Source organism: Quercus lobata, chromosome 9 (assembly GCF_001633185.2).
Source record: "Quercus lobata isolate SW786 chromosome 9, ValleyOak3.0 Primary Assembly, whole genome shotgun sequence".
Taxonomy (NCBI): Eukaryota; Viridiplantae; Streptophyta; class Magnoliopsida; order Fagales; family Fagaceae; genus Quercus; species Quercus lobata.
Window position 1 is genome coordinate 52,149,354 of NC_044912.1, and position 70,646 is coordinate 52,219,999.

The 70,646-nt window shown below is 36.0% G+C and overlaps 5 protein-coding genes and 1 long non-coding RNA gene across 12 annotated transcripts; 3 read left to right on the top strand and 3 right to left on the bottom strand.

The window, feature by feature from the left end:
* Nucleotides 1-633: 633 nt before the first annotated feature.
* LOC115959586 (UBX domain-containing protein 1-like) lies at nucleotides 634-7,329 on the bottom strand. 6 transcript variants are annotated; one of them, XM_031078028.1, is made up of 11 exons: nucleotides 7,048-7,329; nucleotides 6,850-6,954; nucleotides 6,709-6,785; nucleotides 5,648-5,727; nucleotides 5,418-5,478; nucleotides 3,693-3,760; nucleotides 3,480-3,561; nucleotides 2,722-2,802; nucleotides 2,515-2,592; nucleotides 1,658-1,777; nucleotides 634-943 (listed from the first exon to the last, which is right to left on the bottom strand). In XM_031078028.1, exons 2-11 carry the CDS (start codon nucleotides 6,941-6,943, stop codon nucleotides 761-763), a joined length of 924 nt encoding a protein of 307 aa, XP_030933888.1. In that variant the 5' UTR covers nucleotides 6,944-6,954; nucleotides 7,048-7,329; the 3' UTR covers nucleotides 634-760. The 6 variants fall into 6 exon arrangements, with proteins under 6 accessions (XP_030933888.1, XP_030933887.1, XP_030933891.1 ...); XM_031078027.1 differs by having other exon boundaries at nucleotides 2,515-2,598; XM_031078031.1 differs by lacking the exon at nucleotides 6,850-6,954 and having other exon boundaries at nucleotides 2,515-2,598.
* A 13,060-nt stretch (nucleotides 7,330-20,389) lies between these two features.
* On the top strand, nucleotides 20,390-33,889 carry LOC115959587 (xyloglucan endotransglucosylase/hydrolase protein 2-like). Its single transcript, XM_031078033.1, has 4 exons — nucleotides 20,390-20,663; nucleotides 32,015-32,115; nucleotides 32,483-32,676; nucleotides 33,271-33,889. Exons 1-4 carry the CDS (start codon nucleotides 20,474-20,476, stop codon nucleotides 33,653-33,655), a joined length of 870 nt encoding a protein of 289 aa, XP_030933893.1. The 5' UTR covers nucleotides 20,390-20,473; the 3' UTR covers nucleotides 33,656-33,889.
* On the bottom strand, nucleotides 28,118-31,360 carry LOC115959585. Of its 2 annotated transcripts, XM_031078026.1 has the most exons (5): nucleotides 30,759-31,360; nucleotides 30,525-30,625; nucleotides 29,355-29,534; nucleotides 28,878-29,278; nucleotides 28,118-28,797 (listed from the first exon to the last, which is right to left on the bottom strand). In XM_031078026.1, exons 1-5 carry the CDS (start codon nucleotides 30,770-30,772, stop codon nucleotides 28,261-28,263), a joined length of 1,233 nt encoding a protein of 410 aa, XP_030933886.1. In that variant the 5' UTR covers nucleotides 30,773-31,360; the 3' UTR covers nucleotides 28,118-28,260. The 2 variants fall into 2 exon arrangements, with proteins under 2 accessions (XP_030933886.1, XP_030933885.1); XM_031078025.1 differs by lacking the exon at nucleotides 30,759-31,360 and having other exon boundaries at nucleotides 29,614-30,752.
* A 3,889-nt stretch (nucleotides 33,890-37,778) lies between the features above and the next one.
* On the top strand, nucleotides 37,779-43,407 carry LOC115959584 (GPI transamidase component PIG-T-like). The gene is made up of 5 exons (XM_031078024.1): nucleotides 37,779-38,129; nucleotides 39,014-40,273; nucleotides 42,279-42,428; nucleotides 42,524-42,704; nucleotides 43,163-43,407. Exons 1-5 carry the CDS (start codon nucleotides 37,887-37,889, stop codon nucleotides 43,342-43,344), a joined length of 2,016 nt encoding a protein of 671 aa, XP_030933884.1. The 5' UTR covers nucleotides 37,779-37,886; the 3' UTR covers nucleotides 43,345-43,407.
* A 1,259-nt stretch (nucleotides 43,408-44,666) lies between these two features.
* On the bottom strand, nucleotides 44,667-47,225 carry LOC115959588. Its single transcript, XM_031078034.1, has 4 exons — nucleotides 46,739-47,225; nucleotides 45,865-45,999; nucleotides 45,385-45,480; nucleotides 44,667-44,935 (listed from the first exon to the last, which is right to left on the bottom strand). Exons 1-4 carry the CDS (start codon nucleotides 47,214-47,216, stop codon nucleotides 44,799-44,801), a joined length of 846 nt encoding a protein of 281 aa, XP_030933894.1. The 5' UTR covers nucleotides 47,217-47,225; the 3' UTR covers nucleotides 44,667-44,798.
* Nucleotides 47,226-58,929: 11,704 nt separating this feature from the next.
* LOC115959590 lies at nucleotides 58,930-63,545 on the top strand. Its single transcript, XR_004084931.1, has 3 exons — nucleotides 58,930-59,175; nucleotides 61,088-61,511; nucleotides 62,996-63,545. It is a non-coding gene; the product is annotated as an uncharacterized LOC115959590 (long non-coding RNA).
* Nucleotides 63,546-70,646: the final 7,101 nt, after the last annotated feature.

The following is a 70,646-nucleotide window of genomic DNA, read 5'->3' on the forward strand; positions in this document are numbered from 1 at the left end:
CTATTTTAACATAACATCCCATTTTTTCTGTTTTACTTCACCACTTTTCACAACACTCACATTAACTATTTCATTAAAATATTTTAAAAAAATCAAATTATTTCTCTCTTCACATCCGTTATCCATTCTCTTTATTCATTCTCTTGAAACAAAAAGAAAGAATAAAAAATAAAAATACACAACAAAAATGTTTGTGTATATTTGCACAAGTATTATGTCCAATAGTAGACACATGACATTATCCAGATTGGTTCAATGCAACTCTGACCTAATCCTTACCTTTTATGCAAAGAGTGGTTTGCTAATGCATAAGAGTGGTTTGCTGATGACAAACTAACGCATAAAAAAATGATTTTTTGCCGTTAGCTACATTAGCACAAAGGCATACAGTCCTAGTGAAAATGTCTAAGATATAAAATTGCATTGGCCAATTAAATTTGGGGAGAGAGAGAGAGAGGTGGAACAGAAAGCCTTTGCCATTAAATTTGCAGAGTCAAGGAAAAATCTGCAGAAAATTTTAAAGTAGAAATTTGGAAGAATATTCCTTGGAGATCAAAGATGCATACCATGAATAATTTTCATTCATTCTCAAGCTCTTTCTTTTGTATGCACTACAATTTTCTTAAGCCCATGGCCATGGTGAGGAACCAAACACCAGACAAATACACGGCATTCCCAATTGGGTAATTTTTTACCATTCTCTTTGTGGCCAAGTTTTAGACCCAAGTCATTTGACCTAAAATCATAGTACAATCCTCTCTTACACACTTAGAAGCCCAAAGAAGGGGTTGGTCATTGCAGACTTCAATTCAGACCCAGCTGTGTTTAGAATTTCCATGTCGACCTTATCATCAGGAAGATACAAGAACTCGTCTCCTTCTGTTCTCTCAAACCCACAGAGCTCAAGAAATTCCATACCTCCTCTCAAGTTCCCAACTCTATCCTGTTAAGTGTTAAATAGCTAAAGAATAAATAAATGACTAGAGTAGAAATCTTACAATAGAAGTACACCTAAACCAAGAAAAACAAATAAAAATATTATATGCCAAATTTTAGCGATGTTTATGAAACCCTTCTCTTTTTTCTTTGGGTATATCGTGTTTATACAGAGGAACATGCTGGTCTACAAATGTAACAGGAAATAGTGACAAACCATAAAAGCAGTAGATATTAAGACCGTTCAATTTAAGGCTACAAAGAGGATAACACTCGTCAAATCTATGCATTACTTGACAGTAGAGATCAAAAGAAAACTAAATATGGTGATCCAACAATCAGGATGGAGAGCTCTTGACTCTCATCATGACTAATGAGGCTACATATTTCATACAAATGAGCCTGGCGAATTAATGTATTATTTTTTACTAGTTAAAAATCATGAAAGTGAACCCAATAATAATCCAAAACCGAACCAAAAGTAACCTAATTTCCGTGGAAAATAACTTGGCATTACCAGTGTCTTGTGGCAATAACCTATCCCAAAAGTTTCCATCAAAAGGACAATCTAGACTTTGGTGGAGATAACAAATGGTCTCTACTTGATTCAATCAGTTCAGATTACTCATATAGTTGGTATGGAGGGTTAAACAACATGATCAAACCTCAGCAACACCCCCCCCCCCCCCAAACAACCACATCAATCAAAGAAATTGTTTACCTGAAATAATGGGTTAGTAAGTCGAATCTTCCTAAATTTTTCCTCATCAGGATTTTTTGCGATATTTCCAACATAGATCAGAAGAGTTTCAAAGGCCCTCCTAACTCTGGCACCATCATTCTAGACGAATAAATAGAAAAAGGCAGGGGGAATCAGGCTGCTGACAGAGTAACATGTAAAATATAGAAGTTAATGAAATAGCATGTGACAATCTTAACTAACAAAAATGGACTACATTTGGGACTGGTGAAACCCAAAGTTCACAAGTCAAAGAAATGCAAAAAATATCTATGGCAGGCACCCTAAAAATATCCTATGCATATGATTTATACTATAACAGGTGCATGTATCTTCACCTTAGTTTAATTAAAAGGCTTTCAAGAATTCAAGCATGCGCTTTCTTTCTTTAAGTATTTGTATGTAAAGCAAGGAGCTTTTTAGTACAAGGTCGTGGAGAGCTATCTATCTTGTAAATAATAAGATGTAGTACCTCCCATTTATCTGAAAACTCAAATGCAAAGGAAATTCATTGTTGTGACAATTTATTTGTGAAGATCTTTAGCCCAATGGATTTCCAAAAAAAAAAAAAAAAACCACCCTCTATTCAAATGTTTCACATATAAGAAGTCCACTATACCAGAATTTTTATTTAGGAAAACTTCAACACTATGCTTTGCTTTTGAAACATATGACGAGGAAATTGAAGCACACTCTAACCACAGAATGAAGTTGCTAAAAATAGTTTAGGAAACCACTTATAATGTGATGGTTCTACAATAATGTCATAAAACACATAAACCAATCTATTTTTGAAATGTCTCCGAACTCTTGTGCTTGTTACACTATGAGCAATTTACCTGGTGATTGCGCTTAAGAGACCTTAAACATTCTCTCATCTGCTCTGCATTTGTTACAGACTTCAGAGGCAATGATGTCTGCAACTAATAATAAAAAGAACAACATCAAAATAACTCTGCCCTCTAGTTCAAGTAAAGAAATTTATATTATGCAATGGCACAGAAGAGTGCTAAGTTCTATAAACATCACTTTCAAAATAACTGTACCGTTTTTTCCTGCAACAAATGAGTGGAAGGTTTTACAGATGGACTTTCTGGTGGCAATCCAAGTCTTGACCTCCTTTCTACCTATGAAGACATGCATAGTTTTTTGAGTCATGGAAAATTCTTGAGAAATGTATTAAACCTCAAATCAGGAATAATGAACTAAAAAATATAAATTATCACTTGATAAAATTTAAAATAAAATAAAAACCCATTAGTCTCTCTTCTATTCTTGGTTGTTGCTTACTTCAAGTTCTTTGAGAATATTTTTTGAAAACTTTTTTCCTGTATTAGCACAACTTCCACAAAATACATATTTCTCTCTAGTTTTATTGACCATAAAATACTGTAAAGATAAAAAATTCTCCTTCCATAGAAATGGGCAGGCCCTAGGGAAAAGGTGTATTAAGGACAATGATAGCGAAATCTATAATATAAAGTTTTCATTTGGGAATTGTGTATTTTCGGTAACTTATTTGCACAGTGTTTATCGAAAGATATAGTTTTTGGTAACATTTATTTTTTTATAATTTTTTTATTTTTATTTTTTATGTTAAATGCGTTACAAAGAGCTAAAAGTTAGATTATTTGGAAAAAAACAAAAAAAAACAAAAAACAAAAACAAAAACAAAAAGACAAAAAGCTAAAAGCTAAAATGTTTTCAATGATTCCCAAACACACACATAATCTACTAGAAAAAAATTATAATCTATTAATAATTGTTCTAAGCACAATGAAATGTGGAAAAATTTTTCTAGTACCTTATCATGTTCTAGTTTCTTAAGTATTTTCTCCCTTGCCCTTTTTTCTTCCTTCTCTTCTTTTTTTTTCAAGGCTAAATAACTGAAAAAACAAAGTGAATATATTAATATTTAAGATAGAAGGAAATAAAATCTAATGTATTTAAAGACAATAAGGGATAAATAGACATAAAATTGCCAAATAGAAAAAACAATTACTAAGTTAAGACAGACCGTTGTTTTTCATTGCTTTCTAGAATTCGCTTTGCCTCAGTGAGGTCCTTACTAGCTCGAATCCTCTCCTGGAACAATAGCACAACAAAAGTCTTTATAAATAAATGCCAAGTACATGAAACGAGCTCTTAACAGAATCCCAAAGTACAAACAGAAGAGTTTGATTTGACAAAAACCAACAATGAAGCATCAATAATATGTTCTAAAATATAAAAAAGCTATGGCAAGTTCACTGTTGAATAATGTCTTTCAGAGGTAAAAAGAATTTAGGAATCATGATATAAGATCTTTAAGAAATTCAACTATATTAGGCTTCTTGATATGTTCTTGAAATATTCTTGAATGGGTTTGGATATTTAAGAACTTAAGGTTAGATAATAAAAAAGGATTGAATCTTGATGAATCCTGAAAAGAATTTGATGTTTGATTGATGGTAAAACAATGAATTGAATGATAAACCTAGGCAAGGTTTTAAGAAACCTACTATAATTATTTTCCCAAAAAAAAAAGTTACAATAATTTTATTAAAACTCACATCTCTCAATGAATTTATAGTATAAAGGCCTATAAATACTAAGTTTTTGTAAATAAAAAGAAAAAGAATACTAAACCAAGTTCGTATATGAACCATAATCATATCTCCATCATTGAATTCGGAAAATAATCTTCTAATATTAGTTTGAGCCTTGTATTTCTCATTCCTAAGTGCAACAATTCTTCTTAAGTTATCATGAATTTTCTCTGTGTGACTAGCAAATGTTTCAAGTTCGACAATTAATCTTGTAGTTGGAATAAAAAGAAAAGGAGTTCAAAACATAATATACGACTCATGGGCCTTTGGTATAGCCAAATCCCAAGAATCTAGAAATTATCAAATTACCCAAACTTTAATAAAGATTAATTAAAACTAAACAAGAAACAACATTACTTAGATAAACAATAAAATAAGACTCTTCAATTTAGGCTAGCTAAGCAAGATCCCAAGAGTCCAAAACACTCCATATTTTATGGCTTGAACATTAAAACCAACTTTTTGCCTCTTATAATTCTTCAAAAGGAGCTGCCATTCACATTCCATTCATTAAATCATCTCAACCATGATATTGAATTTATCATTATAATCATGGTAATTTTCTAGTATAGAAGAGTCTACTTAGGAGAAAACTGCAAGGATATATGTAGAAAAACTTGCATTAATCATTATTTGTACAATAAGTTGCATATTATTCCTAATGTCATATTTTATGAACCAATAGACAATATATGCAAGCTTTTAAAAAAGGAAAACGTCATACTCAATGCATAAAGTTCCCACTATTGTGGGATCTAGGAGAGGTGATTGATTGGCAACCTTACCCCCATTTTTCTGGAGAGGCTAATTCCTAGACTCAAACCTGCAACCTACTTTTGGTGGAAGGCACTTGCTATCACACCAAGGCAAGCTTTAAAGAGATTAATTATATATCAATTGATACTAATAAATTGCCAGCTTCACTTTAAAATTTCTCATACTATACACATTTTCTACTTGTGTTTTAAAGCACTATTTTAACTATCTACCCCCATCCCTCCCCAAATCTCTCTTTGTCTTCCATTAGAGAAAAAGCAGTAAAAAAGTTAAAAGGGTAATCAAAATTCTTAACAAGATTTAGAAAAGGCAAGGTAAATCCGTAAAGGAGCTATCAAATAAGGAAAGAGTAAACCATAGAAATAACTGCATAATACCTTCTCCCTTTGCCTTTCCAGTTTCTTTTCTTCTTCTTCTTTCTTCTTATGTGATTTATTCCTGAAACTCAACAACATAAGTAGTCATGGAAAGGAACCAGTTAGCCAGAAATAGTAAGATCAATCTGAAATTTTTTTCAAATATTCAACCAGATTAAAGAATTATATATAAAAGGTCAAAAGAGGAGAAAGAATCTGAGGGGGAGTTCTAGAAAAACAGAAAAGGAAACCTTAGTTCCTGTGCCTTTATTTTCATTTGTTCTGTGATATCGAAAGGTTGAGGTGAGTCAAGATCAATATCCACTGCTACCTGGGAGAAGTTAAACAGTCAAGCAAACTAATCTAGTGACAGTATGTGCAACACCAAAGATTTTATAAGTTCATGTAAAAAATGTATCAACATATTCACCAAAGACAATTTTTTTCTCTCCACCTCCTTTCAATGAAACGGAGTTTACAAGAAGCAAAGATAAAGTCAAATTCCAAATCTCAAAAGCTACCCACAAAAACAAACTGATAAAAACAAGATCATATTAGAAAAGATACTTAGCTAAACAACAATTGACTGTTCCGTATAAACTTCAGCTCTTACTACCCAATCAAAACCGTCCGCTAAACAAGCATGTATATGAGAAAGAATTTCAATTGTATGAACACCCTCTATCTTATAATAAGCAGACACCTGGTAGATATACCCAAAATAAAAAAGCTGAAGATTACTGGCCAATATATGTTCTATTTAAAATGTTTCTCTTTATTTCAATATCAAACCAAGAGTATTACAGTTTTGAGTCCCCAAGCAATCTTTTAAAATTGACGGATAAGATCAAAATTAGCAATTGGGATCAGGATTTTTTTTTTTTAACAATTATTTGTGAGTTCTATTCAAAATGAAATAGCCGACTATGCCATACAATAACCTTATCTCTATTTTTCTCACTTCTTTTCTTTTATTTTAAAGGAATTCTTCTTTTTGTTGGGCATCTTGCCCCTTTGAATATTAGACTTATTAACCCAGGAAGGAAAAAAAAAAAAGGTATACAAGAAGATACAATGTGAATATCAAATATTTTGGTTTTGTGAAACACAAACCCACTTCAAACTATAGTTTTAGTGTTATTTCTCAGCATGACTGAGGATATGGTACTATACTAGAGACTTCATTATTTGATAAAGATTGAAGTTTAAAAATAAGGATATCATTGAATAAGAATACCAAAAATAAGTAAATAAAAAATCCATGTGCAATGTAAGCAAAGAAGAGAACGAAGATGAGAAATCATATTCATACCAAGGGCATCTGATCAATGTCTGAGTCATTCTCATGATCAATCACCCATTCTATAGCTGCCTCTAAGCTAGAATTACCTGATTATTAACACAAACATTTATTCATGTTCATTCACAGTTAGGAAAACAAAAATAGACAGACCAGAAAAATGAAGAGCTCGTGTTGCTCTTGGCCTTGGAAATCCCATGGCTTCAAGTTCATCAAGCAGTTTCTTGTTGACTTGTGGAACAGCCATTTCTACAAAAGCTGTTGGATGCATTGAATAACTTTACACAGTCAATTCAACAAACAGATAGGAATCAATCAAAATTGCTTGAGGATGAAACAGAAAGACAATACCTTGTTGGAGCTGGAGTGGGTTTGATTGAATTTGGTGAAAACCCAGGTCAGGGTAAGGTATAAATTGTGGTTGGAAGTAGTTCTAGGGGCTTCAAAGAAAGAAGCCCTACAATCAAAGCAATATAGAAAATAGAGCGCCATTGAAGAGGAAGATGATTCTTTACTGTTTGTGGAACAAAGCAATTTCCTCAACCTTTTTCTGATTCTTTATACTATAATAGAGGGTTTCTTTTCAATAGTAGTATTTATACCTTTCGTTTGCCTTCAAAGCAAAACTTTTTTTTTTTTTGATAACAAAGTTCAAAGCAAAACTTGGTTATCGGTTAAAACACCAAATCAATTGGGCCAACGTGACAGATCAATTTTCATCCCAATTTAACGATAAGCTAACCCTTTTTTTTTCTTTTTTTTTTTTTTTTTTTTTTTTTTTTTTTTTTTGAGAGAGAGAGTTTCAATTTATGTGTCCGCTCTTTATCATCATACTAAAACATCAATCAGTTTTTGGTGTAGGTAAAAATTGAACTCCAGATCTTTTATTCAACTATCAAAGACTTTACCAGGTGAGCTAACTAGAGTCCACAACGATACGCTAACTTATGTCACTATGAATTGTTGATAAAAAGTTATGGATTCATATGATTAGTAGTAAGTAAAAAGTAGAAACCATTCATAGTCGCACAATTGTTAGCAAGTCGTTAGTGTTTTTTTTTTTTTTTCCTAATTACTGTTTTTAAGAAGGAGTCATTTATTAGATTGGGTTTGTGATTAAATGCCTTTTTTAAATTATTTTTCTTATAATTCAACTACCACTTTTTCGTATTTCCAATTCCAATAAAGACGATATAAAAGTAGAAATCCTCTTACCCCATTAATGTAAAAAAAAAAAAAAAAAAAAAAAAAAAAAAATAACAAAGATATACAATAACACCTTATTTGCCTACCATTTCATACATATACCATTAAAACAAAATTTAATAATAGATTGTGATGGGCACAGATGTGAGGTAGAAGGAAAATTGTAAAGGGATGTTTTGAAAATATTGTGATTTTTGTTATGACCCTAACTTTACTGATAAATAAATATGTAATACCTAAAGTGGTGTCCATTTGCTTCAATCTAAACTATATACTCACATCAAATGAAATTACTCAGCTCCAACTCAACTCTATCTAAGCAATAATGGTCACAATAAAAATGATATTACTTAAATCACAATTTGTCATCTTAATATGCTATAATAAATTTTTTTTTTAAAAGGCATAATTTATCGTATTTATAGCATTGTTGTACAATCTGTTGGTGGTGATTTTGAGGGAGACCAACTGTTGGAAAAGTCTCCACTTAATGTACTCTCCAGTGGCCCAAGTAGGGCTCCCCCTTGGAGGTTGTCTTCAACCTCTAAAACCCTCATTTTTGAGAAAAACAAAAATCTCAACTCAAACTTCGATCCTTTGTGTCTTTTTCATTTTATAAATAAATCAAGAAAATCATATTTCATAGCTTGAGAGGCGTACATTCTAGCCATATAATTAATTTTCTAAAATAACCAACCTAATGCATGAAAATAGAGGCACAAAGTTTCGGTTCAATACCAATGTTGGAAGACAGAAAAGATTAACATAAGAACATAAATTTATTTCTACCAATACCTTTAATAGAGAATAATCATCATCTTCACAAACGAGCCTTTGCTCCCTTTATATGGAAAACCATAGGGTGTACACGGCCGGCCTAAGGCCCCACCAAAAAAATAAATTCCCCTTGGGGAAAAAGGCCCCACTTCCCATGGTTAAATACCCAAATTTTTTTAAAATTATGGGTCTGTTTGGATAGAACTTATTTTGTTGAAACTGAAAACTGAAAACTGAAAACACTGTAGTAAAATAATTTTTAAATGTGTAAATAGTACCGTGGGACCCATTTTTAATGAAAAAGTTGATAAAAAGTGGAGTTTGTGGGGCCCATGAACAGTACATAAGTCACTGTTCATGGCTGAAAAGTCAACAATATGCGGCTGAAAAAAAAAAAAAAAAAAAAAAAAGGAAAACGCGGACGCAGACGTGAAACGCACTATCCAAACATACACTATATATATTTTTTATAGGTTTAGCATTTTTTTTTTTTAAATTAGTAATGTTAAGGATACTACAAATTTTTTAAAGGTTGTTTTTATAGTGCTTTTAGCACATTTTTTCTTTTCATTCCTATTAAGACTCTTAAAGTACAAGACCAATAGAACCCTGAAATGTTTCAAAAAAATGTTTTAAATGTGTTAAATCATCAATTATAGATTAATCTTCCCTAATAGTTTGAGACTTTAATTTTTGTAAACTGATATCTTACAAAACCACACCAAATAATATAATGTGTATATATATATATATATATATATCTCCCTCTTTTAAAAACAAGATATAAAATAAAAAATTAGATCACAACTTTATGCATCGTCATATATTCAAAATAAATTATATTTTTTTAACTGTAATATATTTCTATTTCTTTTTATTAATATTTATGGTTCAACTATGATATTCAATTCTCTATGTGAAATTAACATTAATTTAGTTGGTATTATTCATCAAATTATGTATTTAATGTATCAAATTAACTTTAATTTGATTAATATTAAATAACTTTATTTAATTAATATTTACATATTAAAGACCCTACATAAAATTTTTGCCATAGATTATGTTGGGCTGCCCTAAGGGTATGCAACAAAGAGAAGTAACTTTTTGGCAATGTCAAACTAAACTAAGCTTTAATACAATTTATTTAGGTTTAGCCGAATATTTCTAGCAAAATAATGTTATAGGTATAAACTATTTTACAAAAAAATAGTTTTATTAAGCCATTGTATTACACGCGCCATTACTTTTATTAAGCCCTTTGTATTACACGGACTATGGAGTACACGCGCCATTACTTTTATTAAGCCCTTTGTATCATGCTATTCTTGCCTACTAGTTTTTGGAAACCAAGAACTCCTAGTCCTACAAGGTTTTACACTCATTGAAGTCGGTTCTATTTTGTATTAATATCTGACTTTGAGAAGAAACTAAATTAAGCAACAAAACCAAAAAAAAAAGCAAAAAAGAAACAAATTACTTTCTCTCCAAGATTTTCTCTTTCGCCAAAGTTTTCAGTAGCCGACCGGCCATGGCTATGTCTGTGCTTTTGGGTTTAGATGCGAGCACTCGTATGGGAATGCAGCATCGTAACTTGAATAGCAACAAGAAGAAGAAGACGCTCTTTTCTGGTTCTGGGTGTGACGAGGAATCAGCAATCTCAATGTTGTCTTCTACTTCTGCCAGTACCAGTAGTGCCGCCATGAGCGGTGAAAAGAAAAGGAAAGCATGCAATGTTATTAGGATGAAGGTTCCTAAAGACTTCAAGTTGGAGGACTATAACAAGGAGAGTGATGCAAAGACTGTTACGGATTCTACTTGCACTACTGACTCTTGTTGTTCTAGTACCACCATGATGAACGGTGATGATGGGATAAGAAAGAAAGAGAGGATTGTGGTCAAGATCAATTTGGCTGCATGGCGGCAAAGGAAAGCGCAACAACAACAGATGGAATCAAGTTCTTCAACTCAAGCCATCAACACATGTTCCGAAAAGCAACAACAACAACAGATGGAATCAAGTTCATCAACGCAAGCCATCAACACATGTTCTGAAAAGCAAGAGATCCAAAAGGAAGAGGAGGGAAAGGTGAAGGGGAACTCATTAGAGTTGAAATTGGAATCTTCAAAAAGAAAGCTACAATTGAGGTACCAACAAGTTCAAAATGCCAAAAGAAAGATTCAATTGGTAGATTTGAGAGACATGCCTAAGCCTGAGCCTGACATTAATTTCGCCAAGAAGTCCAAGTATCACCGATGATCTGCATGCTGATGTTGCACTCTCAAGATTTTTTTGTATATTCTCTGTTTAGATTCGATTTGATTTTTTGAATCCTTTGTACTTGATTGTTTAAGCGACCATATTGATCATTTTAGAATTCTAATTTGTTGCGTTTGGATATGTGTACATCTTTGTTAGTATGGCATTATACATGGTTGCATATGCGATCTGTGTGTTATTAAATGAAAGCTTTTCTTTTCAATTGGTTTATTGATTAAAGAGCACACAGTATTTCTTTAATTTTAGAATACTTATGACTAGGGGTGAAATTGGTCAGTTTCAATTTTTCCGTCAAATTGATGTTTTCAGTTTTTGCCATATTTGGCACTGACACCAAACCAAAGTGACTGCATTTCAATCGGTTCAATTCAGTCAGCTTTCAGTTTCTTCTAATTTCTTATCAACCAAACAAAGCAAAAAAAAAAAGAAAAACCATATTTCCTTTTATTTTCCCACATTTTCTTAGCACCCAAGCGCCAAGCAATTATAAAAGAGCGACAATTTTAGTCTAGAAAATTCAAGGAAAATTAAAATGGAACAAATATGATATGAGAATTAAAACTTTGAATCATATGTTACTGAAGAGTCCATCTCTGATTTTAGCATTCTATTGTTCACTAGATTTTTGGAATAAATGTGCTCTTGTTGTGAATCTTGGAAGTCTCAGTAGATGCGTAAACTTGGTTAAGTTATCAAAGTGGGATGGGAGTGGAAGATATGATTGTAGCATTCTATTGTTCCGATTGTTTACTTATATTTGTAACAGTGGTATTTTATAGAAGATATATTCCAGGGGTTGTTTTGATAGAACCTTGGAAATTTTCTTTGGACTACAAAAAGTCTTTTGAACTGCCCATAAGTTCAGTGAGTAAGTGGAAGAACTGCATATTGTTTATTTAAATTTCAATGCTTTAATATGGCTCTATGTGCCTGTCAAGACCATGTGAACAAAGTGTAGGCTAAATGCCCTTGTTCAGTAGGCATTTTTCATGTAGTATTATCTATATTTGATCGGCATCTTTCTAACCCTCTAGCTTATATTTGTAACGGGTGTTTTTGGGCTTGTGAATTTGCATGAATTGGGAATCATTCATTGGGACTTAAAGCCCCAAAATGTGTTGATAATCAAGGAAAGATCTTTATTTGCAAAGCTTTCTGACATGGGCATTAGCAAGTGCCTTGTCAGGGATATGTGAACTGTTTTCATCCTTCATCTACAACATTTTTAACCATTCTAGCTTGAAAATAATGCTTTTCTAAGCATAAATGGATTTTCAAACTGCTATTTCTTAAATCATTTTTAACCATTCTAGTTGTTAAAGTTTTTTTCTTCTATGATGTGTGATTGTCCTTGAGGTAAAGTATATTATTTGACTGAACCCAATGGTCATTGAGTAAGGCAGCACTTGGATGCCGCATTAAAAAAGAAGAGTTTACTTTGTTTTCGATAGCATTTGAAGGCACAAAAGCAGAACCAACAATACCAACTATTTCTAGTTTAGTTTATAGATTGAAGTATTGACACCTTATGATTGGTCTTGATCTCTAGTCAAACCTTGTATAGGCTTGTTGGCAGGAGGGTGGCTGATTAGGGATTGTTTACTTTGAACTGATATTTTTAGTATATATATATATATATATATTAAATGATGTTCTTCCATGGAAATTTAAATATATATCTAAGGTTGCAAGAAGACTTCTTGTTGAGTGTGAATCCAAGAGGGAAAAATTCTCTCAGTAGAGCTGGATATGGAGGATGGCTTATGTATACTGCTGCCTCAATGGAGACTTGGGTCTTGTTCTAGAACTTCTTGACGGGAACCCTTTTCTTGTCTCTGGGGGAAGGAGAATATGGTGTTACTGATATGCTTTATGCAGCAGCCAGGAGTAAGAGTTCTGAGGTTTTACTTGTCGTTGGGGAAGGAGAATATGGTGGAGCACATTGGGGATATACCTTCAGTTTACAAGTGGGAGATGATGAACAAGGCTGTTCATGCTGCTGATAGAGGAGGAAATTTGAATGTTTTAAAGTAGCTTCTTGCCGATTGCTCTGACATTTTGGCTTATAGAGATATTCAGACTCAACTTTCCTGCATGCAGCAGCTGGGAGAGGGCAGGTTGAGTGAGGCTCTAACTACTATAAGCTATTGGAAAACTGGCCCTTTGTTTTTGTTCTTGTGAACCTGTTTTTTGTTGTACATTATACTACCTGGTCATGCTTTACCATTACATAGAACTGGGAAGTTTAATTTTGTCATCTCCACCCCAAAAAAAAAAAATTGGCAGGGCCCCTAGTAGAGCCCAGGCATAAGGTTTGAAAGGGTATAAAGCTTACCATTGTATAAAGCTAACATTCCCCTTAATTCAAAGGTTGGTCAATTCTTAGGAAATTCATGTCTTGGCTCCATTTGGTAGTCACACATTGTATGTGCACCAGGCTGTGAGAATGCAAGTGACTGAACTTGGCAGTGTCAAGGGTGAAGGTAAAGCCTAAAACCAAGCTTCATTGAGTTGGAAAGCAATAATTATATCCCCTAGTTGCACATACATAATACATTATACAAGCGAAAATTGCCACCTTTATCATATCATGTGTTCTTTGGTTACTATATATGTCAAGGGACTGATTGAACTTGGTAGCAGGTAAAGCCTACCAATTTGGTGGATTAGAAATCAGATTATTTTTGCAGGGCACACTCCAAAACCACAGGGAGATGCTGGAAATATTTTCAAGTCATATTTTGATCACTGCTCAGCTTAGTCATCATTAATAATTATCATCTCCTATTTGTTCAAGATGGAATGAATATGGAGATGCTGTTTTTGCCCAATCTGCCTTCTTCCCCATCTGCTAAGCAGCATTCCAAGCAATCAAACTTGCAGTCCACCACAACCTCCACTATGTTATCATTGAAGGAGACTCTAAAGAAGTCACTAAAGCCCTATTGCATCTTCACTCACTTCCTCCATGCTTCCTTGCTCCTTTCCTATCTGATATTAAATCGGCCTTAACCTTAAGCTCACTCTCTTGCTGGGATTTTAATTTTGTTCCTGGAGATGTAAATTTTCTTTTCCATGATATTGCCTGTTGAACTGTTTTTTGTTTGTGGAACAGTCCAATCTCCATCTCCTCCCTTCTTTGATTGGGTCCAATCATCCAAAGATGGAGGTAGGCTGGGCCATCCTCTCTTTCCTCTTTTTATATCATTATTCATAATTATAAATAGTAATAATAAACAAGGGGTAAAGCCTACCAATAAGTTTGATTGTGTTGGGCCATAACGATCATGCATACAATTTATGTACAGTTTGGGTTTGTTGGGCTAGGGGTCAAAATAGTCATTATAACATGTCCATAAATCAAGATATGCTCAAAGTGAAATTAAGAAGTGGTTCATCGGTGAAAATCAAATGTTATTATTGTTTATTATTATTATTATCTAAAATAAAAACTAAGAGAAAATTCAATTAGATTTATAAATTGAATTTTAAATTGAGTTATAATTTTTTGACATGTGTCTATTTAATTTCTTAAGTTTGGTGAAAATATGATTCTAAAAAAAAGGGTTTGGTGAAGATTTGATCACCAAACTTTTTTCTGAAGGAAGCAATGGAAAGAATGAGGAAGGGGAAAAAGATTTGAAGGAAGCAATAGAAAGAATGGGGAAGGGGAAAAATCGAAAGAAGGCCTGAGAGAGGAATGTGGAAAGTAATGCTTGATCTGACTAAATTTGAAAATGAAATTTGTGACCTTAAATCTCAACTAAAATTTCATGCGAAAAAATGCAATTTCCTCTAATTAAGGTCACCAAACAAAGGAATTAGTAAATTTCTTCTTCAAATTCTACCATCTAACTTAATTCTGTCTCCAAATATTGCTCCACACAAATACACTTGAAGATCCACCTCATTATCTTTCATCTCTTTTCATCATCCCAACTATTCAGATTAAATTATGGTGCAATAGTTAAGGTTATTATATGGTGCACTAGATCCAAATCCAAATACGTTGATGTGGGCTCTTGTGGCTATGAATTGCCAAGCCCATGTTAGTCAATTAACCAAATACAATGTGGAGAAGGATTTTCCCAATTGACCTAATATTAGCATAATATATATATATATATATATATATATATATTCTACTATGCTGCAAAGTCAAAGAAAATTCCAAAACCTAGCAATGTAGCCGCATCAAAGAAAATAGAAAAGAGAGGTAGTCGCTTCTAGTCTTGTGTTTTCTTGAAAATAGTGTAATGGTGTAATTGAAATTTGAGTTTTTATACTATTGTATATTTCTATTTTTATAGTGAAATTTCTTTGTCATCGTCGTGGAAGTAAACTGTTTGCCAAACTATGTAAATTTTTATATTCTGTGTGCTTATTATTTATTTTCCACTTATTTACTACTCCCTCCATCCCACTTTGTTTGTCCTCTATTCCATTTTAGGATGTCTCAAAACATTGTCCTGTTTTTAAAAATAAAAGTCATTAATTTACTAATATTCCTATTATACCCCTATTTTATTAATAATTCAATTTTTTGATAAATTTAGTTAAGGGTAGTTTTGGAAACTTATGCATTTTTAAAAAGTAGACAAGATAATAAATGATGTTCCTTTAAAAAGTTTGGCTTTTCAAACAGGACAAACAACATGGGACGGAGGGAGTATTATTGAGAAAAAAATTGCCAAATGCCCTTTTCGGGCAAAAAAAGCAGTATTATGCCCTCCTTCCCAAACTAATTAGGAAAATGCCCCTCTTTTGAAACTCGATTTTCTCAAAATTGAGTTAAACCATATAGTGGTATTTTTAAGAAGCCTATAGTGATGTTTTAAGGACATATAGTGGCGTTTTGTAATTCGAGCTCCATGAACTCGAGTTATAGGCAAAAAAAAAGGAAAAAAATTACATATAACTCGACTCCATGGAGCTTGAGTTCCAAAACGCACCATTGGCGAAGTTGCTTCCTCCAGTCTTTGTATGTATGGGATGTACCCGAGAAAGAGACAAAGCAGCTGAGATGAACAGAACTGACCATAGCGCAGCGATAGAGTTAACGCCTAAAGCGCGCGAAGCGCTAAACTAAATGAGCTAATGAGCTAACTCATTAGAGCTAGTGAGCATACTTGACAAGAGATAGAGACAGGCGGTAGAGAGGTCCCCCACTTGGATTCCCGCCCCGTTGGCATCTCCGATCCGAGATAAACCGGTCCCATCTCTCTCCAAACCTAACGTGGTAGTTTCCCACTATAGATCCTTAAAATGTCACTATAAGCTCCTTAAAACACCATTATAAGGCTCCAGGAAATTTTTTTTTTTTTATAACTCGATTTTGAGAAAATCGAGTTTCAAAAGAGGGGCATTTTCCTAATTAGTTTGGAAAAATGGGCAAAATACTACTTTTTTTGCCCGAAAATGGCATTTGGCAATTTTCTCCCTATTTTTGATTTAAATCGTGGGGTGCTATTTGCACAAATCCAAGTCCATTCGGAGAAAAATCTTCTTTGAACTTTACAACCCTAACATCCAAATCCAAAATATACAAATATACTCCAAAAAAAAAAAAAAATCAGCAACCAAAAGATATTATTTAGTAGGTGTGTGTTAAAAAGAGATATGTAGGCGCGTGGAATAGGCAAGCCTAGATACATTGCACAAGATCAAAGTAGAAGTGCTATTGTACCACCAACTTGCACATATTCTCTCTACAAAGCAAAGTATCAGCAACCAACACCATCGTTTATCTAATCATCTGTCTCTAAATTACTAGCAATGAAGGATAGAAATAAAAAGAGAGAAACTTTTGTTGACGATTTTTTTTTTTTTCCCTTTACAAAGAATGCATTGAATTGAGACGCTGAACCTTGCCGTTGTTTCCGATATTCCAATAGTCTTTCCAATATATATATATATACACACACACCACTGTTTAATGTATATTATTAATTAAGGAACTTCCCTTTAAATTCCGAAAATACTGTCAAATTCATCCATTTCTAAGATTTAAATCATAGGGCTAGACCCTTTTAGATATACATTATTGTCAGTTTCTTTAAGACCTTCTCCCTTCTCTTGATGTGTATTAAAAATAGCTGGTATTATCCAAAAATAAAAATCATATGGCTAGACATGTAAAATTAGTAACTCTTAATTTTTAGCTATATCAAAAAAAAAAGTTTTTTCTCTCACCTCCACATTCCTCTCTCACATTAGTTGTCAAGCAATAATACTTCTTCTTTTTGAAAAAATATAAAAAAATAAAACTATTTTTTTTCCACAAGGTACCATTTTTTTATACCACTAAACTATTTTTTTCCCACCTCCACATTTATCTCTCACATTAGTAGTCAAATACTAATAAATAAATAAAAAAGCCTCATCACACTCGCAAAGCGCGTGTGATGAGGCTAGTGTGTGTATATGAGTCAAAATTGAGAGAAAATTTAATTAAATCTCAAATTGGACTCTAATTTATATCATATTTCTTATTCTATTTTCTTAATTTTGATGCAGCTATTTATTACAATACAAAATCAAAGAATCCAATTTAATTTTCTTAATTTTTTGTGCTAAATGAACTATTAAGTGAGAAAACCATAAAATCAAAATTAATAAACATTTAAAAAATCAAAATTATTATTATTATTATTATTCTAGGGACCAGATTAACCAGCGGCCCAAGCCCACTTAGAATAATGGCTGGATCGGTCCAACTGTGGCCCAAAACAATGAATTTATAAGAGAAGGAAACAAACAACTAAAAGGGGACTCCGCCCAAAAAGGAAAATAAGGAGGGAAAGGTTGATCTTATTAAGAGGATTAACCACTTTCTCAATACAAATTGGCCCGAGGAGACTACATTTACATAAGAATTATTACTATTCACTCTCTTATCTCTCAATTTTCTTCTAGTTTCTTCTTTGTCTCTTGATCCTTCTCCCTCTCTCTATGAACCTCACTTTTCTTATATACTCCTTCTTTTATCACATCTTAACCATCCATCCTTACCTAACATCCCTCCTCTCATGACACTTGTCACTTTTTACATCTGAAGAAGGAGGTGAAAGGAGTTTATTTAGCTATGACTTACACTGTTCAGGTCACTTCCTCATAAATGCAATTGATAAAGCTGTTGCCCACCATTTAATGCGGAGGTGACAGGTTACTCAAAACTAGAAATTTCCCCTATGATCACTAATTCTCTCTCTCTCTCTCTCTCTTCAGATTCTCTCTCCTACTTAGAATGCCTTAGAATACTTTAACTTATCTCTTCCCCTCCTTGGGCGCCTTTCCTTCTCGGGTCCATGGATCACGGCATCCTCACAGTTATATGGCAACTCTTTATATCCATCATCGGTCCTCGGCACCCACAACAACCCCCTTAAAAAGTTGGCTACAGTCTTTGAGACAAAAGCAAAGTTTTAATCACATAGGTAAACTATGCACGTGCCCTATGTGTTCCCACGTGTTAACGTCCTTTCACCTATCTCCAACACGCTCCTGACGCTTCGGAATCCACAATATCACATTTATGGTATCAAGCGGCTGCTTATCTCCCATGTTCCATAGCTCGATCAGGATCTAATGGTTCTTATCTCCCCTCGCGTATAGGTTCCCTCACAGCCATGCCAGTAATGACCCGGCCAACTACTCCCGCCCCCACACGCACCTCTTCCGTGAATGCTGCTAAAAAGAAACAAAAGAGGGTCCAATGAGGCAAGGGCACCAACGGTGCTAAAGAGGGGGAAGTCTCCCAATCCTCCCATCAGCCCCCTACTAAGGAAGCTCGAATAAGGAGAGGGCCCCAAAAGAATTCCTCTACTGGGACTTCCAAGGAGCTCGGGGGAAATCAGCCCAAGAAACCTTCCATCTAGAGGCCCCTCTTCACCCTCAGCTGTGGAAACCCGGTGTTGGACGATGCTAACTTGGGGGATCCCCAAAAGGGAAGCTCAGGCCTGCTAGATGAGTGCCTGGAGAAGGCTCTATGCCGGCTAGAGGACATGGTCGAGCTAAGGTCATTTAGGAAGCGTGAAGTCTTCCTAGCCTTAAAACAGGACTTAGCCAAGGTACGTGACCACTTTCCTTAGTTTACAAAATTAACTTGTAGAAGTTTAACCCAACATTTATGCTTTTTTTTTTTTTTTTTAAAAAGGAGGGAAAGGCAGATCTTATTAAGAGGATGAACCACTTTCTTAATACAAATTGGTCTGAGGAGACCGCATTTATATAAGAATTATTACTATTTACTCTCTTATCTCTCAGTATTCTTCTAGTTTCTTCTTTTTCTCTTGATCCTTTTCCCTCTTTTTGTGAACCTCATTTTTCTTATATACTCCTTTTATTACATCTTAACCATCCATCCTTACCTAACATCCCTCCTCTCATGACACTTGTCACTTCTTACATTTGAAGAAGGTGGTGGAAGGATTCTGTTTAGCTGTGACTTATACTATTCAGGTCACTTCCTCATAAATGCAATTGATAAAACTGTTGCCCACCATTTAATACGAAGGTGATGGGTTACTCCAAACTAGAAATTTCTCCTATGGTCACTAATTCACTCTCTCTCTCTCTCTCTTCAGACTCTTGCTCCCACTTGCAATGCCATAGAGTACTTTGACTCATCTCTTCCTCTCCTCTAGCGCCTTTCCTCCTCTGGTCCGTGGATTGCGGCATCCTCACAATTATATGGCAACTCTTCATATCCATCCTTGGTCCTCGAGCACCCACAATTATTATTATTATTATTATTATTATTATTATTATACAAATAGTGGTTGGACAAACTAAAATTGAGAATTGCATAGATAACAATTTAAATGAATATATATGATTGTATATAAACGTGGTAAAATTTTAATACATAATTAGTTATGTTTATTTATACACATATCTCATGTATATTCATGGAGTTATAAGCTAATTTCTATTAGGAAAAAAAAAACATTTTTTAAGGTGCTGCATATAAATTTGTTGTTAGTTGTTTATTTCGGCAATTGTGCCGATTGACAGATATTCGACTTTTAATAAAACTAAAGGTTACAACAAAATCTCAAATTTGAAAGGAGGAAGTGGTGATTCAAATAAATATTTGAAACCTGACTTTTGAAAAGTTTAAATAAGAAGTTTGTTATCTTTTCAAAAATTTTAAAAACGTAGTTGCACAAGCTAACACAAGTTGTAGGTGTCATGATTGAGTGCTCTCTTCAAGAAACAAGATTTTCTTTCTAATTTTATAGTAGTTTTCCTACAATTGCTTCTAAAGAGTAAAGACTACTAAAATGATGTAATAAGTTATGGAGGATGGTATGGAGAAGACAATATAGCGTGTAAGTAAGTTAGAGAAAATGATGGCTCACACCCATCATGCTTTTTTCTTGGTTTTTAGCCAATCTTTGGGGGTTGTCATCCAAACTACGTACCCTTTTATATATAGCACATATTAGCTTCACCAAGACCAAGATCACCAAGACAAAGCTAAGCTGAAAAACTAGCTAGGGCAGTGAAGCCATGCAGTGCCTTAAAATGAGGTTTTCACTGCTTGATTTTTTATTGTTATTCCTACCTTGTTGGGTGCTTACAAGTGAAGGCAGTGACAATATAAGTTTTTATGAAAACTATGATGTTACATGGGGTTTTGATCATGTCTTTTCTTTATATCAAGGACGCGATATTCAACTCTCTTTGGATATTTCTTCAGGTTATTCTCTCCCCTCTTGTTTCTTAATTTCCCCCTTTCATTTTAAAAGATCAAAAGATTATATATCCCCCTCAATTTATGATATACTTCTTTTACTTTTTCATTCCTCAATATATTATTATAGTTTCATTTCGTAAAAAAAGTCTTATTACGTTTTGCCCATCTTGTATTTTGTTTCCCTATTCTTTTTTTTTTATTTTTATATGCTATGTATCATTATTCATTAACATTCAAATTTTCAATATGAATAAACTTTAAGTCAACTAGATTAAAGATGGAAATCCTAAAGATTTGCAAAAAGTTCATTTTTGGGAAGTTCAAAATTTCAAAAAAACGAATAACGAATCTTACCCTAGTTAGATCTCCTTTTATAGTTTCTGTTTTGTCAAGGATATTTACGGACGATCGGGTCCTTTTTAACTCATCTCATATTGTCTCTTGTTATCGAATATAGAAATTGGTTCTAATGTTGATTACATTAAAAAATATTTGGTGGGCTGATCTAATAATAAAAAGTAATTATCATAAACCAGATGCCATAGATTTAGAGCCAACCATTTAAACAAATTATTATTGTTGTGAATTGAAGATGGTAAGATTTAGTCTGGTGGGCCTATCTTAATGGGCCTGACGGATAGGTACTGTTTGGTCTGTGTAAAGCGGGACCCACGCTCCCTAAAGGCCCATCATGGACAGACATAGTAAGGGCCCATAGCCCGAAATCTCTATTGCCTGGAAAAGCCTTAAGATCCAATAAGGGAAATGGTATCAGAGTCCCACATTGGAAAGATCTGGAGGTCAAGAAGAAAAGCCACCTCTCCACTGCTATAAAAGGAGTAACTTTCACGCAAATCAAGGTAAGATTAATTGACCCTCTCTAACGCCTTTAAAAAATAACTCAAGGGACGAATTCTAACTTGACCTTCGGAGAACTTTTGGCCGGCACCACACCGGTGCTCTCTAAGGGTTTTTCTCCCGTTCGTTCTTGTTGTGCAGGTTCGTTGACTCGCGAGTACAGTGCGACTCATTGGTGACAATTCTCAACGTCATCAGTTGGCGCCGTCTGTGGGAAAGAACGAGAGACGTATAGTACTTCGTAGATTCCCAGACAAAAGAGTTACATGGTACTCACTCGCTCAATGGCAACCACGAATGACGTTCAGGAAGAAGCCCCTACGACGGCCCTTGAGAGACAGGTCAGGACGCTCGCCGCAGCCGTAGAGCGCCTCACCAAGCAAAACCACGACCTACAAGAGCAGCTGAACCAAAAGAATGCCGCGGTCAGTAACCAAGGAGCGGATCAAGAGGGAAACAGCGCCGAAAGGAGAAATCAGGACGGACCACAGGGGAGTAACGCCCCGAGCAAACCAGTAAGACGGGACATAAGCATCCCTTCCCCGACGGACACTGCCCCACAATCCATCATCGCGGAGATGCAGGCGATGAAGGAGCAGATGGATGTGATGATGAGCGCTCTCAAGGGGCGAGTGTCAAGTGATCTTGACGACCTTGTCAACCGGACTGACTCACCATTCACAGCAGCTGTTAACTCCTTCCCCCTGCCAAATAAGTTCCGTATGCCAAGTATGGATAGTTACGACGGAGTCAAGGACCCTCTAGATCACCTAGAGACCTTCAAGACCCTGATGCACCTTCAGGGAGTGGCAGACGCGATTATGTGCAGGGCCTTTCCTACAACCCTGAAGGGCGCAGCAAGGATTTGGTTCAGCCGGATAGCGCCCAACTCCATCAGCACCTTCAAGGAGCTAAGCGCTCAATTTACTACGCATTTCATCGGAGGACATCGGTACAAGAAATCCACGGCTTGTTTGATGAATATCAAGCAACGGGAAGAGGAGACGTTAAGGGCCTACATATCACGCTTCAACAAAGAAGCACTCTCGATCGACGAAGCCGACGACAAGATATTGGTAGCAGCATTCACAAACGGACTAAAGGGGGGTAAGTTTTTGTTCTCCCTATACAAAAACGACCCCAAGACCATGTCGGAGGTCCTTTACAGGGCCACCAAATATATGAACGCTGAAGACGCACTATTATCGCGAGAAGATAGGCCCAAGAAAAGAGACCGACAGGAGGATTCTCGACAAGACCAGGGGCGGAAGAAAGGAAGGATGGGAGACCGAAGGGAGGACAGACGTCCAAAACCCATGGGCGGAAGGTTCGCGAGTTTCACCCCTCTAAACGCGCCGATTGACCAAGTCCTAATGCAGATTAAGGACGAAGGGTCCCTGACGTTCCCAGGAAAGCTGAAGAGTGACCCCAGCAAAAGGCCTAGAGACAAATATTGCCGCTTTCATCGTGACCACGGCCACGACACGGCCGATTGCTACGACTTGAAGCAGCAAATCGAAGCACTTATCCGACAAGGGAAGCTGCAGAAGTTCGTCAACAAGGGGAGAACGGATCAACCCCCACAGGAACAACACCTCCGTCGAGAAAACGAGCGACCAAGACCCCCAATTGGAGACATAAGAATGATAGTCGGAGGGACTGCTGCGGCCGGATCGTCAAAGAAGGCTCGCAAAACATACCTTCGGACGGTACAGAATGTCCAGTTGACGAGCAGACTGCCAAGGATAGCAAACGGAGAAGAACCTATTGTTGGGTTCACGGAAGAGGATGCACGGCGCCTACACCATCCACACGACGATGCCCTCGTCGTCAGCGTGCGGACAGGAGACTACAACGTCCACCGAGTGTTGATCGACAACGGCAGTTCGGCCGACATATTGTACTATCCGGCATTCCAGCAGATGAGGATTGATAGGGACCTGCTAATACCGACAGACGCCCCGCTCGTTGGTTTTGGAGGGAGTAAGGTATTCCCTCTGGGCTCAGTAACGTTACGGGTGACAGTAGGAGATTACCCCCAACAAATCACCAGGAACGTGACATTCTTGGTGGTCGATTGCTCGTCCGCCTACAATGCCATTCTTGGACGACCTACGCTCAACACGTGGAAGGCATCAACATCAACTTACGCCCTAATGGTCAGGTTCCCAACGGAGTATGGGGTAGGAGAGCTACGCGGAAGCCAAGTTGCCGCACGAGAATGCTACGTCGCTATGATGGAGATGCAAGACCAAATCCAGGCCTTGAACATAGAAGAGCACCGAACGGTGGCGGAACCGACAGAGAAGCTGGAGGAGATAACTCTTGACAGTTCCAATCCGGACAGAACAACCAAGATCGGAACGCTTGCCAAACCCGGAATCCGTCAAGAGCTAGTAGCTTTCCTGAGGAGCAATAAGGATGTGTTCGCCTGGAGCCATGACGATATGCCGGGAATCGATCCCTCCGTCATGGTACACAAATTGAATGTATTACCCTCGTTTCCACCCGTCCGACAAAAGAAGAGAGTGTTCGCAACGGAACGGGACCAAGCAATAGCGGAGGAGGTCCGCAAACTCCAAGAGGCAAGCCTCATCAGGGAAGTCTACTATCCCGATTGGCTGGCGAATGTGGTAATGGTAAAGAAAGCGAGCGGCAAGTGGCGCATGTGCGTGGATTTCACCGATCTTAACAAAGCGTGCCCTAAAGATAGCTATCCCCTTCCAAGAGTCGACGTCCTAGTAGACTCGACGGCTCAACACCAGTTACTAAGCTTCATGGACGCTTTCTCGGGTTACAATCAGATCCGCATGCACGAGGCCGATCAGGAAAAGACTTCGTTCGTAACCAGCCAAGGACTATTCTGCTACAAAGTAATGCCATTCGGCCTGAAGAATGCGGGGGCAACATACCAAAGGCTAATGAACAAGATGTTCGCGCAGCAGATCGGGAGGAATGTTCAAGTCTATGTCGACGACATGCTTGTGAAGAGCCGGAAGGAGGAAGACCACCTCGAAGATCTTAAGGAAACGTTCGGTACGCTACGATCCTACAACATGAAACTCAATCCGGGAAAATGCGCATTCGGCGTAACGGCAGGCAAATTCCTAGGCTTCATGGTATCCCAGAGAGGGATTGAGGCTAACCCGGACAAAATCCGAGCCATATTAGAAATGGCACCCCCGCGAAATGTGAAGGAGATACAAAGCCTTAACGGCAAGATAGCGGCGTTAAATAGATTCGTGTCGAGAGCCACGGACAAGTGCCTGCCCTTTTTTCGCACATTAAAGAAATCCTTCGAGTGGACGGACGAGTGTCAGAGAGCGTTCGAGGAGTTAAAGGCATACCTATCTTCACCACCCCTATTGAGTCCATCGCAACCTGGCGAAGAACTTTTCCTCTACTTGGCAGTCTCATCTGTCGCCGTCAGCGCTGCTTTAATTAGAGAAGAGGATAATGCACAGAAGCCTGTATACTACGCCAGCCGGGCGCTCCGCGGCGCCGAAGAAAGATACCAACCTATGGAGAAACTCGCTTTCGCATTGATAACGGCGGCTCGCAAGCTGAAACCTTACTTTCAAGCCCATACCATGAATGTAATGACCGACAAGCCCTTGCGAAGGGCACTGAGTAATCCCGAAGCCGCGGGTCGACTGACGTTGTGGGCAATAGAATTGAGTGAGTTTGACATCAAGTACCGTCCGCGTGTAGCCATCAAAGGACAAGCTGTAGCCGACTTCATAGCAGAGTTTACGCGAGACGAGGACAAGGGGGCAGAAGAACCCCCCAAATGGAGCATCTACACCGACGGGTCCTCCAATCGGCGAATTGGAGGGGCCGGCATAGTGTTGCTGTCACCAGAAGGAGACAAGATCGAATGTATGGTCCGTCTCGACTTTCCCATTACCAACAATGAAGCAGAGTACGAAGCAGTGGCGGCAGGACTCGACCTGGCAAAAGCCGCCGGAGCGGAAAGTGTAGCCGTTCATTGCGACTCGCAGGTCGTAACCAATCAAATAAACGGAGAGTATGAATGTAAGGGGGAAAGGCTAAAGAGATATCTTGATCAAGTGAAGGCGAGAATCAACGGGCTAAAAGCGACGGTCGTCCAAATCCCCAGAGGAGAGAATGAGCTCGCCGATCGCCTAGCCAAAGCCGCTTCAGCAGAACATGTGACGACACCGGGTAATGTACTTTCCTTTGTTCAAGTCTTCCCACTAATAGACCCCGACAATATGCAGGAGATACGCTCCGAAAGAAACTGGACTACACAGATAACTTCATACTTGAAGGACGGGTTACTGCCCCAAGAGAAGGAGGCAGCGAGGAAATTAAAAGTCCAAGCGGCGAGATTCGTCTTGATAAAAGACATTCTTTACAAGAGGGGTTTCTCCCGTCCTTACCTAAGATGCCTCGGGGTTGAAGAGGCAGACTACGTAATGAGGGAAGTACACGAAGGGATATGCGGGAACCATTCTGGGTCGCGGTCGTTAGTGCACAAACTGGTACGAGCTGGGTACTACTGGCCGACCATGCAGAAGGATGCCGAGTCTTACGTTAAAAGCTGCGACAAATGCCAGCGGTTCAGCAATTTTATCGGACAGCCGGCTGAGGAGCTCACACCCATGACGGCTCCATGGCCGTTCGCTCAATGGGGACTGGATATCATGGGGCCTTTCCCAACATGGGGCCTTTCCCAACGGCGGTAAGGCAGCTCAAGTTCTTGGTAGTGGGTATTGACTACTTCACAAAATGGGTAGAAGCGGAAGCCTTGGCCACCATCACAGAAAAGAACATTAGAAGTTTTGTCTGGCGGTCCATCGTATGCAGGTTTGGTATTCCTAGAGTCCTTGTCTCGGACAACGGGAGGCAGTTCGACAACGGCCACTTCAGGGATTTCTGCACACAGCTAGGAATAAAAAACCACTACTCATCACCCGCCCATCCTCAGGCCAATGGCCAGGTTGAAGTCACGAACCGATCCCTGCTAAAGATTATCAAGACTCGGCTCGAGGGGGCAAAGGGGATATGGCCCGAAGAATTACCGAGCATACTTTGGGCGTACAGGACGACGGCTAGGACTCCGACAGGAGAGACGCCATTCCGACTGACATACGGGAATGAGGCGGTCATCCCCGCAGAAGTTGGCCTCACAAGTTACAGGGTTCATAACCATGATGAAGGCAGGAACGACGAATCAATGAGGCTACAGCTGGACCTGATAGATGAGGTAAGGTCGGCCGCGGAGCAAAGGATCGCAAGATACCAGGAACGCATGGCCAGACATTACAACTCCAGGGTCCGACACAGAGACTTCCAAGTGGGAGACCTGGTACTCAGAAGGGTCATGGGCGCAGCTAGAGACCCTACACAGGGAAAGCTCGGCCCCAACTGGGAAGGACCCTACCGAGTCACGGCATGGAAAAGGAAAGGAACATACCACCTGGAGACTACAGAGGGGGAGAAGCTACTACATCCATGGAATGCGGAGCATTTGAGGAAATACTACCAGTGATAGTAACACGGCGAACGGCAACCAATTTTCCATTTGGCTTTTTATTAACTATTTATAAGTTTTCTTTAACATGTGTTTCTTTGCTACAATCCAGTCGTGCCTTTTTTAAGCCCAAGGGGGCAGGCACTTTTCCTTTACGCAATTAGAAACAAGTATGATTTTCTGTCTACTTTGATGTCACTACAATTGTCCTCAAATTGAACGGATGCTAGTTAAAAGTCCACAAAGTGGACGGATCACCTAAACAGGTGTATAATTCTACATGTCCGTAAAAGTGGACGGTTAATACGCCACTAAGTGGACGGATCACCTAAACAGGTGTATAATTCTACATGTCCGTCAAAGTGGACGGTTAATACGCCACTAAGTGGACGGATCACCTAAACAGGTGTATAATTCTACATGTCCGTCAAAGTGGACGGTTAATACGCCACTAAGTGGACGGATCACCTAAACAGGTGAATAATTCTACATGTCCGTAAAAGTGGACGGTTAATACGTCACTAAGTGGACGGATCACCTAAAAACGGTGAATAATTCTACGCGTCCGTAAAAGTAGACGGTCTATACGCCACAATGTGGACGGGTAACCTAAAACGGTAAATAATTCTACATGTCCACGAAATGGACGGATCATCAAAACGGTGAGTATTTAAACAAGTCCACAAGTTGGACGGTATGGCCTCCACAAAGTGGACGGACCTACGTAATTCAATACTTCCATAAGTTCGAGGTATTTATGCCACTAAGTGGACGGATCATCTAAAACGGTAAATAATTCTACATGTCCACGAAATGGACGGATCATCAAAACGATGAGTATTTAAACAAGTCCACAAGTTGGACGGTATGGCCTCCACAAAGTGGACGGACCTACGTAATTCAATACTTCCATAAGTTCGAGGTATTTAAGCCACTAAGTGGACGGATCATCTAAAACGGTGAATAATTCTACATGTCCATAAATTGGACGGTTCAGCCAAAACGGTGGGAAAATTACATACATAAATAAAGCGGACGGCTCCAGAACGCCCACGAGGTGGACGGACGACCTGACTATATAAGTCAGCAACAGCTTTTAAAATGGACGGATCAACAGATTAGCTTGTGCAAATCAACACTTAAAATCAAACATTGTTCAATACAAAATCAAACTTTAAACAAACCGTCTACAAATAATTAACTGTATATAAAAGGGAGACGGATCCTCCTAAACAATTACATGGGTTACTCTGCTTTCTTGGGGTCGGCAACAGCGACCTCATTCGGCGGAGCGGACTCTCCGTCACCCTGAGCTGCTTCTTCCCCAAAGAGGTCCTCCGTATTTTCGGAGGCGACGGGCAGGGCAGAAGTCTGATCTTGATCAGTAAGTGTTATCATAGACACGTCCAGATCTGGATAGGTCTTTTTTATCTGACGGAGCGCATCGTCAAAGCCTTGAAGGAACGATCCTCCCAGCTCCTTCAACAAGGACTCGGAGTTGCGATATTCGCTGACGGCGTCGTCCTTTGCATGACGGAGCTTTTTCTTCAGATCTTTCACCTCGTCCGCTCTGCTCTTCAAGACCTTCCCAGCTTCTTCCGTCTTCTGTTCAAGCTCCTTTCTTGTATTCTCAGACAGTTCAAATTTCTGCTCCATGGTGGACTTCCACTTGTGCAGCTGGCTAAGCTCTTCTTCCGTCTTCCCAAGTTTTGACCGTACCCGTTCCAGAGCCGCTTCACGGTTGAGGCAACGGTCCATCAAGCCCTTCATCATAACCAAGGACTGAAATAAAGAAAATTAGAAGTGTTAAAAATGAAACTAGAAAGTGAACGGACATACACTGAAGGATAATGAAAAGTTACCTGTCCGACGGCAAATAACCCCGTCTCTCCCATCGCCTCCGTCGAGTGATTCCCCAGATCCTCATAGTCCTCTGCAGAAAGTATGGACGTAAGCTTTTCCAAAGCGAACTTCGAATCATCACGAAGAAGGGGAGGGGGCTTCTCCTCGCTGACGGGTGGAGCATGCATTAGGCCCTTACCGGCCCCCTGTTTAACTTGGTTGACGGCCTTAGGGCCCTCAGCCATCAAGCCCACGATGGGCTCCATTGACACCTTTGGCTGCTTGTGTGGACGGTCGGACTTTGGTGGCTGCTTCCTCTTGCCCGATGACCCCGGCACACTGGGAACAACGATCTCACCCGTCTTCTTTTGCTCGACGGCTAGAGATTTTATCATGGCTCTTCTCTTGGCGTCGTCCATTTCTGCAATACAGGACGGATGATGATGTTCTCTCAAAAGTAAAATTTCAATTTCAAGGGTAAAAGTAGACGGACTCACGTTTGTGTATTCTTTCGTCGTAAGCAATGGCCTCACGGGTAGGTTCTGGACCGTCACAATACCAGTGTATTGTCTTTGGATTCACTAACTTGGCCCAGGTCCTTTCGTCCGGCTTAGCTTTTCTACAAACCTTTTCAAGGAAACTAAATTCCTCGAGGCTAACCTGCGGGCGCCCTCTACCTGCAAAGAGAGACGGTCAAAATACGCACATAATAGAGGACGGGTGTATAAAAAAGGAACAAGCAAGACGGGTGCATACGCGCTTGGTTTATTATCCCCCAAGTTGTATCGACGGGCATGTACTCCGTCTCTCCTGGACGGTTCATCCACCTGTCACCCTCCAGGAAGAAATAGCGACTCTTCCAGTCTCTATTTGAGTCTGGGGTCTCAAAGATGACCTTCAACAAGGGACTTCGACTAGCAAAACGGTACAACCCCCTTGATCTATCAATCTCATCTGGACGGTAACAGTGAAGAAATTCACGGACCGTCAGTCTCCTTTCTCCATTCGACATTGCGCCATAAAGAATCTCCATTGCTATGAAGACCCTCCAGGCGTTTGGAGAAATCTGGGTGACGGACAGTCCCAGGTAATGCAAGAGTTCCCTATGGAGTGTAGAGAGCGGGAACCGAAGTCCAGCCTTCAACACCTGCTCGTACACTCCAACACCTTCTACTCCGTCATAATAACATCTCTCCGACACGTAGGGAAGACGGATCGGGATGTAGTCTGGTATCTGAAAATTTGTTCTAAAGGTACTGAAATGTCTCTCCCGGATGACGGATGTGAACCTATGCACTGTCCACTCTGGTAACATGATGAACTGCCTTAGTCCATCAGCACCTACGACGGACTCCAGTGCTTGATTCCCGTCAGGACCCTCTATCTCAATTTTCTCCACATCCTCACTTGTTGAGGACGAAGAGGATGCAGACGGACTCCTATCTTCGCCTGGACTATCTTGGTCTTTATGACCGGACGGGTATACATTCTCGTATTCCGTCCCGTCACGAACCACCGATTGGTTACTTGACGCACTAGACATTTCCTACAATTAATGATGAAACCTAAGACTTGACGGGTTTAAAAACATTGACGGGTATATTAAGCCTAACAATATTGCTTGGTCGAAAATGTAACTTGAATATGAAATTAAAGTAAATACTTACCACACCTGACGGAGTAATGCTGACGGTTGTGGTAATTGGTGGTTACCAGTGCTCGACGGACTTCTCTGGCAAGGTTGACGGTTCTCTCTGACAGACGTTTTCTGTTTGGAAATGCGAAAATGAGAGATTGAGACGCCTCATATATATAGGAGATACACGGAAGACGAAGCGACGCTTCGATCCTATACAACGGCCAGTCAGAGATCGACACGTGGCATGCTAATAAATGCTAACCTGTCTGCTCGCATCAGTAGATGGTAACCGTCGACTATATAAAACCGTCTGAAACTGCAAGATACCCGTCATCCTATCTGACGGTTAAAGATCTGAAACCGTCATACATTCTGACGGTTGTGTCCGCCTATTGCTTTAAATCTTCTGTTTCACGGATCCATTCCGTCATTAAAGTACCCGTCATGCCCCTACATTAGGATCGTCACCCCATTGATCCTTGGAACAGACGGACCATTGGGGTGAAGGGGGCAACTGAAGATGGTAAGATTTAGTCTGGTGGGCCTATCTTAATGGGCCTGACGGATAGGTACTGTTTGGTCTGTGTAAAGCGGGACCCACGCTCCCTAAAGGCCCATCATGGACAGACATAGTAAGGGCCCATAGCCCGAAATCTCTATTGCCTGGAAAAGCCTTAAGATCCAATAAGGGAAATGGTATCAGAGTCCCACATTGGAAAGATCTGGAGGTCAAGAAGAAAAGCCACCTCTCCACTGCTATAAAAGGAGTAACTTTCACGCAAATCGAGGTAAGATTAATTGACCCTCTCTAACGCCTTTAAAAAATAACTCAAGGGACGAATTCTAACTTGACCTTCGGAGAACTTTTGGCCGGCACCACACCGGTGCTCTCTAAGGGTTTTTCTCCCGTTCGTTCTTGTTGTGCAGGTTCGTTGACTCGCGAGTACAGTGCGACTCATTGGTGACAATTCTCAACGTCATCATGAATTATAATATGGATTACTTAAAATTAAGAGTTGATAGAGCTACAAAACAAATCGCTTGTTTTGATTGGTTATGGTAGTCCTCCCTTTGGATTCTCCAAGTCCATATATGGATGTAAAACATGTTATATTTTATAATTAAACAATATAAAATATAATTGCTGAATGTGTTTTGATCGCTTTCACAGTTTCAGAGTATTCATCATCAAAGGTTTAAAATTATTGTGAAAGTGAAAAATAATATTAATAATAAATTTTTACTATATCATAAATAACATATAGATACTAAAACATGTTATAGAGGAAAAGTTTTTAAGTATGAGCCGAGTTTTCAAAGTAATGAAGGATTCCACATCAAGCACAAACTAGCTATTCCACATGGAATCATATATCTTTCTGGGAAAATTCAATCTGATATTCAATCAAATTTATTTACTAAACGAAATTTTCATGAGATTTGCAGAGTTTTTACATTAGTGATGCAAAAATGGTGGCTCTTAATTGTCTTTATGTTATAATCTTTTATATCTTGCAGGGGCTGGCTTCGCATCAAAGCTAGGCTATGCTTCTGGGTTTTTTCATTTGAGGATGAAGCTACCAGACAAGGATTCTGCTGGAGTAGTTACTACATTTTACGTGAATTCCAAGCCCCTTCTTTTTCATTGTTACATTTAGAGATTTTATGTTTCACTTTTAGTGTTCCACTTTATATTCCATTAATCGCATTATATCACATGTTCCTCTTTTCTCTTTTTTTTTCTTTTTTAAATTGTCAAAATTTTATATATATACACAAACACACGCACACTTAAGATATTACCATACAATGTTGGAGTGGAACACTAAAATTAGGATAGAAAAATTTTATTCGTTATGTAATGTTCATGTGCATGTGTCTATATATAATTAATTTTTATTTCCTTTTTTTATGCTGAATAATTTTTATTTTCTTAATATCCACAAAATGGAAGAGACTGATTCAAGGTGATATGCTTATATGCAGCTAAGTTCACATGGTAATAATCATGATGAGCTGGATTTTGAGTTCTTGGGCAATAGGGAAGGGAAGCCATACACATTACAAACAAATGTCTTTGCAAATGGTCTTGGAAACAGGGAGCAAAGAATTCTTCTTTGGTTTGACCCCACAGGAGATTTTCACACTTACAAAATTCTCTGGAACGAACATCAAATCGTGTAGGAACAAAATGAATAAAATAATAGTATAAATACAAATAAATTACACAATTTTTTTGCAACATTTGAGGTGTTAGATTGTAATTAATGCAACTTTTTATGGTTTTAAAAACCAGATCAAGGCAAAAACCATTTTTGCCTCTAGTTCCTAGTTCAATCTGGTTTTTGACCCGTTTTGGCAGATTTTTGACCGGTTTTCACTGATTTTGAAGGTTTTTACCGGATCGAACTGGTACTCGATTCCCAATTAAACCGGTCAGTTTAGTCCAGTTTTTAAAATCATGCAACTTTCACACATAAATTTTTTTATCTGGTTTTTGACCCGTTTTGGCAGATTTTTGACCGGTTTTCACTGATTTTGAAGGTTTTTACCGGATCGAACTGGTACTCGATTCCCAATTAAACCGGTCAGTTTAGTCCAGTTTTTAAAATCATGCAACTTTCACACATAAATTTTTTTATTATTCACCAATCACAATCTGCCACTGTCAAAAATAAAAGTTATGATATTTGTTGTGGATCCATACCATTCTCTCTCTCTCTTCTCTCTGTCATAGCTAATATGATGCTTTTCAACCTTGGGTATAATTACAGATTTTATGTGGACAATGTCCCCATCAGAGTGTTTAAAAACAACAAAAACATTGGCGTTGACTACCCATTACAGCCAATGCACATAGAAGCCAGCTTGTGGGATGGAGATAGTTGGGCAACTGATGGAGGCCAGACAAAAATTAATTGGGCTCATGCACCATTCAATGCACACTTCCAAGGATTTGGCATTGCTGGCTGCCCAATTCAGAACTCAGACATTCAACAATGTTATTCTTCCAAGTATTGGTGGAATTTGGAAAAGTATTGGAAATTGGATCATAGACAACAAAGAGAGTATGAGAATGTGAGAAAGAAGTACATGAACTATGACTATTGTTCTGATAGGCCTAGGTACCCTACACCACCACCAGAGTGCTTTCATTGATAAGGTAAGGAGCACAAGAATGGAAGATAACGAAGTTAATAAAATACAGGGTGAGCTTCAAGGAGATCCAATGAGACTGACACCAAAATTATGAGAAACTTGGATCAATTTCTCACTTTGTTCTTTAAGAATACATTCCTACATTTACAAGTTGTTAAAAATATGTGCGATATTGGTTTTATGTGTATTAATGTGTAATGGTTCTAGAGGCCCAATAATATTGTGTATTTTTTTATATATATATATAATATTCAAAATAGTATTACAGCCAAGTTTGATCTTGGCCGAGTTTATGTAGCAAACACAAAATCCAAAAACACGCTGTAATGGCAGAAATAACACTAATCTATAAACAAAAAAAAAAAAACCTCCTTATCTTAAGATCTCCTCCCTCAGTCAACTATCTTCCACAAACCAGCACACCAAATGCTTATACAGAATTCGATAACCAAAACCCAACAACAAGTCTAATATCTTGTTAATGTCAAATGTGTTGCCACATGCCACCATAAACTTCAATGGGGCTCTTTCCATACAGATAATTGGGCTGGAGTTGGAGTGGTCATACGCAGTGCATCTGGATTGGTTATGGCCTCACTATCTCAACAGATTCCTCTACCTCATACTGTCCATGAAGTTGAAGCGCCAGTAGCTAGACGAGCTTTGCAATTTGCTCTTTTTTTGACCAAAGACGATAAAATTTTGCTCTTGAACTAGGAGTTTTTGGAGGGAGACTGAGATACTCACCACTGCCCTTCGAAGTACTTGCAACTCCCTGGAACAATTTGGTCATATTACGAAGGATGTGCAATACCTTGCCTCTTTTTACTCAAATTTTAATATTTTTCGTGTACTTAAACATTGTAACTCTATTGGTGATGTGCAATACCTTGCCTTTTTCTTACTCAGCTTTTAACTTTTTCATGTAACTCTAGCGTAGGCATTGTAGCTCTATTGGTTATTCACTTGCAAGACGAGCAATTTTGTTTCACTAATTATTAGTCTGGATAGAAAATACTCCACTAGATGTTAAAGCTATATTTTAGACTGATTTAAAGAGTCCCCCTTAATAAATTAAAAAAAAAAACCCACATTTACCCATCTCTCCTTTTTGGTTCAATTTATACGTGAAATTTGCCAACTTTCTCACAAATTCACTCCACATTATGCCCAATCTATCATCCATCAAATTTGGTCACCTTCAAGGCATCTTGGAATGACCAACCTAGTCAACCGGTCAAAGTTACAAGCTTTATATTCCAAACACAAAGAATCATCAAACTTCTACTTTGAGTTTTATAGGGAGAGTTAAAATATATATTTGTGATATTAGGTTTATGTGTATTAATATTAGAGTATATTTAAAGTTCTATTTCACAATTTACCCTACATTCCATCTTCTATCTTAACATACAACCTATTAATTAAAATAATATAAACACCCATTAAAAAATATAAACCAACGACCCAAAAACCCACAAAAACTAGCAATTGCTACCACCGCCACCCACAACCCACAAATGCACATAAACCAATCTTAAAGGCCCACACCACCATCACAAGACCCACCAAAATACACAACGCACACCACCACCATACCAGCACATGACCCACCAACAATCCACAACCCACAATGCTTCCATCATATGACCCATACCACCATTGTCACACCATTGCATGATCAGAGAGAAAGAGAAGTGAGAGAGACAAGACACAGAGAGAAGGATGAAAAAGGGAGACAATAAGTCACAAAGAGAGAGAGAGAGAGAGAGAGAGTAAAATACAATCAAAAAAATTGCAACTTTCTATGGTAAACTCTAAGCATTTACTATAGCATGATGCTAAATTTTTCCAAGTATAAGAAACCGGATGTAGCCGAGATTTTGCATCAGGTGTTCTAGAATAGCATTTTAGACACCCTAAATCTAATGATAAGCACATGTAGGACTTACCTTAACTCCTATAAACCTTATATATACAATACTCAAATTCATTGTAATACATGCACTTGCCTTTTGAGTTTTATTTTCCTTTTTCATAGGTAAATAAAAAGGAAATGCCAAAAGTCCTATTAATTTTATTACAATAGCTTAACAAACTTACATTGAAATGAAGTGAAATTCAAAATTCCTAGTATCATTCATATGGTAAAAAATTGTCAATCTTGCCAGAGGAAATTTTTTTCATCTTTTGTACAAGCTAAATACATAAAAATATTTTTGGATGTTCTCAGGATTGCAATAAAACATCAAAAAATAATTAATATGAAGCCTAAATAATCAATTGAGGCTAAAACCCAAATTATACGCTTTTTTTTTTTTGAGAAAGAAGCTGACTTATTTTATTAACTTGAAACAATTACATCCAAATCTAAAATCGAAACAATATGTGATGGGACATTTTCCATCCATACTTGAAAATCTGGTATGCGTAATGCATTTTTCGCCAGACTATGAGCAACCCTATTGCCGTTTCTCTTAACATGAGAATATAACAATTGTTCAAAACTATTACCAACCCTTTTCACACTGTCTACCAGCAGACCTGTTGGAGATAGGCTACACTCTGTTGACTTCAAAGCTTTAATCTGATCGAGAGAATCTCCTTCAAGAGTAGCTCTTCGAAAACCCAATTCACGCACAAATGTAACTGCCTTCAAAGCAACCAGCACCTCAACCTTGTCAGGCTTGTAAGCTTGATGAATTTTTTCTGAACAAGAAGCCAGCACAGCTCCATTATTATCCCGAATTGCCACTAATTCCGCCACTTGAAATTGATTTCCCTTGTAATATTTTTTCAAGGCATTAATTGGATTAACTCCAATTGTACGTGCTAGCTGGCTGGTAGACTCCAAATTGGGTGTAACAATCCTTGCCAATAATACCTCTACCAAAATAGAAGGTGTATTAATTGAGTTGGACTTATTGCTAATTGGCGTAGACTTTGGCAGCACTAAATCCTCAATAATTGCAGGCATTGAAGCCCAATCCAGCTGTGTGGCTAAGGGCAGCATTAATGAGGGCGTTACTTCAGGAGTTGTAACTGAAGTAACGTTCATGTGCACCACATCAGCACGGCCTTCCTCCATCGCTCTTACTGTGCTCCTCCCTACGTTCTCAGTCTCCGCCGTCTTCCTCCTTGTTGGGCAATATTGATTTCGCTCATAATACCCAGGTATCAGTGATTTCGTCCATATTAGTCGACGTCGAATGAGTAGTAGGCTCCTCGCAAAAAGAAAAGAGTTTCCCCAACCCCACAACAAAAACACCCCACTAGCTCCATAGATACTCTTGATATCCCTAGAGAGACAAAAGGACAATCCCAAAACAAAACACTCCTTCGTATAGAAGGGACAAACAACTTCTACTGTTGAAGACAAGGAGAAAAATCTCCCTTTTCTTAGCAACAGAGAGACAAGGAGGAGAATCCCCTCCATAGTTCCCACCGTGGGGACAGAGAGAAATTATACGCTTTAAGTTTGGATGAATTATCCTTTTTTGTTCCTAATACTTTTTATTTATCATTTTAGTTCTTAAGCTTTAAATTTCTCAATCAAGTTAGTTATTCTGTCTATTATTGTTTATAAAATTAACATTGTTTCATCATTTTTAAAAAAATATTGTGACAATATCATTTTAGGATTACTGTCAATTTGTTCCGAACATTTTGTTAGCTTAGTACTTATTATTTTCTACGTGCAATGAATTTCCTTTAATGAGTTGATTGTAGAAACCAAATTAACTGTAACTTAAAAATAAAAGAAACTAAATTGGTGACTATCAAATCGTAAATGGCGAAATTGAAAGTGACCTTAACATGTAGGGATCAAAATGATATTTTAAAAAAAAAGATTTTTTAATTTTCTATAATTACTTAACAAAACATTATAGACGGAAATGGACTGAAAAACCAATTTGATAAATAAATAAATTGGAGAAGAATTTGATAAAATTTGAAGTTTAATTGTTTAAGGATTAAAATGATAAAAGTTAAACTTTAATTAAATAAATAAATAATTGACAATTCCCCCAAAAGGCCAAAACATAAAAACGGCGTAGTTTGAATTTTGGTTCACTCAACATTTTTCTTTGAAGAAAAGGTGAAAAACAAACCAATGCTACAGCTTGAAAGTTGAAACTCACACAATCTCTCTTCCTTTCTTCAACTCTCTCTCTCTCTCTCTCATGGCGGACTCTCTATAGCTTCACACACCTTCCAAAGTCCTCACTCAATGGCCCACCTTCCAAGACGGACTCACTCAATCCTTCTCATACTCTCCATCCAAATCTGCTTCTCCACAATCTTCGCTGTCTTCGGATCGGTTTTCCAAGAAGAATTCTCGGAAGAGTTGCTTCTGAAACCACTGCCCGATCGGAAAGTATTGGCGCACTTCCACTTCGAAACCACAGCTCCTCCGCTCTCCACCTCCCATGGCCGCCACCACCACCTCTTTCCCAAAGCCATTGCTCAACTTGTATGTTATTATTCCATTTCCTTCACCTCTGTTTTCTTCTTCTTTTTTTTATAATGAGAAACTGAGAAATGTTGTTGGATCTTGTAGTTTTGGTCATCTGGGTCTTTTGCTTTTCGCTTTATTTGTTAATTCCAAGTTGGGTTTTTTGGTTTTTTGAGTATTTGATATTGGACCCAAAAAGTAAAAATATTGATATCTGTGAGTAGCAGTGCTAAATTGGAAGAGAAAAAAAAAGGGTATCTGTTTTTGTTTTGTAATTTTTTTGGGGGTTCATCAAACTCACAACAACCTGCCCCTATAGAAGCTGAATTGGATAAGTAATACCCATTTTGGATATAGGGACTAGGGAGGGACAACTTACTTTTGTGCTATGTGACTAATGGTCTACGCTTAACTACAAGTCTTGTGTTGTTCAATTACATATCCTGGAAATTGTGACCATTTGCTGTTTTGAAATTCATCTTTACATTTTTAACTTATTCTCAAGTGAAGACCTTCAATGCAATGGGATTGCAATTCATTATGTTCTTGCCTTTTTTAATGAAAACACACCCCTCCCTTTCTGGTACCTTTGATTGGCAAACAAAGACAAGGTAATACTAATCAGTAAGTCTAGGGACACAATATTTTTCAAAACTACTTATATGGCATGTTGTGATTGGTGTACTCCAGTGGGAGTGATGTTGCTTTAATCACAACAGGCCAAGCCACAAAAGTTGTGAGAAAATTTTGTGTTCCTAAGATTACTCAATACTAATTGCTGCCTTAGGTTTCTCTTTTGTTTTTCTTTGCCCCCAAAGAATAGTCTTAACCTAAAATTAAGATGAATTTTTGTAATATGTTGAATATTCTAAATAACTCCTGAAATAGTATTGCTTGGGCAGGTTCGGAAATTTCACGTTAAGGAAATGGAATTATCTTTCACACAAGGCCGATGGAACTATGATCGCTGGGGTGGATTTGACCCCATCTCAAGCAGCAATGCAAAGCCTCCTGGAGTAGAGTTGTGGGCTGTCTTTGATGTCCCTAAGGATCAGGTTGATGCTTCCTGGAAGAATTTAACCCATACTCTTTCAGGTCTTTTTTGTGCTTCCATAAACTTCCTAGAGTCTTCTACAACTTATTCTGCTCATGAATGGGGCTTTCACCCATCTTCAGGTGGTCTGAGGTATGGTACATTACCCCGTGAGGCTGTTTGCACCGAGAACCTAACTCCCTGGTTGAAGCTACTTCCATGTCGAGACAAAGCTGGGCTTTCTGCCTTATTGGACAGACCTTCCATATATAGAGGATTTTATCATTCTCAACGGTTGCACTTGACCTCATCTGAATTTCATTCAAGCGGCGTGGAATCAGGAATTGTACTAGAACAAGCTCTTACAGTTGTTCTTCAGCATAATAGTCACAAAATGAGTAAAACTTTTTCGAGTGAGACAAAATTGCAACCAAGCTGGTCTTTGAGTTCAATTTTTGGTAGGAAAGTCACAGGAAGATGCGTTCTCGCAAAGACTAGTAATGTTTACCTTCAACTTGAGAGAGGCTTAGTCACTGAGCTTGAGAATCTGCAGAAGGACAACATGATAACTGGGCCTGATCATGTAGGCTCTGGAGGGTTGAAGGATAACCCTGGTTTTGAATTGTCTGTTAGGCCGGAGAAGATATTTAATGAAGTAAATAGCTTGCATAGGAAGAGCTCATCTGTTCTTTATGAATATTCAATTGAGAGGTACAGTGTCTTTGAGCCCTTTGATTTGGGCCTTACCTGGAAGTTTCCTGTAGTTTGGTCATGTCCACAAGCACCATTACACTCTAGTAGGTTCTTAATGGGTAGTGGGAATCAAAGGGGCACTATTGCAATATCTTTTATATCCACAGGTTTGGAGGAGGGGTTCCTGAGTGCTAATATTGGTGAAGAAAGTTGTAAGTTGCAAGCCGACATTTTTCAAGTTGTGCCTTGGTATATTAAGGTCTATTATCATACTCTACGGGTTTTTGTTGATGGGCAACCTGAGGCTATCACTAATGTTGTAGAAAAGATGCATGTTTCACCTTCTGAAGACAAGGTATCGCCTGGGGTGATGGAGCTGGTCCTAAAATTTCCTTGTGCTGTGAAATCAGCAGCTTTAACTTTAGAGTTTGACAAGGTATGAATCATATGATCTAGCTATTCTTCACTTTTTTTTTTCTTTTTTTTCTTTTTTGGGATTTCATTTATTTGATAAAAAACTTCTTCTGAATCTAAGCTCTGGTTTTGTCTGATTGAATCACTGATCTTCTTTGATCAGATGCACAACGCCGTTTTCTAAGGTTTCATAAATGAATAACTTTGTATCTTAGAGTGAAACACTGCCAATTATGTCATGTGTTGCATAGGATGTCAATATAGTGACTCTAATAGTGAATCCTGCTAATTCATTGAAATGACTTCGTAGCTTAAAAATGGACAAAGTTGATGATGTTATTTATAAATATAGGTTGTCAAATTCACTAGTTTGAACTTTCATCAACCACCTAGGGCTGTAAATGAACCGACCTGTTTACTAACAGCACTGGCTCAGCTTGAAAAAAATGTTACTTTATTTGGCGAATGAGCTATGCTTAAGCCTAAGTTTAAGCTCGGCTATTAAACAAGCCATCCTCACACGTAATAATGTGTTTGTGAACAAGCTTGTGAGTTTGAGGCTTGATTTAAGTATATATGATATATATTTATATTTATACATGTATACGTGGGAGTTTTTTGCATTGTGTAGAACCTTTATAATGAATACATATATAAAATAATTTCCACTATAATTTAGTTATTAGTTATCATCATAGATTTGTGAATGGGTAAAATAATTATAGTTGTAGTGTTTACTCAATATGAAAAAAAATGAGTTAAAAAACAAGCTTGAGCTTGTTCGACAATAAAATGAACCGAGCTTGAACATATAATATAGTTTGGTGATTAGCTCAAAGTTAGCTCATGTTTGAAGTAAAACTAAATGAACAATCCTGAAATTTTAAATTCTTTGCTCGGCTCATTTACACTCCCACCTCCCCAAAAAAGTAAATTAAATATTCTGTTGTGGATATCTGACATCATTAACAATATTCAAACATATCTGACTGTAAATTTTACTCAACTCATTTGAATATTGGACCAATATCAACAGTGCATTCAAACTGCAATATCTGTTTAGTATACTTGAGAGGGCTATGTTTAAAGAAATCGATCATTTTGAAATTTAACAGGTGATATTTTTTTTACTCATTCAATCTCATTGCCATACAAAAGCAGTCTCTCATTTCATGTGTTATAATGACTAGGACTTATCTTCCATACTTGGTCCTTTTTTAATGCTTCAATTAGTTTAACTGGAATTTGTGTTTATTTACTTAAAACTTGATGAAAATTTGCATCATCTTGTCTTAGAAGTTCTAAGTTTGGCCTTGTATATGGACTTAACAATTTTTCCAGATTTGAGGGGCCTAAATAATGTTTAACTTGTCAAAGTAATGATCATACATTAATTATGTATATATAGAAAAGTATATTATAGATATAAAAAGGCAAGCATATGCTGGTTTTGATGAAGGTGAAGATGATAATATTTAGGAACACTATGCTGGCCTTGCAACAAAATTGAAAAGGAAACCCATGTAGTTCACTTTGAATGCACCTTCTTTTCTTAAGTTCTATTTATTTTTAGAAATGTTCCTATCTTCATGAAGCATTGCTTTCTTTTGCAATTTGGGCCACTTAGATTGGGGGACCTTATTGCCTCAATGTTACTTTGAGCCTATTTATTAGACGGGACCTTAGTGCATTGTTATTGGAGCTACCTAACTATAATTCTTACTTTGAGATTACTCTATGCCAAAGTTATCTATCAAGGTGCAGCCTAGTGGTTGGAGGCTTGGGATGAGCAGTAAACCCAAATATCCTGAGTTCAATCCCTACTAGGAGTTCCCTTGAATCACCTGATACATATGGGGTTGTTTATATGTAGTTTACTCCCCAGGGTTGGGTCCAAAAGGCCAAAATAAAAAAAGAGGAAGGAGAGAGAGAGAGAGAGATTACTCTATGCCAAAGTTGAGTGTGCATTTAGCTCCTTATTATAATTTGTTGATATTCTTGCTTACTTCTTTATTATGTCTGAATAGGGATTTTTGCACATCGATGAATATCCTCCAGATGCTAATCAGGGGTTTGACATTCCGTCAGCTGTAATAATCTTTCCAAATTTCCAGACAAGCATGCATTATCTTGAAGATAACTCTTCAAACAAGTCACCCATGTTGTCTAAATTTCAGGTACTATCTACTCCTTGCATGCCATCAGTTCATCAGTTGTATTTATGCTTTCAATTTTGCCTATTCATCTGATCTATTATCTGAGTCTGGTGCAGGAAAAGAGCCCAGTTCTGTCTTACACAGAAGTATTACTTGTACCATTGACAACTCCTGATTTTAGTATGCCTTACAATGTCATCACAATTACATGCACGGTGTTTGCATTATATTTTGGATCTTTGCTCAATGTACTTCGAAGACGTGTTGGCGAAGAGGAAAGAATTCTGAAAAACAGTGGTAAGTCTCTCTCGGTTTATTTATTAATATTATTATTTTTGGGGAAGAAAAGGCAATCTCAAGGTCTGAGAAGGGTCTATTGGTTTAAATCATTGACTCATTTGTGATCTTACAAGTTTGTAGAATAATTAGTAAGCAACGCAGTACTACCCTCGCCTAGGGTGCCTCGACAGTAAGGGATAGTGTAAATTTAGTTCGATTCCTAGTTGAGGCATTTCACGATTTACCCAATGCCTGCTTACTGGGGTGTGTAGGCATCCGGGGTTTGCCCCTCAAGGGTGGTCCTACTGGCCCATACCTTCAGGGCGATCCCTCGTCATCAAAAAAAAATAATAATAATAATAAAAAAAAAGAGGGAGCTGGCTTGCTGTCCATGTGTCTTTGATATATATCCTGCAATTTAGCTGGCTTGCTGTTTCCCTGCTTCTAATGTTTGCCTTTTGTTATCCTGCTTGCAGCTTCCAAGAAAGCTGGTCGGCTTCCTCAGCTGCTATCCCGGTTGTCTGCCAAGCTTAGAGGAAAGGAATGGGAACCCCCTCAGTCTCCCTCAACTTCGTCATCCTTCATCAGTTCAAAACTTATACTAAAAGTCTTAATAGTGGCTGGTGTGGCTGTTTTTTGGCAATACTACTCTGAATGACATTAGCAAGCCAACTAGATATTTCAATGTACACTATGTGCCAATGAGTATGTACAATATGAGCCTCTAACCCAAAACTAACACCCTAGTTTTATGAGTAGGGTACACACTATGCTAAGAATCATCTTAAATGAATTGACTTATTTACTGACTTTTTTTGAGTTTGCAACAGGAAACTAGGCGAGGCCAATCAAACTTGCCTATGCTGTACTTTTCTTCTTTCCTGCATTCTTATTTGCACTATCAGATTCAAAATTTATTATACAGAAATTCCCTTTCTTTTTGTCTTTTCCCTTATTCTTCCCTCTCTGGACATCCAAGTGTTCTTTTTGAAAACAGAAGGCAGTCTCAGCCCTCCACAAACTACAACTAAAATCGGAACCATGCTTTAGATTCCTTTAAGCCCCAGAAAACTTACAAGTCTATTGCGTGAGGTATCAGAAATATCCGGCCAAGTGGTTACTTTGGCTTGAACGTTTTATAAGCTGCACAACTTGGTTCAGTGTGAAATTGATTACCCTACTACTTGATACGCTTCTTCATCCATACTCATTAATGTGTGACTCTACCAAGTTTTGCACTAAAACATAGATTTTGCCTTTACATGTATGTTTATCCTACAATTATCTTATACATCCGACATGAATCCTTACTCTCATAGTTTTAGTCCCACAATTGTATGTGACTCATGCTGGGGGAACACAGATTATTTTTACGCAACAAGTTGTAATGACTCTTCAAGCTGCCTGTCTTATTTCAATCGAGTTTGTTCTGAATTGCTAGCCAACTTATAAAGCCAAGTTTAGGTATGGTTATTGTTTGCCAAATAATTTCATATACAGTACAAATGGTAATCACCAAGATCAAGTTGTCCAAACAATTTTTACCTAATTGAACTGATTTCAACATCCACGGCTGAACTAATGGAGTCTCAAGCAGAAAAGACATTAAAATATGAATATTATTTTCATAAGTAGAGTCACACCAAAGATGTTTCTGTTTGTGTAATGTGCAAAAAGAAAAAAAAAAATATACTCTAACACAAAGCAACTCAACCCAGTATAGGAATTTATTTATTGCTAGTGACCAAAGGAAATAACCCATAAACTGGAATCCCAAGATGATTTCATGTGTGCAAAGAGAATGAAAATCAAATCATGTTCTAAACCGCTGAAAATCAATTGTTGGTAGTTCACAAACAATTATTTGTAACAATGGCCATTAAATTACAAGACCTTTCAAGCAATATATATGTAGCAAAAGCCTTATATTTGTATCAAAGGCAATTAAATTACAAGATTTTACAAACTTACAACGCGCATATCCTCATCTAAAACCGTTTACAGGTTGACAATCTATCAGGAGACAAGAAATAAAGAAAAAAGAAACTTATAAGGCGGTGAAACCATGGAAGAGAACAAATGAGAAAGAAACAAAAAGAACAAAAAGAAGCTTCATGTCATCCTCTTGCAAGGAGAAGCTTCAATTGTCTCATCTCCTCGCATCCGCTTCAAATTCTTACTCATATAACTGCATGTAAATTGGGTGTGTACAAAGGTTTTTGGGAGGTCATTTCCTCTTCCTTGAATATCTGCAAAATGGCCCAAACAGTATCATTTACAATTTGTTATTTTGCATGGTAAACAAAACACAAAACAAATCTTTTGTATCTGGGGAAGGGGGCAATTGGTTGGACATTTAGAAAGATAATGGTCATTAAATTGTTAGTCAGGTCAGATATTATGAGGATAGGCCATTTAGTTAAACCCAAGCTCTGTAAAAAAAAAACAAGAAATTCCAACATGAGCCAAATTAAGCAAAGGTGAGATCATGTGGGTAGCCATTGAGATTCAAGGGAGAGATAATGCTTTCATCTAAGCAGAAATATTTAACACAAATCCGACAGGGACCACCTGGCTTCCATGTCTTTGGAGGAAAGGAGAAATATTACATGTAGTTGATGACTTCATGCAAGAGTAACAAACGGTATAAAACTAATATATACAGATGAAATTTAAGTCACATGTCTAGTCAATGTACCTGACTCAGTTTCATTTATCTTTAACTTCTTGAGTAGGCTTACATCTTCCAACATCTGCTTTCTCTTGGAGCTCAGGCCAAGGAGAGCTTCGCCTCCTGAAAGAGCCAACCACAGGTTTGTTAGTGTTGAGTGTCGACATAACAAAAATAGTTTCAGAAAGCATATTTTCTAAGCCACAATGTTATGCCAATCTTTCATTATCAAGTACATTCCAAATTGACATATGACTTGAAGACATTTCTTATTATTGTCCTTAATTATCACAACCTGTAAAACAAGCACACAAATTCCTTTTATTGTTTTCTTTAAATATATGTCTCTTCACTGCACATGACAAAAATTCCCACAATTGCAACATCAATTCCAAATATGGTACAGTATGGCTAAAGTTAAAAAATGACCATGGTATGAAAGCAGACTAGGAAATTCTAATTTTCCAAAACATTATCAATTTATCACAATGACATCTGAATGTTTACCTGTGTCCCTTTCCTTCAACCTTTTATTCTTCACCAAGTTGAAATCTTCAGCTTGTGGCCTTGTACTGTCACCATCAACTTTATCTGCTGCTACATAGTAACTTCCATTAACAGCATCTTGAGGGTCATGCACCCCTGGAAAAACCATAAGCATATCTTAATGAAAGAACTGAGTGATCTAATCACATTCGGGATAGACTGTGTACAACATTGTATAGCACTGTGCACACCATTGGACAACATCATTCAATTTTTTGGATAAATTGCTGAAACCATTTGTGACCCAATCCATCTTGCAACAGTGTTACAACATTATATTACAAATTAATGTCACAAACAACTCAACCCTTCCCAGATAGTCTCACCATGAAAGTTTGAAGTGACTGCCTTTACTCCGTAAAAATATAAAAAGGAATTGATTTTAGTCTTGACAAACTTTTTAGTCGCCTATGTGTCTAATAGAGCAATGATATGTCAGTTTTTAATTTGGTCCAAGTCATATAAGGGACTAAAAGAAGACCTTCTAAATTTTAGGGACCTTAAAAATCTCAACAAAAAAAAGAAAAAGGGAGGTTTATTTCACTTTTTCACATTTTTTGAAGAAACCCAACAGAGCATAATGCAACCATTACCTTTATTTCCAATAAAATTTAAATAAACATATAACATTAACTATATATTCCAAGTTTACCAAAAAAAAAAAAAAAACTATATATTCCAAGTCCAACCTACAGGTTATAAGAAATTCTCAAAAAAAAAATACAGGTTATAAGAAAAGCCAAGCAAATATAATAAATACCAATTTTTCTTTCATTCTCCCATATACTCTGAGAAACCCTTTAAAAGTAAAGAGAAAAGAAAAAGAACAACTTACTCTTAGAGCCAAGTTTGGTAAGCTTGCCATCAACAATAAGAGCGTCTTGGTGATTTTTCCCAGTGGAGAAGCCTCTAGCAGAGAAGAAAGAAATAAGGGAGTTCCAGGTGACTGAGGAGGCTATGAAATCAACCCCTCTACTAATGAAGTGACCATTGAGCTTGAGAGTTGATGGGTCGAGCCCAAAGGTCCGAGCTATGGAGCCCAGGTCGAGTCTCTGCTCATCCCACACCACCAACCACACCGCCTTTGATACTAAGGGACAGAACAGCTTGATGCTTCTCTGTTTATTGCTCATTCCTCTCTCTCTCTCTCTCTCTCTCTCTCTGTTTGTCTGTCGAGACTCTGCGGCAGTTGTCTTCTCCAACGATATCGGGTGACAGTGTTTACTAATATTTTTCCAAAAAAGATGTTTTTCTGCAAATTTTTCCAGTTCCGGAGAGTAGAGAGAGACAATTCCAGAAGCTGTTAGAACCATAGCACAAAGACTCGAGTTCCATCCCCATTTTTTTTTTTTTTTTGCCTATGTCAGACTTCATCTAAGAGGGAATGGGTTGGAACTTGGGGTTGTTAAACTCGATTTTCAAAAACAGTCCAACTAGCTAAAATATTTCGTTCGCATGCTATGTGGCAAAATTTTTTCTAAAAATCTACTATTTGGCAAATTTTGCCCTCCGGAGCTTGTTACTACTATTATTATTATTATAAAAAACAAATTGTTTGGGGTTTAACGTCCTGTTTGATACATGTGTTATAATACGTGTTTTCAGTTTTTAAATAACATTATATGTATTTTTATATATTTTTTTACCCATACGTATTTTCAAAATAACTAAAAACTATTGTTTAAACACACGTACCAAACGACACCTAAGTTTTTTGAAAATATAATGAGTATTGTAAAAATACGAGCAGAATCATAATTTTATTAGGAAGGTTAAAAGCAAAACTCATTTTAGCATTTTAATTTATATTATTTACTATTTATAATCTACAATATAATATTTTGTCATTTAATTTTTTTAAACTTTACAATTTTACACGATATTATTCTAATACATATTTTTAAATTTGATTTTATAGTTAAATTCTTCATTAAATTCTTAAAAAATATAAATAAAAAATTTAAGTGTATCTCGCCATTTTAGCCGTATAGTGAATGTTGCGATTAAGAAACAAATTAAATGTCTTATTTAAGAGAATTTCTAATATTTTTGCGTTAAATTTAGTTGTAGCAATTTGGTATTAAACTAGTTAGTACATGTGTCTTGGTCTGCTGGTACAGAGCAATCCTTATTAATGTAGAATAGATAATCTGACATGAATGTTTTTAAAAAGTGATTGTGTAAAATATAAAAGGTAGGTTATTAAGTTAAAATATATATAAATTTTTGTACAAACTGATGCGAATACGCTCATCCAAACCCCAAAATCACTCACATTAGTTAAGTTAAAAATGTGTAAATTTACAAAATTGCTATAGTAACTGTATAAATTTATATTGGTACTATTTATTTTACATTTTTTTTTCTTTACGTATCTCAATGAAGAAAGAGAGTGGATGATGATTGTTGTGTGTGAAGTAAGAAAAATAATTATAAAAAAAGTTAATATTTTAATGAAATAGAGTTTAGAATAGATTATTTTTAGGTAAGAATTTATGAAAAGTAATTATATAAAATTATACTAAAATAAATAGAAATTTTGATTAGGTTAAAGCGAAATAATCTACCATCTATAAAATAAATCCATTCGACAGAGGGAAAATTCTTGGGTGAGACGGGCGTCTCGAGAGAGAGAGAGAGAGAGGGTCTGCAGGCCCCATGGGCCATCTAGGCCCTTTAAGAATCAGTTTCTGATAGGTAGTAGGTACTATTATAGTATTATATTGATGCAGTGCCTACGCTGCTACGCAGGTACAATCTTTCAGAAACTTTTTTATTTTTTATGGAAGATCTTTTAGGAAATTATTTATTGCCCCCACTCATTTCCGTAACAAACATTTAAAAATGGGCATAAATGTAATTTTAGTTTCTATATTTTGGCTTTTTTTCATTTTAGTCCCTACATTTTAATTTTATCATTTTTAATCTCTAAACCAATTAACACGTGTTATTTTTGTCTTTTTCGTCACTCAACTAATAGAAAAAGTTGACATGACTGACAGAAGAATTAAAATATTATTAAAAATCCACCTGGCACTTATCACCCATGCCACATGGGCTTCCCGCCCTTTTATTTCACAGTAATTTATATATAAAAAAAGCCACATCAGATAAAATAAAAAATAAAAAATTTCTAACCTTCTTATTTTTTAAAAAAGAAAAGAAAAGAATTAAATTAATTTTGTTTCTTCTCTTTTTTTGTTTTTTTTTTGGGAAGAATATGAAGAACCCAGAAACTATAATTTTTTTTCCATTTAGCGTTAATTTTCTAAGAATATCATTAGTTGTCAGGTTGCAAAATAAATTGGAAAACTAGCATCTCGAGTTTTAAAAACTCGAAATCAATTAGAACTCAAGTTTTTAAAACTCGAGACCCAAGCGGAGACCCAAGCGGTGGCATCCGATGTGGAAAACAATTTCCTGTAGAACTCGAGTTCCACCATTTTTTTTTTTTTCAGATCAGCCTTCGTCTTCTTCTTTCTGTGTATCTCAAACCCTCAAACACAAACGGAGGCAACCCATGTCTCCAAGAACACAAGCAGTGACACCCACCAACTCTTCCATTAGAACATTGCCGAGACCCAAGCGGAGACCCAAGAACATCACTGACGAAATCACTGATGTCTGAAAGCACGTGAGCATCAGCCACGATCCGAGCCGCTCCTTGGTCCGATCGTCGACGTTGCTGCCACAAGCGATGCAGAGTGACTTCATCTCTATTCATCGTCAGATCGTTCTTCATGTTCTTCCTGTTCTTCTTCAGGTTTGTTGATGAATTTGTTGTTTGATGATGTTTTTTCTTCTCTGGGTTCTTTGATGATGTTTTTTCTTTGGGTTCCTTGTCTGGAATTTGCTTTAGAACCTTATCATCTGTTAAAAATGATTTTGCCTAAAATGTTTTTTTTTTTTTTTTTTTTTCTAGGTTATTCTTTCTTCGGTCAGGTTCTTTCTTCTTTTTTGGGTATATATTGTTTGAAATCGAGTGTAAAAAACTCGAAATTCCTTTTTTTAATCTTGACTGTTAGAAACTCGAGATCTATGTGGCATAACTGTGTCCAACTCAACAAACTCAACAAGTAGAAAGCGAGTTTTTGAGGCTCAAGATTGATATGAAACTTGAGTTTTATAAACTCGAGATGCTAGTTTCCATTAATCTTTCAAACCCGTATTAACTTACAATATTCTAACCCTTCACAATGTTAGTTTGCAAATATCCCCCCCAGAAACTTCTAACCCGTCAGTCCCTCCTACCTTCAAAGATTCAAAACACCTTCAACAAACCCAAAGTCCTTACACAATTAGAATCTCTCATTCTCATTACAAACCCAAATTTACAGTCCTTTCACATTCCACATTCTCATTACGAACCCAAATTTACCCAAAATAACAATTGGAATCTCTCAAGCTCTCTCTCTATGGGCTGACTGAAGGGGAGCACTCTCTTTAAATCCATTGCTGAAATGACGAAGCTGTTGGTGGTGAGGTTTGTGAAGTCGAGTGCGATAGGTTTGATCTGGGTTTGAGATAGAAAGAGGCTGAGATTGGCTTGATTTGGGTTAGAGAGATGCTGTGATCGGTTGCTGGCAACGGTATGGCCGGTGATGGCGCGGCGTAGGGCCAGTGACAGTGAAGCTTGGCGATGGAGTTGAATTTGATCGGTCTGGTCTCGAAGATTTTTCGGTGCGAGATGTCTCGGTTTGCCATGTGGCGGATGTGGTGAGAGAAGGGAGGGACCTTGAGAGCTATAGTGGAGGTCACTGATCAATGGAGGTATGGGTTTGGAGGTTTCAAATCGTTAGGTTTTCCTGACGGGTTTTGAACCTGGGATTTGGGTTTGGTCATTCAAATCTATGATTTGGTGGTTTCGGATCTAGTTTTGGTGGTGGGTTTTGTGTTTGGTTTCTCTGGTTCAACACTTCGGCCTCTCGATTTTGCTTCCACTAGAATTGATTACTCATATCTTTGGTTTAGGATATGACTTTTGTTATTGGGTTTTTTTTTTTTCATTTGAGCTTGTTTGTACTAGGAGTTTGTGTAGATGGAGGTAAGCGAATTGGGATGTTGCTGGTTTTGCTGAAGCTGGATTGATGGGTTTGTGTTTGTATTCTTACTGGATTTGTGTTTGCGTTCTTACTGGATTTGTGTTTGTTTTCTAAGAAAAAAAAAGGTCAAATATAGGAAAATGTTCTTGTTCTTGGATTCGTGTTCTTATTATTCTTGTTCAAGGTACTCTTAGATCTCAATTTATGTGATTTTTAATTTTTAATTTTGTTTTTAATTTTTTTATTTAGTTAAAATTAATAAATTAAAATTTTTAATTTAGATGTGATGTGGCATTTTTTAGTGCTAAATAGATTTTTTAATTATTATTTTAATGTGCCATTAGTCATATCAGTTTTTTTTGGTTAGTTGAGTAACGGAAAAAGATGAAAATAACACGCATTAATTGGTTTAAAGACTAAAAGTGGAAAAATTAAAATATAGGGACTAAAATAAAAAATAAAAAAAACCCAAAATATAGGGATTAAAAGTGCATTTATGCCTTAAAAATGTTGAATTACGAGCTTCCTTGACCAACTAAATTTCAAGGTTTTCTGATTAAAAAAAAAAAAAAACTTCAAGGTTTTTGTTGTTGTTGTTGTTGTTGTTGTTGTTGTGAGAGGAACTAAACTTCAAAATTATTCGCAAGTAGTAGGGGAGTTATTATCAGGACTACTATATTATATTATCAAGATGATATTGATTTTGAAAGTTAAAGGATGTTTAAGTTTCAAATGCTTCTCTCGTTGAATTATCAATTATTGATAATTGTTGTCCATAAAAAAAAATTATCAATTATTATTTTGTCACATACCCATTCATGAAAAAGGCATAAGAAAAAAAATGCAGCATGAATACATAACTCATTCAAAAAGATCGTTGGAGTCAACATGTGCCCTATATAATTAATCAATATATCAATTGAAAATAAAACCTTTCATTTTCTAATGCATACATGGTATACCGTAATCATGTATCATTTAAAGTTGTTGGCTGTTAGGACAAGGATTTTACATAATTCGGTTTAATGGCCTAAGTCTATAGCAAAAAAATCCTTACGACTACATCTTTGATATTAAGCTCTTCACTTTATGATGAATTTATAGTTGTTAGTATTGTACAGTACGCGATATATACCATACTATACATACTGTATTAAGTAAAAAATAAGTCTTGTATTATAAGAGCGTATCTAAAATGTTCATGAATCATACAATACATAGGTGTATATTGTTTAAATCATATCATAAAATCGTATGTGTCATACGATACACAGACATGTGGATTTAAAATGAGGTTTTTTTTTTTTTTTTTTTTTTTTTTTACTATTATTAAATTTTGTGCTTTTACTTAAGTCTAATGAGTTGTTAGACTTGTTTTTGACACAATATTACGAAGATACTTAATTGAGCCCAATAAAATAACATGTCCATGAGAGTTTTTTTTTTTTTTTCCTTAAAAAATTTAGACTACACACTTGATATTTCACTTCCATATTTGCAAATATGTTTTATATACTATTAATATGGTATTAAGTGACAAGATAATTATTTATTTCTTTATTATTATTATTACAAGTCTCAGAAGTTAGAATGCCAAGAAGAAATATAAAGAAATTTCATTAAAATAAAAGAACAAGAACAAATAGTAAATGTTGATAATAATGAAGAAATGAATTTGCAAGATGATGAATATGATAATAACATTAGCTTAGGTTGAGTTGATTAGGTACGATTAATATAACGAAAATAAATTATTATTTTAGTTTTTATGTCATGTATTATCACTTTTGAGTTTTATAAATTTGAATGTATATGTTATAAATATATGTTAATTTGATTTATTTAATTAGTATTGTTAACTATTATTAAATAAGTGATGATTGAATTAGTCATTATATGAATATATTGCAAATTTATAATGAAGATACCTTTTATATATTATATAGATATATAATTTTTTTTAAAAAAAATTTATTAGGTGTCCATGTATTTATAATACATGATACGAAAAAATTAAAATTCAGTGCCTGATACGATTATCATTTTGACAATTATGAATGAATATAATGTAGGGTCTATATACTAGAGAATATTTGACTAAGAGTGCGTTTGGATTGGGCGTTTTCTGCCCAATCCTGCGTTTGCGTTTTTTAGTTTTTTTTTTTTTTTTTTTTTTTTTTTTTTTTTTTTTTTCACGCGTTTTGGGTGTTGCGGCTACTGTTTATGCACTGTTCAATGAACAGTAGCCGCAAACTTTGACTTTTCAAATTTTTTTGGACCAATCACAGCACATCGTGTACTGTTCACGGACCCACAAATTTCACTTTTCAGCAACTTTTTCATTAAAAATGGGTCCCACGATACTATTCACACATTTAAAAATTATTTCGCTACAGTGTTTTTCAGTTTTCAGTTTCAGTTTTCAGTTTTCAGCTGTATCCAAACGGACCCTAACTCTAAGTTAATTTTAGACTAACTCAATGTTAATTTGCTTGTTGTACAATATATAGACCTAAAATTGGTTTAGGGTTAGTTTAACTAGTAAAGTCTTTTATCATAAAAAAAAGCTATGGAGTTTATTTCCCACTTACACAAAAAACAAATTTTTGTATTGATATGATGATAAAAAGCAATCATCAAGAGCATATGCTCTCTCTATATATATACACACACACATATTTTGTACCATTTAAATAAATAAAATCAAAACAAAGTGTTGTAGAACTAAATACATACTGTAAGATTCAAATAAAAAATTTATAGTGCCAATGGGAAAGAATCAAAGAATTGACAAAAAGATAGTAAAAACTAAATGAAAAATATACAAAAAGAATCTTTAAAATTGCATGGGTAATGGTATGGCAGCATGTACATCAACGATGACAGTAATATTTGAACCCCTTGGTGATCTTAATCCCAATAATTGAATCTTCTTTTTGGTATTTTGTACTTCGAATCGTAGTTTTACTTTCTTTTTTCCTTTTTGCGACTTCAGGTTTCAACTCTAATGACTTCTCTTATAAAAAATAAAAAATTCAGATGACTTCTTCTCTTTTTGGAACCTTTTCTTTTTGAAAGAGTTGAACTTGCATTAGTTGCAGGCGTAAATCCCATCTATGATTCTGTAACAATAAGATAGACAAGTTGATATTGATCAAACTATACTCCTGTTGTCTTATCACCGTTCTTCATTAACATACCACTCTTGCAACAAAGTATGTGCAAATATATACATATAAAAAAAGTTTATCACACGCGTTAATTAGAGAAGTCATAATTTCAATTGTTTTTTTATGCTTGTAGAAGTATGTATTAACGCATGTGCAACAAGTTTTTGCCTTTTCAAAAATACTACTTTCTATTAAAATTTGAAAACTACAAAAATAATGAGAAACTTTATGGTAATGGCCCCTTCAAATTTTTATTTATTTTTAAGTATAAACACTCATTTTGTATTAGTGTCTAATTTGTTCTTTTATTATTCATTTTTTGCCACATATAGCTCATTAATTTTGTGAACATTTAAGAAATATATTTATAACAATACATAACTAAATCTCTTTAGTAAATGTTCCTTTTCTTTTCCAAAACAAACTCATTTTCATTTGCATTTAGAAAGTTTGGGATGCAAGGATACAATTTTATTTATTTTTTACATATTTATGTTAGATTGTATATGTTAAGGCACTAGAAGATGACATTTATTAGTTTTTCTTTTTGGTTGAGAAACAAACACACACACAATAGAAAAGGAATGATGTACATTTATTAATTAATTTGTAAGCATTTTATGCTTTTGAATCTTTTTTAGCTAATTTTAAAAAATTAATTGCAACTGTAATTTTTGCCACTTCGATCAAATTGAAGCAAATGGAAGAACCCCCAATTAATAATTAACACTTGCATGTATGAAAAGAAAAATAGAAGTCTACCAAAGTTCTCAATGTTTATAAAAACAAATAAGTAAAACTTAAAAAAAAAAAAAAATTTCAAGATTTACATGCTCAACGGAGGTCAATGTGAAAATCTAGAAAAAGAAAAAAAGAAAAAGAAATCCATCAAAGCAAAATCCTACATTTGTCTGGAAAAAAAAAAGTCACCATTTGAAAAAAAGGAAAAAGAAAATCTTGTTACACAATTATTACTTCACATTCCATAGTACCCACTTTCTTTAATTAAAGGCGAAAAATACATTTTTGTTCCTACATTTTCACACGATTTTCACTTTGGTTATTAAGTTTTTTTTTTTACCGCTTTTAGTCCCTATTTAGAAAAACGCCTTCTGTTTTAGTCCTTTCCGTCAGTGCCGTTAGGACACTGACCTACGTGACAAACGGAATTATTAAAATAATAATAAAAAATTTTATTTTGTCATTAAAAAATACCAAGTCAGCATTTAAATTTTAAAAAATATTTTTTTAATTTTAATTAAACAAAAAAATAAAAAACAGAAATAAAAATAAAAAATCACATTAGTTGAGATTGAAGTGTGTCTTGAGTAAGAACAACAAGAACACAAACTCAGATCTAAGAACACAAAATTAAAATAAAAAAATCACAAACCCAATAAATAAGAACATCAAATTAAACCTGAACAAGGAATTAAACATGAAAACAAACACAAAACACCAACCCAAAAAATTAAAATAAAACCAACACAAACCGAAAAAATTAAAATAAAACCAGCCTTCTGTTTTGATCCCAGACTTCGGATCCCAAAACACCCATCTCATCACGAGCAGAATCCGATCCCTTTCCATCTTCTCCCTCTGCATTTCCGGCACTTCCCCGCTCTCCACCATCGAATCTCTCAACCCACGCGTCGTCATCCTCTCCGACGGACCCCACTCCGTCCACACCCCCGATTCCCCTTTGTTTCCGCCTGAATTCCTCGAATGGGCCGAGGCCAACGGCGTCGTGGTTTTGGGGATTTGTTATGGGCTGCAGCTTATTGTTCAGAGGCTCGGCGACGAGGTCAAGGTCGGAGAGAAGCAGGAGTATGGGAGGATGGAGATTGGGTCGCTCAAGTCTCTCTCTGACCACCTGTGACCGATCCACTCTCACGAATCGTTGTCTCTCTCTCCCAGATAAGCAAGTTTCTCTCTTTCATCTCTCTATCTCTCAGCTCAGTGGTGTGGATCTGGGTTTGTAGGTTGTGGGTTTGTGAGTTTTGCTGATCTGGGTTTGTGGATTTGTGGCAGATTGGCGCACTGATCTGTGGCGGATTTGTGGGTTCGTGGGTTTGTTAGATTTGTTGATCTAGGTTTGTGGGTTTTTGGCGGATTGGTACATTGATCTGTGACAAATTTGTGGGTTATGATTCAAAGGCTGGGTTTGAGAGAATGGTGGGATTTGGAGGATGGTAGAGATTGGTGGGATTTGGAGGATGGTGGGTTTGAGAGAATGGTGGGATTTGGAGGATGGTGGAGATTGGTGGGTTTCCAAGTTGGATTTGATTTTGTGTTTCCATGGATTGGTGGGTTTTCAACTTGGAGATTGGTGTTGATTTTGTGAACAAAGAGGATGCAGGTCTTTTGATTTTAATGGGTGTATGTTGGGTTAAAATTTTTGAATATGTAGATCTGTTTCTGGGTTTGATTGTTGGTGTATGTTGATTTCTGGGTTTTCAATTTTGGTGGGTGTATGTTGATTTCTGGATTTTGGTTGGTGTATGTTGATTATTGTTTGATCTAAGTTCTGAATTACGATTTCTTTGGTTACAAAGAAAGTACTGGAAAGGCAAAGAAAAGACAAGAAACTAGGAATTAATTTACTAAAAACATGAAGAATATGAACGGTAAGAAAACGAAGAACACAAAGATGATCTTCCAACAAAATAATGAAAAGAAAAGAAAATTTTATGTTAATTATTAATTATTATTATTTAAATAATTAAATAATAACTAAAATTTTATTTTATTTTATTTTAAAATGCTGATGTGGCACATAAAAATGCCACTTAATCACCACATCAACGCCACATCGGCGTCATGTTAGCTAATAGGGTGTTTCGTCTGCCACCTAAGATTTTGTCGTTAGGGCATTGGCGGTAGGGACTAAAACAGAACGTGTTTTTCTAAATAGGGACTAAAAGCGGTAAAAAAAAAAACTTATGGACCAAAGTGGAAATCGCGTGAAAATATAGGGACGAAAATGAGCTTTTCTCCTTAATTAAAACATAAAAACTGTGAAATAATGTTTTTAAAACATAATTTCACAGTTTCAATTGAAATTGAAATTTAATTTCAAAACAAGGAATGCATTATATATATTTTCAAAATTTGAAAAGCAAGAAATCATGGGTTCACTTTTTTTTTCTTTTTTTTGAGAAACATGGGTTCACTTTTTTTGACTCCAACAAAACCAAAACGATTTGCTGCCCAAAAAAAAAAAAAAAAAAAAAAAAAAAACCGAAACGAAAACCCCAAAAAAAAAAAAAAAAAAAACAGAAAAAAACCGAAACGATTTTGGCATAACCCCATTTGTTTTTGCAAATTGCACACACCAACACCACCACCACAGTGTGTGCGTGAGCATAATAACATCAACAACAAGGCCCGAGCCGAAAACACAATTCAAATCTCTCTCTCTCTCTCTCCCTCTCTCTGGGAACAGAAATCTGTTCCCAGAGAGAGGGAGAGAGAGAATGAGCGGAGGCTAAGGGGTTTGGCCTTTTCAATACGACGACGCTTGCTCCATTCTCGACTGGATCTGCTCCAGTCTCCGCTTCTGTCTCTCTCTTTTTAAATTTTCCATTTCAATTAGGGTTTCTTATTTTCGTTTATTTTAAATCACAGGCGTGAGCAATTTTCCACTGAATTTGAATTTTTTGGGAGAGAGGACTTGGACTTTGCTTTTGATGATAGCATTTCTGCCTTTTCTGCTAGACCAGGAAGGAAGCACCTTTTTGGCGCTGAAGAAAGATATTGGGTATTCTTTCTACACATTGCTTTTACTTGTATATGGTTCTCAACTACCACGGGTTGCTGCAACATCTACTGTGAATGGACACCTTACAAATTTAGATGATAGTCTTTCAGTGAGAAATTTAGAGGTATGTAAGCTATGATAAATGGAATATATTTGTGAACTTGTTCACTTTTATGATAGTTTTGATTTAAACTATGCAAATTTGATTAGTCCGGTTCTAGAGTTCTTTAAACTTATGAATGAGGTTGAGAATGAGGACCTTGTCTTTATTTTGGAGACTATAGTGGACAAGTTTGGGGAGGAGATGGCACCTTAAGCTCTTGGGTTATGCCAGAATTTGGTACTGTTAGCCTCCATTTTTATTTGATTTTACACGTATATCCAGAAGTCCTTGACAACTTCTTTTTTTAATAAATATTCAAACAGCTGCATTTTGGAGGTGCATGAACACAGCTGAAGCTGAAGATGAAGCTGATGATCCTGGTGCTTTGGCTGCAGTTTGCTGTTTGGCGTTTTCATGCCATTAGCACAATTCTTGAATCAGTGAGCAGGCTTCCTCAACTTTTTCTGAATCTTTCTATTTCCTGATAAGGCTTTGCTGCCAAAGAGAATTGGTGGGCCTTGTATATGTTGTTATCAATAACTCTCAAGGGTATTTAATTTGATTGTGTATTATTGTTTCTGTATATATTGGATTCTTTATCTTCTTGAGTGTTTGCGGTTGACGGTTGTTTAAAGGATTGGTATTTCTGCTATTTCGTATGGGTACGTAAAGGGTTTTTGTATCCTGTCCTTGTGCCTTCACATGTAAATATACACAAGCACTTCTGCGTAAAGGGTAATTCTACTTTGTTACCACTGTTCATTTTTCTATTGAATTTTCTTGTGGCTTGCCAAGTAAAAAATTTAATTTTTTTCTTATGCCCCCTGTCTTTGAGTTTTGATAATACTTGGCCCATTGAAAATTACAAAAATATTGAGAAACTTTAAGGTAATGGCCCCTTCAATTTTTTGTTTGTTTGTTTTGTTTTGTTTTGTTTTGTTTTAAGTAAAACACTCATTTTGTATTATTTTCTCATTTGTTCTTTTATTATTCAATTTCTACCACATACTTCACAATGCTACTGAAGGAAACAGAGTTGGCACTGTGAGGAGTATTTCTTGCACATCTGTATCATAAAGTATTGTACTACGGTGCGCATGTAACTTGCTAAAAGCTTACTCTGTGGGAATACAATTGATTATTGCAGGACCTTGTGTATGCTTCCCAAGGCAACTCTGGTTCATGTGCACCGTAGTGGTATGATTTCTGCCTATGATTTGTACGAACTATTTATGCACGGAGTGGTATTTCTATTCACTTTGCACTAAAAAGAATAGAACACTAGGTTAGATGTTTATATCTTTCCAGTTTTAAGCAAGTCTGTAAACAACTAGATTTATTAATCTATCCCTTAATATGGGCTGCTTATTTTTTCCTTTTTATCCAGTCAATGGATGTATGGATCCTTGGTACCTAGTTCTTTCCATTAAAACTCAGATTTGGTGCTTTTCCAAGTGGTCTGTACTCTAGTTTAAAACCCACACAAATTTGGGGGTTCTGAAGTTTGAATTATGTGCTAGCAAACATGACTTTGAAAAACAGCCTAAAAGGTGCTAATCATGATAGATGAATTCATTGTATGACATTATTCTACAGGTTTAGTTTGAGTCCATACAACACTAAAGAATAAAAAGGACAAGGATTGAAAAAAAAAATGCTCATAGAATATTATTGTTAGGAAGAGCTAAACATCAAAAGGGTGAAATGACAAAGTGCTTGCCCTTTTACAATGTCAAGGCTCATTTTACTAGGATCTGTTGCTCTCAACTTGACTTGAATGTCATCCAGATCTAGGTCCCGCTTGAATCTATCTTTGGAGGTGGCATAGACCATTTTACTTCTCACTTTTGATGTATCAAGTTGACCTGAAAAACAAGAGAGTCAACTTTCATAGGCAACATTGCATACCAAATTGTTTATTATTTTGGCCTTCAATATAATCGCACGCCTCCAAAGAGGAGAAGCGTTCAGCCTGGAAGCCAAATCTAGTTTGGCATCCAATTTCTAGTTCTATTGTGTCATTAACATTTTGAGAGTAGTTACATTACTTGGGAAGCAAAATTTGCTATGATTTTTTCGTCAGAATTTGTGCACAGTATTCCAAAGGAGAAACATTAGTCTTTAGCATGCATATTTACTTACTTGAGGAAAAGTAGAATTACCATGCAATGAAAAAAATCTTGCTTTTTGGAAATTCTCATCAGTGATGAAATACCAATCATGGGCAGTACCCATTGGCGGGCAGAGACTCTACAAAGTCCTCAGGTTTCATCTGGGCTTTCAAGTTTCTCCACCACCTCTTCTTGATTCTCCAATTTTGAAAATAATGAACCAGTGATTCCTCTTTACTTTTAGCTCCAAGAATTTGAGTTTACATTCATCACACAGCCATTCCAAATGCCGCATTTGCCTAATAGATATCATCATGGATTTACAATAAACACAATAGGATTTATTTGTCATGATAGGAAAACAATATCAAGAAATGCATATCAGCATTTATTTTAGTATACTATGCGTCATAGTTATTGGACAAAGCATATTATCATCACCAGATTGCATCACAACTAAGTAGACATGCAAGCTTCACAAAGAGATGATGAAAATACTACCTGCTGTTTATTTTGTTAAAATGTTCTCGTGGAACAGAAATGATTTTGGTACAAGTGGCACAATCCTAGGACTATTTTCTACAATAAATGGTGATGTGCTAAACATATTGGGACAAGTGGCACAATCCTAGGACTATTTTCTAGATCTGCTTTACCTAATTTCTAAAAGAAATCATTTACTTTGATGACAGATAGAATATATATGAATACGATGTTTCTTCCTATAAATGTCCAAGGCAATCCAATTTGATAGTATAAAATTAATTTTCAGCTCATACAAGCACTCATCTGTTAAAAGTGGTAATCTGTATGACTATATCTTGCCAAAGGCAATTCAATTTGATTTCTCTCTCTATAGCCCATAATGTTAAAGAGATTCATGTCTGTGTGAAAATTTTTTATACAATTCTTGTGTTTGAAAATTTTCTGTACAATTCGCCTGTTAATTCAAATAAGAACTTTGAAACTTAACTATCAAATGGGTAATTCGTATTTAGGGCAAGTGTTTTGAGGCAAACATCAATCACAATGTAGCAGAAAATGTCAATTTAGAACTACAAAATCAGGAAAATCTGAATGTGGGGGACAACATGAAATGCTATTAGACTTACTACACCAAAAGTTTAGCAGTTCAAGCTTACCAGGTATTCTAACTAATAGGCTTTGTTCCATTCCTAGAAGACCTGATACTTGGGATGCATAGTTAGCTTGGGCAATAGGAGTTCTAAAAGGCAGGAAAACTTTGTTGTTATCATTTTGAAGTTTCTTGGATTGCTCTTATATATCCAACTTTGGATGGAGAAAACTCTCAATGGCATGAGAACAACTTAAAGATGAAAAAGCTACATTCAATATTATTGTCGTAAAGGTTAGATGTACTGGCATCAAGCTGGCATATTGTGAATTCTGCCAGAAACAAAGGTTGTGTTCTTTTTGAAATATCCCTATGACTGTATTTGATTCTAATTCTTAACCTTTGTATTTTTCTATCTTCTGTTTGCTTTTGATGATATGTTGTCCTGTAATCTATAGTGTTTTATCCTTATTGTGGATTGGGCTCTTTGTATTGTTTTGGTTCTTTTTTGGTAGTCTGCTAGTCTTGTTTGCAATGTATTTATTTCTAATGAATAAATCTCATTCAACTTAAAAAAAAAAAATGGATATTTAGGAAACTACTTAGCTAATCAATATTGCTTTATTTTTTTTATGATGAATATGTTCTCATTCGGCTAAAAAGATGATGTTTAGGGAATCAAAGGTTGTGCTTAATTAATAAAGACAGTGATGGTGAGCCCATCACCTGGTTAGGCAATGTTGCTTCCTTCATTATTTTTGCAAAAGCTACTGCACCTTGGTCTAAATGAAATTTGATATCATGTTCCTATACATTTATTTGCTACTGGTATGCAGTTTCTTAATTCCGAATTCAGAACAAGCATCTTAAATCTATAAGAAGGGGGACATGACCAAGAAGCACTCAGCTGAAAGCTAGTAAGATTTGTTTGGGCTGAAGGCCTATGTAATATGAAAGCTTGTCTTACAATCTATTTTGGACCAATAACAAAGAACATGAAACTTGCAACTTGGAAGTCGAGCTCAATGGTGTACTATGGAATACTTTATCCCACCTGAAAGAAACTTTGTATTTAGCGAACTTTGAAGATCCTATTTACAAGTCTTAAGAGAATTATGATCCTGGCATACATGAAAGTTATGATGTTTATCTGCTGGTGGTAAACAGTTCCTTCAAAGGTAATATTTAAATAATCACAATGGTTAATTACTGGAGAAATGGACAAAGGCATAAATATTATTTGTGACCTAAGCATCAATGACTAGTTTTGGTGAAAAGCCTATTTAACTACATGCTTGTTTTGTGGCCTGCTATGAACGTTTGAAGTTTCCTCTGACCAAAATTCTTCCTTAATTATTGCTTCATCATGTCTATATCTTTCATAATTTCTTGTGCTTCTCTTGCTTTTGTTTTCCTTTTAATACCCTAGTATTCCATCTTATGCAAAGGAGCTCCAATGTAACTTGCAATGAGAAAGAGAAACAACCCCTTTATAAAGCGCTTAAAAATCCTTCAAATGGGTTATCGACTTTGTCTGTTCAAGAAAATTTCTGGAGTCTAATGTGACAATATAAGTGGAAAGTTGGGTCAAGCCCCATCAAGCAATTTCAAATTCTGTTGATATGGATTACCGTTGGGTGGCAAGATTAATCCTTCAATACTCTAGTTAGAACTACTAAAATACTTAAGTTTAATAATTCTACTGGTAAGGGTATTCCAAGCTATTTTGGATACGTGACTTACACATCTCGATCTCTCTTTTTCAGGATTTTGGAGTTTCATTTGTCAGCATCTTAGACATCTATCAGAGATTTATTTTCGTAATCTGCAGGGAAATGATCTTTGTATGAATGCTCTATGGTGGGTTTCTCATCTTTCTTCCGTCAATATTTTTGCACAAGTGGTGTCAACCTTCAAAGGGGAACAAAAATTTGCTCCAGGTAATGAATTAGCTCCCTTCTCTTTCAGCAACATGGTTGCCTCAAAGCCAACTTCATGACACACATTGGTCCCTAAAAATGTCAATTTTACATCCCACTTAATCTTTCTATGAATCATTTAATGGCCAAAAAGCAATTAGTAATAAACTTTCGTACCTTTCCTTAGGCTCCAGTAATCTACAAGGCCAAGTACGGAGTACCAAACTAAATTTTTGGGACCTTAACATGTTTTTGTCCAGTAGTCAGCTTAGAGGGGAAAATCCCAGATTTCTTAGACCAATTTAGGCATCTTGCATATCATTTTTTGTATATATGATAACTTCTTCGATGGTCCCATCTCAAAATCTCTTGGAAAATTGTTAACCTTGTGGACATTACATCTTAAATTGAATCAATTGAATGGGGGAACCACACTAGAAAGCTGGGTTCTACTTTCATACTTGGAAGGAGTTAATAAAATATTGCACAGAATTTCTTGGAGGACAATGTGTCTGAAATGCATTTTGTTGAAGTCTCAAAATAAAAAAAATTTAGAGTTCATTTGGTCGAGATGTTAAACAACTCATTTTCAATTTTTAAACAACATTATATATATTTTCACGTACTTTTTTACCTATATATATTTTAAAAAATTACAAATAATATTACTCAAACTTCTCTGCTAAATGAGCTCTTAAACTTTGTCTTCAGACTCTATTGTCATGAATATCAGCTCCAATGGGACTACTTTTGAGTTCTTGTTAGAACAGTCCACAATTTCCTACTTGGTTACAAACACAAAAATCTTAGACAGTAAGACCTCTCACAGATAGGAATCTTAGATCAGGACACAATTTCCTACTTGCGTGTGGTTTCCAATTTTGCCATCCTACCATCATGAACCCGATCTTTTCTTCTTTTCAACTTCAGCCTGTCTCACACGCTTCTGGTCAGCTTTGCATTAAACCAAAAGCTGTTTTTGTGTGGCTTGAGAAGACAAGCTCATAAATGAGCTTTGACCAATCAAGTGGGCTGGACCCACACGGTGTCATACCATACACCCAACCCAACCCAACCGACACTACATTGTAAATATGACTTAATTCATATCTAACTTTTTACCGGTGTTTCTACCCAAAAAAAAACACTTTGTACCTGTGGAATTTTGTTTTAGAAATATGATATACAAAAATGTAGCCATCGTTTTCAATTTTTAGTCTAGTTTTGTAGGTTGTTTCCATATAAATATATGATATATGATTCATTTTGAAATGCAGAATTCATTTTAAAAATATTTGAGAGCACAATGTTATTGAGGGAAACAGTGCAGGCACTATGATGATTTTTTTTTTTTTGAAGATTTGTTCGGCACTATGACGTGTTATTTCTTGAACATTTGTATAGTATAGTTTTGTACTATGGTGCACATGTAATAATGCTAAAAGATTTACTTGATGTCAATACAATACCATTGAATAGGGGACCATAGTTTTGTACTATGGTCCATATTCCCATTAAATGAATGTTGATTTCTTCTCACAAGCATTGATTGTCAAGATTCTACAGCCGCACCGCCACGAGCTTCATCTTTAGCTCAACGTTAGTGTGAAAGGGAAACAATTTTTCTAAGTGAAAAGGAAATAATTTTTCTAAGTCAAAAAGGTCTGCCCAGCCTATATAAGAGAGACTAACTCTGGACAAAAAATAAAACCAACTTTAAGACTTTAAAGGTTCAAAGTCTTATAAATTTGTAACGCGTAAATGTGCTTTTAGTTCCTATATTTTGGGGTTATTTTTATTTTGGTCCTTATATTTTTATTTTACAATTTTTAGTCTCTAAACCAATTAACGCGTGACATTTAAGTTCTTACCGTCAACCAACTAACGGAAAAAGCTAAGATAGTAAACGGAACAACCTATTAGTTGATGTGGCACTGTTATGACACTGATGTGACGATTAAAATATTATTAAAAAAATTTATTTGACATTTTTATATGTCACGTCAGTATTTTAATTTTTTATAAAAAGTCACGACAGAAAATTTAAACCAAAAAAAATTAAAAAACAAAACTTAAAATTTTTTTATTATTATTTTACTTTCAATTATTTTTTCATAAGAAGATGTTCTTCGTGTTCTTCCTAAATCCATGAAATAAACCAATCTCCAGCAAACCTCAAATCCAAATCCAGCAACCAAATCTACTCCATCAAATCCAGAAAAACAAGAAATAAATCCAAGAAACCAAACCAAACCATAAATAAATCGAAGAAATAAACCCATAAACTCAAATCTAAACAAACTTAGTCACACAAGTCTCAAACAAACCCAGATATCCACTCATGCAAGTTTCAAACAAATCCAGATATCCACTCATGCGCAATGGATTCTCTTCTTGATCCACGACCACCAACGGCGATGTTCCCATTTTCCATCCAAACACCATCCTCCACCGAAACCTCCAACAAATCAAACCCGTAAACCCAAAAAAATCATCAAACCCACAAAAAAACAAACCCAGAAATTTAAAACCAACCAACACCCACATGGAAAAACAAACCCAGGTCAGAGAGATCGGGACCAACACCAACCGATCTGTGAATGCCCCAATCCGACGACAGAGCTTTGCGCACGGTGACGCTGATCCCAAGGCGACAACATCGACTTGGTATCAAAGCATCCGATCCTTTCAAACCCACTCCAAATTTGTCCAAGCATAAACAGCCACCACACCCCACAAACTCCAACCACCACCAGATCTGCTCACCCAAACCGAAAAAAGAAGTTATTGTGTTTTCCACCACCAAAAACCCATCCACCACACCACTGAAAAAAACCACCTTCTGCTGCCATGGAAACACCTGACCTACCAGCAGCCGAGAACCCCACCAGCCAAACACTCAACCCAAAAATCTCTACTGTTAACCCATGACACCATCAAGCCCACAACCCGCTCGATGACGCTGCAACACCATTGTACCATTGGATCTGAAGCTGACGCTATCACTTTTGCCTAGCGCCGCCGCTGCAATCCCCTCAGTGCCATTAGTTTTGCCCCTCGCTTCCTCTTTTATTTTGTTGAGTTCTTTGAATTGTTTTAGGGTTGTAAATGTGCTACCTTTTTCATCAATACGTTTGTCACGGGTTTTTGAGATTATTCAAAAAATCAAGAGCCAAAGCAATATTGGGATATAAAAAAAAAAAAAAATTCCTTTAATTTTTTTTTTTTGGTTTAAATTTTCTGACGGGACTTTTTATAAAAAATTAAAATACTGACGTGACATATAAAAATGTCAAATAATATTTTTTAATAATATTTTAATCGTCACATCAGCGTCACAACAGTGCCACGTCAGTTAATAGGGTGTTCCGTCTGCCACTTCAGCTTTTCCCGTTAGTTGGTTGACAGTAAGGACTTAAATGTCACGCGTTAATTGATTTAGGGACTAAAAGTGGTAAAATTAAAATATAGGGACCAAAAGAGAAATAACCCTCAAAATGTAGGGACTAAAAGTGCATTTACGCCAATTTATAAATTAAAAAAAAAGTATTAAAAATTGAATTGGTATTATTCACCGGTCACGAATTCAGAATTATCGTTTTATATAATTTTATTTTGATTTTGATCACAGTGAGTGATGGCAACGTAGCAATTCCATTATGATTAGGAGGCATTTGATCTAATTTGGGTATTTGAATAAGATACTCAAAATGTTGGATATTTTTCTTTGAATTTTATGAGCTTGTTGACTAACTATTATTAAAATTTAAATTTATGGGTGTTATGTCCAGTGAATTTTGGCACTTGAATGGGGAAAAGAGGAGAGAGACTCTAACAACAAATTCAATACTTTCTTTTATATTATTAATTTATTATAAGATGCAAATTGGAGGACTCCCTTATTGATTGTTTGGATTTTAAATGTATATGAGTCTTAAACCATCACAGCATCACTTAATCCAATCAAAATAATATTTAAATAAACCATCAATTAAAGAATGCCCAAAGTGTCAAAATCATTGTCCAATTATTTTTAAAGACATTTCCCATAAAGCATTGAGATGGAAATATAAAAAACAGATCATAAATCAATTGTAAGGTTCTAAATAATGGCAGTTATAATCATTTTGATTAATCCTAACAATAATTTTAAATATTTATTAGTCCTAAACCATCAATTAATCTGGTCAAAAAATAAATAAATAAACCATCAATTAATGAAATGCTCAAAGCCTCAAACTCCTTGGCTTTTTTTTTTTTTTTAAGGACATTTTCTAAAAAGTGATGAGAGTCATGAGACGGACATATAGAAAACAGGTCATCAACCAATCGTAATCAACCAATCGTAAGCTTGAAGTTCTTTTTTTCTTTTTCTGGTTGTGTGTATTTAATGAGCACTTGTTTTCCCACCAAAAAAAAAAAGAAAAAAAAGAGAGCACTTCAATTAAGTTTTCTGAGTTTAATAAGAAATTGATGGGAAAAGACTTCTTTTCTTTTCTTCTTCTTTTGTTTTTTATTCTTTTTTTTTTTTTTTTTGGTTTGTAGTAGAATACTATGCAAACGTGTTAGACATGTAACGAGAAAATGTCTATGTTGCTTTCTCGAATCTACGCTCTAAGAACAAGGATTAGAAAGTGATGGGAAAGACAATCTTCTTTTCTTTTCTTTTTCGATAGGAAATACTGAAATTGTATTCAAGAGTTAAACAGTAGAAGCTACATTAATATCCTGGGCACAGGCCTGCTCAATATGGCTCGGGCAGGACTCTATCCACGCAACGTAACTAACTAAAGACTTAGAATACTGTGCTAAAATGTGGGCAGGGACATTTCCCTGCCTTTTAGTGTGAGTGAAACAACAGAACTGAAACATGCATGCTTGCTGGAGGATGCCATCAACGATGAAATGGGTCGAAGAACTCGGCGCCGCTATCCCCTGAACTGCATTGATAACCCCCAGTGCATCACTCTCAAACACCGCATCATGGATGCCGATGTCAAGAGCGAAACGCATGCCAATCTTCTTTTATAGAGAAGCAAAGCCCTTTTTTTTTTTTTTTCTTCGTTAATATAAATAAGTTTTGGTCTTAAAGAGAATAGGAAAAGAGAGATTCAAACTATCAACTTTTGTTTCATGAATTGACATCTAATCACTCCATTGGCTACTAATTATGAAATTATTGTCTTTATTAAAGCAAAAAGGACACATGACTTTAGGTGGAAAAAGCCAATTAAAGCTAAGGCATTATCATACCAGAATATTACAATGGATTATAAACATGGCCTTGCATTAGTATTGGTGGTGTTAAAATGTCATATTGCTATTATGGCATTTTAGCACCACCAATACTAAAAAGCAAGTTGCAAGCCTACAATGTTGGAGGGAAAGCCAAAAAATTTGGCTTTTAAGCTAGAGTGCACAATCATCATTGTAGCTAAGATAGTAATATATATATATATATATATATATATATATATATTATTAAAAGTTATATTATTTTATTGTGTTGGTGGTAGTGGTTGTTGTTTATTGTAGTACATATATTATTTTCTTGTGTTATATATATTATTTTATTGTGTTGAAAACTAAAATAAAACCACCAATGTTGGATGCTTTATAAAGTAAAATGGTAAAATAGATAAAGTAGTTTTTGTGATGTTAAATTGCTAAATTTATGGCTCAGCTAATGAGGCTTCTTAATTCTTTTATGGCTCTTCAATCATCAAGGCTAAGGGATTGCAAACATATTACCCTACTTCAAACTAGACATTAATTATTCTTGGACTTGGGGACTCGCATATCTAGACTTTCGGTACCCCCACCGAAACTTCACCTATCTGCAAAGAAAGAAAACCCAATGCATACGGTATTAGATTTCGATGTCCTTTATTCCCATTAAATGAATGTTGATTTCTTCTCATTGTTTGTCAAGATTCTAGAGCCTCACCGACACGAGCTTTGTCTTTATCCCAATGTTAGTGTGAAAAGAAGAAATTGGTACTGGGAAACAATTTTTCAAAGTCAAAAAGTTTTGCCTAGTTCATTTAAGGGAGACTAAAGGCCCGTTTGGTATATATGTTTAAAAATTGAAAATTATTGTTTGAAAATATTTGTAGAAATACGTGTGGGTGAAAAAATGCGTTGAAATGCGTGAAATGTTGTTTAAAAACTGAAAATGGTTGTTTAAAAACACAAACCAAACACCCCCTAAGACTCTGGACAAAAAATAAAACAAACTTAGTTCAATCTTTGGATTATAAATTTGTTATTCTTTATAAAAAAAAGTATTAAAAATTGAATTAGCATTATTTGAACGACCACGAATTCAGAATTATCTTTTTGTATAATTGTATTTTGATTTTGATCACAATGGTGGCAACATAGCAACTCCATTATGATTAGGAGGCATTTGATCTGATTTGAGTATTCAAATAAGAGACTCAAAGTTCTAGTTATTTTTCTTTGAATTTTATGAGCCTTTTGACTAAATATTATTAAAATTTGAATTTATGGGTGTTATGTTCTAGAGATGCCAAATTAGGGGGAAGAGGAGAGAGACTCTAACAGCAAAATCGATACTTTCCTTTTATATTATTAATTTATTATAAGACCAATTATTTTTGCTTACTTTTTGCAAACCGGGAGACTCCCTTATTGATTGTTTGGATTTTAAATATATATGAATCTTAAACAGTTAAACCATCAGTAAATCTGATAAAAAAAAATTAAATAAACCATCGATTAAAGTATGCCCAAAGCATCAAACTCATTGTCCAATTATTTTTAAGGACATTTCCCATAAATTATTGAGATGAAAATATAGAAAACAGGTTATCAATCAATCAACTATAAGGTTCTAAATAATGGCATTCGTAATCATTTTGATTAATCCTAACAATAATTATAAATATTTATTAGTCCTAAATTGTCAATTAATCTGCTCAATAAATAAATAAATAAACCATCAATTAATGAAATGCTCAAAGCCTCAAATTCCTTGTCTAATTTTTTTTTAAGGACATTTCCCAAAAAACGATGAGACATACATATGGAAAACAAGTCATGCATCAACCAACTGTAAGCTTGAACTTATTATAAAAAATAAAAAAATTGTAAGCTTGAACTTCTTTTTTTTTCTTTTTTCTCTTTCTGGTTGTGTCAATTTAATGAGCATTTGTTTTCCCACAAAAACAAAAAGGAGCACTTCAATTAAGTTTTCTGAGTCTAATCAAATTTTGATGGTAAAAAAGACTCTTTTTTTTGGGTAGTAGAATACTAAGCAAACGTGTCAGACATGTAGTGAGAAAATGTCTATGTTGCTTTCTCAAATCTCCTCTCTACGAACAAGGATTAGAAAGTGATTGGAAAGTTTGAATGGTTTGGAGCTTTGGATAAGACAATCTTCTTTTATAGAGAGAAGCGAAGGTTTTTTGTTTTTTGTTTTATTTTTTAATTTTTTTTCCGTTAATATAAATAAGTTTTGGTCTTAAAGAGAAGGAAAAAAAGAGAGATTCAAACTATCAACTTTTGTTTCATGAATTGACGTCTAATCACTCCATTGGC

What these genes read in the sequence shown, in the direction of transcription:
- LOC115959588 (XM_031078034.1), bottom strand. Translation starts at nt 47,216, where the DNA reads ATGGTTCTAACAGCTTCTGGAATTGTCTCTCTCTACTCTCCGGAACTG. An exon ending in GTTGAAGGAAAGGGACACAG is followed by an intron (nt 45,481 to 45,864) that starts GTAAACATTCAG and finishes TGGCTCTTTCAG; the next exon opens with GAGGCGAAGCTCTCCTTGGC. An exon ending in GATAAATGAAACTGAGTCAG is followed by an intron (nt 44,936 to 45,384) that starts GTACATTGACTA and finishes GCCATTTTGCAG; the next exon opens with ATATTCAAGGAAGAGGAAAT.
- LOC115959584 (XM_031078024.1), top strand. Translation starts at nt 37,887, where the DNA reads ATGGCCCACCTTCCAAGACGGACTCACTCAATCCTTCTCATACTCTCC. An exon ending in CCAAAGCCATTGCTCAACTT is followed by an intron (nt 38,130 to 39,013) that starts GTATGTTATTAT and finishes TTGCTTGGGCAG; the next exon opens with GTTCGGAAATTTCACGTTAA. An exon ending in CCATGTTGTCTAAATTTCAG is followed by an intron (nt 42,429 to 42,523) that starts GTACTATCTACT and finishes AGTCTGGTGCAG; the next exon opens with GAAAAGAGCCCAGTTCTGTC.
- LOC115959586 (XM_031078027.1), bottom strand. Translation starts at nt 6,943, where the DNA reads ATGGCTGTTCCACAAGTCAACAAGAAACTGCTTGATGAACTTGAAGCC. An exon ending in ACATTGATCAGATGCCCTTG is followed by an intron (nt 5,728 to 6,708) that starts GTATGAATATGA and finishes AACTTCTCCCAG; the next exon opens with GTAGCAGTGGATATTGATCT. An exon ending in TTACTAACCCATTATTTCAG is followed by an intron (nt 944 to 1,657) that starts GTAAACAATTTC and finishes AACACTTAACAG; the next exon opens with GATAGAGTTGGGAACTTGAG.
- LOC115959585 (XM_031078025.1), bottom strand. Translation starts at nt 30,400, where the DNA reads ATGTCTAGTGCGTCAAGTAACCAATCGGTGGTTCGTGACGGGACGGAA. An exon ending in GGGGATAATAAACCAAGCGC is followed by an intron (nt 29,535 to 29,613) that starts GTATGCACCCGT and finishes CTCTCTTTGCAG; the next exon opens with GTAGAGGGCGCCCGCAGGTT. An exon ending in CGACGAAAGAATACACAAAC is followed by an intron (nt 29,279 to 29,354) that starts GTGAGTCCGTCT and finishes CCTGTATTGCAG; the next exon opens with AAATGGACGACGCCAAGAGA.
- LOC115959587 (XM_031078033.1), top strand. Translation starts at nt 20,474, where the DNA reads ATGCAGTGCCTTAAAATGAGGTTTTCACTGCTTGATTTTTTATTGTTA. An exon ending in GAGTAGTTACTACATTTTAC is followed by an intron (nt 32,116 to 32,482) that starts GTGAATTCCAAG and finishes GCTTATATGCAG; the next exon opens with CTAAGTTCACATGGTAATAA. An exon ending in TGGAACGAACATCAAATCGT is followed by an intron (nt 32,677 to 33,270) that starts GTAGGAACAAAA and finishes GTATAATTACAG; the next exon opens with ATTTTATGTGGACAATGTCC.